We start from the raw sequence: 72089 nt of genomic DNA on the forward strand, positions 1-72089 counted from the left end.
AGAGAGAGGTGGGGGTGGGGGGAGGCTGAGCACGAGAGAAATACACGCAAAATAAAATGATGGATGAGGTGGAATGGTATATGTATCACGGTTGAAGCAAATAACCAATTATTATTAAACTGGGGAATGCCCTCAACTGGCGTTTCACGTGACAGGGCTGTGGTTTCAGTGGACGAACCGTTGTCACCCGTAAGTATTGTATTGGTGTGAATCTTTCATAAGCGGTTAATTAACTGGAATATGCTGCGGCCGACTTTAATGCCTAATAGTCAGATTACTTTTTAACGCAGACATCTAGTTCTATGTCAGTGACTTAAGCTGAGATCAATACCAGTCTGGCAGATAGCCAGAATCTAAATTATAATGTTACCGGGATGCAGATTAAACTGCCAATTACCTCAAAGCGCTGTTCCTGATATTCTTTTCCTTACGAAAAATTGATTCACGCAGTGGTCAGTTCAAAGCTTCTTTAACGAACTCTAATAAACGTGTTATGAAATGTTTTTATGTCTATCGCTCTTGGTATTTAAATTTTTTTTTATGTAGAGGAAATGTTTGCCAGTTAGCGTTCGTTGCAGTTCTTCCAGCGTCGAAAGCCTATATAAAGGCATATACAATATGCCAATTTTCCTTAATACATTTTCCGTAAATATCAAGTGATTGAGACGAGTAAACAAAACACTATAATCCTGGCATTTCATGGGATAAATCGAATCGGTCTGTATGTCCTGTGAAAGACTATTTTTATCACGTGATAAATGATGTTAGAGTCAAAATGATTCTGCTTGAATGAGCTGAAGAGGATGACCGAACCTCGTTTCACCAGCCTATCGACAGATGCGTGGGCGATCATTGTCAAAGACAGTAAAGGAACATCTGCAAACAGATTTTGGACATAATAAAGCCATTAATTACCCCCGATTCGCAGTCATTAGCAGAAACTCCCCAGTCCCTTTGCTGGATTGCCCTGACCTTGAAACTTGACGTCGGCAGGTCAATGCACTTCTGGGACAAGGAACGAATTTGCATCTAATGACCTGACCGAAGATAATTAATAGTACATAGAATATATTCTTGGATAGGATAAGCGATGACAAGGAGATGAGAGACAGCTGGGATTTGGCGAGACAAGTGATTGAGACGAGTATTGAGTATTGATACATCGTACAAAACTTAAACTTTCGTCCATGATGCACAGTCTGGTGTCTTGAACTTAAAAAGGTGTTTTGAGGTTTGTTTAGAAGGCAGGGTGATATCCTAGATGGAAAATGAAAGCTTCGCCACCAAATGTAAACTTGAATGACATTTATTTGCCTCTAAATTCCCTTTTGTGAAGCTAAATTTTATGTCATTTACTTTGTCAGAAGGCTCATCTCTAAAAGGTTTATATCAATAAAAGGATGGGCGTGACGATATGCGCTAACTCAAAGTGACGAGCAAACATGAACTCGGTGTCCTGTGCGACCAGTCAGAAGAGGATATGAACCTGTTTATTTAAATCTGGCTTATGCTTTCTATACATACTTATCTGGAAGGTTTTTGAATACACAATTTGCAGGATCCTTGCAAGATCAATAAAATTTAAGGAACGATGTCTTTCCAGTAGTACAATAGTTACAAGCATAGAAGTGTCGTGTTTAACAAGTTCTCAACAGGAAGGTTTTTCAATAAACGGTTTGCAGGGTAGAGACATTTTACCGCGACAATGTCCAAACATGGAACAAAATTCCTACGCTGTGAGAACTTTTGTATTTAGGATGAGATGACCCAAGTACTTAACACGAAGGGTTTTAAATAAACAATACTCACTTTATAAAGGCGTGTCACCATAATGTCAGCTGGTTAGATATTAAGTTAGATATTAAGTATAGAGTGAAATCAGATTTTCTATTTTTGTGACTGAACGGGTCCTGGTCTTCTCGTATTCCACCTTTCGCTGCAATACATTATACCAGAGCTAGGCGTTAACTATCAGTTGCCCAATTCACATTTTCCGGTGTGTTTTGTTTTCAAATCTGCTCTGTTACAGGACCGGCAATGTATATTGTTGCCACAATAAATTACAATTCATGCATATACAAGAGATACAACTTTATTGAGCCACAAAGAACACATGCACATAATGGTAATTTCAATGTGTCAGTTGACGAACCGGTGACCTGCCATGATATATATGGGTAAGTGAGTGAGTGAGTGCTTGGGGTTTAACGTCTGATATATATGGTGGAGTGCAATGTCGGCTTAGTGACCCAGCACAAGTTGCAACAACACTCTCCCCTCCCATCCCCTTTCCTTTCCCTCACTTCCAGATCATCGTGAGATAGGTTCGTCCAGGGAGCAGCTGTTTTCCGCCTCGTGGTGCACCGCGGACAAGACACGGTTTTCTCGTCACCGCAATTTTCTGCTCGACTTCCGCTGATGTAGTGATGTGCCATCGCCACCATGCCATGAAAATGAAGCAGCGTGTTTCTCTACCACTGGTAATCTAACATGATGAGCCAACGCCCAGTGTATCCATGGCGTTTATTAACTGTTAGCTGGATGTGAAATACACACCTGCTGACCTTTTATAATGACATACACAGAACACGAGAGCATGTATGGAGCTTGCGTCATGTTGTATGTCTTGTGCACAGGTGATTCGTGTAATGTGTTCATGTAATGTACGACGGCATGGTTGTACAATGTCTGTATTTCAATTATGATTTTGTGTCATTCACTAGACAAATGACTTTTTCCACCATGTTAAAATCATATTTGCCTACTATTTGAGATTGGTGAAACTACTAGTTAACGTAGATCGTGAACCAAGATAGAATATAGTTGAAAAGAATCATGACTCGGTACAGCTGATTAAGCTAACAGAACAGCTCAAACACGCAAGACTTTGCCTTAGCAACCTTTTTGCCATTCTTATTGGATTTCTGAGAAGGACAAAAGCGTGCGGTAACTTTAGATGGTCGATCCAAGCAGATGTGCTTTATTTATTTGTTTGGACGGCGGCAGCATTGTGGTGTGAGGAAATCGGGTAGAGAGAGGGGGAAACTCACGACCATCCGTAGAATGATGACAAACCTTCCCGCAACCAGAGAGGAACCCAGGACAGCAGCGAGAGACTGCTGGGTCATTGTGCTGTTTTATCAAGCTTGGTCCCAAGCTAATGAGACGCAAACAGCGCAAACTAATATGCATGTCTGATTTTTCGCATCTGATGTAACTATCATTTCATGGAACTATTAGCACACTAATACAGTCAATAAGTCAATTTAGAAAAAGAGTTCAAACGCCTTTCACGGTATTATAATGCTATATGAACATCAGTTGTAACCATCAGTTGTCACCACAAATAACAGATGATGGTTATATAGCATACATACAGTAACACTGATTTTTGCAGGCATTATTATATGCGTACCTTTCATGTTGTAGCTGTTATACAAGACATCGACTTGTGGCTTGTGCGACTTTTAAGATTCACTGTAAGAATATATAGTACACCTGTTAACTGACAGAAGATTCCGATATTTTAAATCAGATCAAGATACCTCATGTAAGAACCGCTGACCGCGACCTAAGTGGCCCCCCATCCTGTATTCCCTACCTTTGCAGTGAATTAAACATATCGGAAATCTACACGCTGTCACATATTAGACCGGGACGTGCTATTTTGTATAATAAATCAACTATTGTTTGTTGCAGAGAGGAACGTCGTGATGTGCCGCCTCTCGACAGTTGGCGATCAGCTCACATTGCACGATCACTTGTTGTACAACAACTGCCTAGAACCGACGATTCAAAGATCCACTCGGCAACATGGAGTAATTGTATATTTCTACGTCATGAACTATATTTCCTCACTGCTAGCCTGACTGGTATACATGTGACGACTTGCATACTGTGACATTTCGAACTTCTGAATTATGTAGGCAGTTCTCAATGGTTGTCATACCTGGTTTGATCTATCCAACGATATATAATTATGTTATTGTCGTCTTTTGAGCTTTGAGGCCAAGATTCCATTAGCCGCTAGGAGGCGTGTTCTAGGGCTACAATTACAAAACGAAAGCTGTAACACCCGATTAACTCCATATTGTCATATTCTAGCGCTTCCAGTCTGAGACTTACGGCACAGCTGTACAATTTCCCCTGCCTCACTCCGTGCCAGTTTATGATTTATGAATATGATTACCGAGTTAGGCCGTATGTGAAAGGTCATGAAACGGCTACTAAGTCTTCTAAATTCGGAAACCCAATCCTTTAGTTTCGCGCTACTTGGCTACTTTCCATTATTTGGGTGCCTAGCACTTTGGGCTCAGATTTGTATGATGATTATTAAACCTTCACATAAACGCTTATATAATTTCTACCCCTTCTGGGAGTGAAATGAGATTTTACGAAACGTATGGCCAAAGTTGGAGGCAAAACGTTTGAAAATATTGAGTGATTTAGGTCACATGGTTATATCGGATTTTGTCCAAAACCTTTAAAAAAATTCTTCTCCATAACCAATGTGTTATAATTTCGGATTTTGGAATTTCGAAAATTTACAGCAGCAAATTTTTGTCCGAATCTGTCACGAGAACGTGGTGTCATGTTTTGTTCTGTAACCTGTAAAGATTTAAAGCTAAAATGCCCAGAGCTGAGAATGATTCATGAAATTGGGAGCAGGTGTCAACACGCCATACACCTGAAGTCGATGAAGTATAGCACGTAGTATAATTGCAGTGGCGACAACATATCATATGATACTACGTTTGACTGTTACCGCTTGGCACCCGTTATCCTTATCGCTGTAAGGAACGTAACATGTCTAATTATTATTATAATTATTACTATTATTATTGGTCAAAAGGAAATATTACTCAACCAACAGGAGATAATCAGTTTTGGATTGGAAGAAACATGCGTCAAAATACCGCGAAAACTCCCTGACGAACTTTATGACACCATGAGCGTGGCCTACATTTGAACTCACGACCGTACGAGGTGACGACGAGTGGACTCGCTCGTCTATGGTCCAAGGTTAGTGTTCAAAGCTGGATTGTACATAGTACCTTAATTAGTCCTTATCGGGTTACACGAGATACAGTGTATGGCCTTATCCGTTTACACTGAGATATGTCTTTATCGGGTTACACTGAGATATGTCCTTATCGGGTTACACTGAGATATGTCACTGTCTCTCTGTTTCTATGTATGTCCATTGATTTCCTGTTGCGCCTTAGGGACAAATAGACTGTAACATCTGATAACAGTAAATTATACTGTCGCGGAAATGGATATGATTATATTCTACATTGGATTTCTAGTCAATTTATGTCTATCTGTTTGATTATAGTCTGTTCTTGTTGCCTATATTTAGCTATCTGCAGAATCCATCATCTGCATGACCAGCATTGCCTTTCCTACGATGGCACATAAAACAAGAAAATGTACACATTGATGCGTTGGACTTTCATAATATTATAAAGAAAAAATTGTTAGAATACATGTCTCGGGTGACGGCTTACTTATTAGAAGACTGGCATGCCGGATAATGGGCGAATTCTAGCAACTTTTAACGAAAACAAACTTACGGAGTTTAACATCACGAATACAGAAAAACGCGTCCTAACTGCATTTACGTTCCTATATTATGGACATTTGACTTATCGATTATATGCTTGTAATGATACAAGTGACTAATGTAAAGGAATCTTTTTGCAGAATGTAAACGATAAGTTACAAGAAAAAGGTTACAGAAAACATTTATACAGGACTACTTTTCTTGATGAAAAGCTTTATGCGTACCTTCCTTTAGCTTTAGCCTTGACTTTTGGACATAGAACTTGTACACCTCGTTTCTAACGACATTAAAATCAAGTACTGTGTTAGTTGCGTGTACTTGGCGATCAATGGATGGCCAATGCGTTCAAACATGCGTACACTTTTGTTTCCTCTTGTAGTTGGCCTGTGTTGCACGTTCGGTGTATGGATGATGAAAAGCACTTAGATCGTACACGTGCACTAAAAAACTACAGCAGAAAAAGAATTTAGAAAACCTGTTACCAGGCTGATGGTTTGAACTACCTTCTGCAGCACGTGCGGTTAGAGTCCCCTGTAAAGGTGGCCGTCGTCGTGTGTGTAATTGAACAATTAATGACTGTTATGTGATCAATTGCCGTCAGCTTCTAAATATAGCTTGCCACTGTTTGCATATGCTAAGTTCAGGGCCTACTGTCTGCCTCTGCCTTAGAATGTTCCAGAATACGCTCAGTTCGGGGCATGTTTGTTTACAACAAGTGTTCAAGAATTTTCTTATTCTAGAAAATTCCACTAGTCTATACAAGACCTATGAAAGCAGGTCAAAGAGGGAGAAAGGAGAATTATTGAGAGTTTTGGATGCTTTCGCTGTGTATTACTTTAGCGAGCCTTTTGTGCTGAATTTTGGTGTCTTTATAGCCTCTGGATTTGTTATATCCTATCTCCACCGAGCACTTGTTCAGTCTGAACTTGTATATTTAATTTGTGCTCTTGTGTACACAGTGCTTATTAGTACACGGACCCTGTCTGTGGAATTTTGTGTATATTTCGTCAAACACTCAGTTATACTGTGGATTTTCCCTCTTATGAATATTGCCTCTGTGCAATTTTTAAGCATTGTGGAGTTTATGCGTTCGTTTGGGCTTGGCACCGTTGTACATATAAGTACTTTAGTATTTGTATAGATACTGCTATCCTTTCTTGTTAAACTTAAGTACTTTAGTATTTGTAAAAGCCTTGTTATCTGTTCTTGTTAAACCTAATAAATTGTTGTAAAATAAAATCTGCTGGTTTTGGTTACTTTTTGTGCGGCTAAACTGTCGTGTATTTCGAGGAAGCCATCTCTTTATAATACAGACAGTTTGGGTCGTAACGTTGACTAATACATGAATGATAATGATATAGCTTTCTGAGTGTTGTGTTTGTAAACCAAAGTAACCATTTTTTGTTTCGCGCGTGAGACTGGAAATTTGTTAATAGTTAACAGTTTAGCATCGCTTTCAAGGTCGCAATGCCTACAATATGGACAGTTCTGTCTGACTAGAAAGCCATGTTAGGGACACCTGACAACGGATTCGTCATACATGGAGGCATACAGTGTTGTGTACTGGCAATTACTTTGTCCATCTTCTCTCTGCTGGTTTGGTTTGTTATTTTATTGGCGCATGCAGGCTTTAGGCTATTCACGATATTCTTCTTGATGCTAGGGCCAAGAGTTTCAGTTTAAAACTGACCGGGGTTGGGATTAAACCCAGATTTACTCATTATTAGTGACTGTCTGACCACTTCGACACAAAACTGTTATCTTATTGTTTAAATTCATCTCGCTGCTTGCAGGGCTTTGCTGAAAAAAAAAGACCTCTTATGTTCCATCATTATGGGAGAGCCATACAAACGGTTAAATAACCATTTAACTGGAGAGTAAACAGGCCTGTACGGAGACTGAAAGGGATCTATCTTGGTACCGTTGCACTCTCCGTCGCTTGACATAAGCTGATGCTTTTTCTTGTTCCGTATGTGTAATCAATGACTTGTGGAGAAATCTGTCCTTAGAGGAGACTAGTTTTGTGCAATCAAAGTTCACTAACGTGAAGTGCATGTTTGTTGTGTCAGATTTCTTGACAGTTCCGCGAGACTGAAGATTCTAGAGACCATCTGATTGTTAACACTAGGTCGCACCTAACTGGTGAAATAAGACCACTTGACATATATACTCAATTCAAGCTTACAACATGTACCTAACGTTTCAGGACAGTGCTTGAAATATAACATCGAACGCATAAATATAAGCTGCTTAAAAGTATGTACCATATGACGTCAAGAATTTCATGAACGCTTGGAAGGGCGTTGGGAGAAACTGGGAACTGAAATATTTATTGTATGGTAATCAACTCGTAGCCGTCACGCCTTTAAGCAAATGGAATCATACATAAGACCTTGTAGGACCTGCACAGCATCTTTTGCTCACAGACGCACAGACGAGGTAATAAACAGAGCAAAGGTTGAGTAAACCTAGTGCAAAAGCAAGCTGATTAGCCTAAGCGCTGAGAGAATTTGTCTCTCAGAGGATGAAGCCAGCAAGCTGCGATCTTCTTGAAAGCTTCTTGAATAAAAAATATTTACTTCAGCATTACAAACATTGGTGTGGAGTTTAGGAGGCCAGAGAAGACGTGTTTATTTTAGGAACAAATTCGAGTGGAGATTAGTTGGAGATTTACGTTAGAGAATCATATCTCGTGTATGAAAGAAAACCAAATGAACATCCAAGAAAGAAAAAAAGAAAAATATTGATTTTTGGTATTGCCTTCAAAGGCCGCTCACTAACCTTAGAACGTTTTTTGGGGGGTTTAAGTGCCATCATCTCGCATCATTGATGGTAGAGTTTAACGAGAAGAGAGCCAAACTGACAGCAGGAAATCACCAACGGCAAAGATCGTTTTCTCGCGCCATTTCATCAGTCTACACAGACAGAGTTTTTTTTTTAAATTTGCTGCACATGCTTATCACGTGATATCTATAATGGTAACCATAAATCTAGAATTCATAGCTTTGAGAGATACAGAGTCTTATATTACCAAAATCTTACATACTTATATCACTAGAAATTCTACCAAGGAACAATCAAATAAATCAATAAATTTTACTAAAAATGCAAAATGTTGAACAGAACTTCAACTGCCTGACGAAGGATTGCGTATAAGACAACGAACCCGGAGCTGTCCCACGTGAGCCAATAGGTGTCACCAATAGGTGAAACTGGCCCCTCTTGTTTCAGACAACCTTGTCCTTAATGTAGACTTAGCCATCGCGTGTTTTCCATGTAATGGCCATTACGTCACCATGTCGTAGTCGCCTCTGAAGATTTACCGCATATCCGGCGGTGTTTCTGCACACTAAAAACTAAATTTTCCATCTGTTTCAAACTACTTTCGACAAATTTTGGCTGAATTGCTGACAAAAAGCTTTAAAAACAAAGAAAACTCTGATATCAGTTTTTCTGGATATGAAAGCCTATTGCTTAGATTCCCCAATGTAATAATTATTTTTTCCACAAAAACTTTTGTTATTAAAGTCACGCACGGCTCTAAAGATAGAAACACAAGCAAAAGCTGTGCCTTTCCCGGGAATCCATATTTTAAACCTGTAATTAGACAGATTTGCGTTAGAGAAACTGGCAAAAAAAAGTTACACCGCGCCCTCTTGTAGCTAACGTGGTAGTAGAGGCGGAGAGCAGGTGAATACAGAAAGCATTGAGTAAGACAATATAACCTCCATATGCGGAACAACTCAGTGCAACCAGCCGAACAAGGCAACCCCATGTCCGTCTCTCTTGAGATCAAGAGAACTCTTCCGTTTGTTTTCAGAGTATACATCGTCTGGATGTTTCCTGTCTATTAATTATTCATTCATTCATTTATAAATTTAGCATTATTTCACCTACCTCCAACGACTATATCGTAGTCGCCGATCGGCGTCAAGGCTGACAAGCGGCGTAGTGTCACTAGAAGGCCATACCAAACATACTTTTTTTACATGTCACAACATGTGTATACGCTCTCTAGCATTCTCCATGTCGCCACGATTCAAATTTGCAGAGCAAGTTAAACCTAAGGTATTAATGCCTAATGAAATTTTATATATGCCGTGCATACAGCAAACTGATAAGATAAGTTGCTGTACCATTGCAAACATACATAATCCTTTGTCTAATTTTTAGTAAAACTAAATACACCACATAAATCCATTGTAAGCAAACGAACTTGGATTCGACCTCAAAAATAGTTGTATAATACCGTGTTTACGAGGGCAATTGCGTTTAGATTACTCGTCCGATAGTTTTTCCGAGATTGGGAATTACACGCTTCGTAACCATGCTGGACTGTTTCCACAGACTCCCTGACATAGTTGAGCGAAGCTTGTCCCATTTTGTACGGAACGGACGAGCGTTAATTGTTGCCAACGCTCTGGTCAGGACAGCCAATGCTCTCGTCAGGTGAACACTATAGCAATTGCCAGTGTGATCGCATACATGTCCGTGGAAACTTAGCGCTATCTGTTACCACTCGAATCATCACTAATGTAATTTCCGGCAAATTAGAACAAAGAAGTGTTATGCAATGGTTTGAATTAATGATGTCATTTTAATTCAACAAATTATGTAAAGACTGATCGAAAGAAATGACATTATCGCATGTATTTGGTCCAAATATGCTTGAGAGTGTTTGCATGCAACTACAAAAACTAAGCCGCGGTTTAAAAATTGTAGAATGTGATAAAGTTTATGTTCTTTGAATTTAATGTTTGAATTCAAAAAATAATCAAAGACCCACAGTATAAAGAATAAGATCAGAGCATTGACGACAATGTAATACGTGGCAAATGCTCACGTTTAATTGGTGAAACACGGTCTCTTGTCAATTTACCTTAGTCAGGTTTTACTCTCACTGTTCATCTAATTGCTTAAGCAGTAACATATGACACGCTCCCTAGCACCATGGCTTAAGCAGAATCAGGTAAAAAAATGCAGTGATGTTAACTGGAATTTATTAGACGTCAGTGCTATAACAGGTACAGTGTTAAATTGTGAATTATAAAATCGGAGGGACAACTTGTGTAGACAACATCTCTCCAGTGTAAGATTAGTACGAAATGGTTAAAGATAACCTTCCCTTTGCTAGGGTTGCCAGATATAGCCCCAGAGCTAAAATAATTACATGTATGCCAAAATTCTACACACTTTGCAGCAGAGAGTTCGTTATAGTCATTTTCCTTCAGGAATACTTTCAACGCGTACTTCAATTTATTGATATTATGGCTGGTGTTTATTGTTCCAAAGCTCTAGCGATCTTTGGTGCAGCAACAAGTACTCCGACGCAAAAATTAACCCCAGGGATTTTAGTGTCGTGTGCAAATCTAGGCGTATTTTTAAAACCCGAGGTTTAGTGTTTTCTTATGGTTAACAAATGTGGGTAAACTATGGAAGCCAAATCCGACCATGCTGTCTTCCACATTCTTGTCTACAAAAAAGGAAAAGCGATATCTGAATGTCATCACAAGAAACATTTCGTCGAAATTACGACAAGAGGACATTCTGATGTTATTTCAAGAAGAATGTAAGTGGAAAATCTAGTGGAAATATCGCGACCTTCTCTACATCTCGCGGTTAATCTTTTAATTCTCGATCAAACCTTGTACATTTATTTATTTATTTATTTGATTGGTGTTTTACGCCGTAGTCAAGAATATTTCACTTATACGACGGCGGCTAGTATTATGGTGGGTGGAAACCTGGCAGATCCAGGGGGAAACTCACGATCATTCGCAGGTTCCTGGCAGACCTTCCCACTTACGGCCGGAGAGGAAGCTAGCATGAGCTGGACTTGAACTCACAGCGACCGTATTGGTGAGAGACTCCTGGGTCAAACACTTTCGAAAGACTCAAACCAGGTCACGTGATCTTTTTAATTCAATGATTCATTCATTTTTTTTTACACTTGAAGCACTCAAGCTCGTTCTGCAGCTACAACATGATACCAATTTACGTAATACAGCAGGTGTACACATGCATAGATTTACAACAGGTATAAAATAATATACTTTAATTTCTATATTAAATATCATTTCGTTAGAGGCATCGTCTTAATCATGACCGAATCTCGATCAAATTTTGCAGTGTTGGTCACAGGCCACACTTTGAAATAGATGATGTCCGCATCCAACTGGAAAATATCATTTTCATGGACATCCAACCGTGAACGTTTGTGTCCGCTCTATCGACCATTCCCAAACAAAGGAAAGGTCGTGAAGTACGGTCATTAATTTTATTTCCTGAGTTGCCGGAAGCTCTCGTCGGTGATCATCAAAAATTTGGATTGTTCTAACAATAACCGCTTCTATATCCTCCAGCGTTATGTGTGTGTGAGTGTGTGTGTGTGTGTTTTTTGTAAATTTTTAAAAGAAATCGCATGTAATACATTCTACTCTTGACCAAACTAAACATACTTAAAATGCACTGCCGACAAAGATTTTATTTCATTGTTGCTTAAAGCCTTACTCAAGAATGTTTCTCTAATACGATGGAGCTCGGTTGTTTTTGGCTGTACGAGACTGGAGTTTCCGGGCTAAACTACCGACCCTAAGGATGGTACTGACAAACTTTCATATTCCTGACTTGCACATTTTGAACGAAGACGCCCGAGGGTTTTGGGGATGCTGATGAAACAATCGCATAACGAGTGCCAGGTACAGCCATATAGGACAATTGTCCAGGTTCTAACTTGACGGTGTAAACCATTTCAGACGCAATTAACATGGAGATGTGATAAATGTTAATATTGGTGCAGGTGTTGGGAAGTTCTTGCATAACGCCACTTAGACCAGCGCAGACTTGTTTCATTTGGCAGGGAAGTGTTAATCCGTCATAAACTTGTGCTAATTACTCCATTTATTTCATTAACATCATTCAGTTACAAAAGTCTTCCTGCATTATTCATTTCGTCTAACCCTTTCATATCCACTTTCATCGTCCGCAAACCTTAGCAATATTATTGGGTGAGTTTTACATGCTGCATGTGTGCGGGTGTATATGCGTGTGTGGAAACACACTACATTCGTTGTAAAGCTGTTTGATGGTATGTACTATTTACGTTTCTTAATTTTTTTCGTGAAACGAATATTCCCATATCAGAATTGAAAGTCCAAGGCCAAATGGTATGTTTTGGCTATTTCTGATTATGTAACCATAAGGTTCCAAAGATAAAAAAAGCAAAACCTTCATCTCTCAGGTTCGCCATGATGTGTATTTTTAGTTAGATCCATGTCCCGTCCCTCATTGGAGCAGTCAGATGTGACAAGTGTGAAAAATTTGCTTCCTAACGTGATATATCCTGCACAAAAACATACACACCAAGTGATACATTAGGGGACAGAAACCTTAATTCCCAATCTATGATGAACCAATGCAACGTTCCCTCTGGGATTATGCATATTAAAGGATAGTGACACATCCTGGATTTGGGGGCCTGTTTCTAACGGCCGGTTGTCCTGCTGTTCGTACAAACTGCTAACATCTTACCGCACTCATCACTTAGTCTGTCCATGCATAGAATCTCAGCTCGCTGTGCTGTCTGGCACCGGGCCAAATTTATTGCCTTGACAAGCAGATTTCGGGGGGTCAGAAGGCATTGGTTGCAACGAGTTTTGACGTGACATTTTTTCTTGCTTTCCGACATTTTCTGTAAAACTTTCTACTATAATGCATTGCGGCGCCTTCGCCTGTAGATATAACAGCATGTACCAGTCAGTGTGTGTAGGATTTTGCAGTAATATAGAGCTTGGTATACTTCTCTCTATGTACTTCTTATATTTAGTGCATCGTTAGTCTACAATTACTTGTCTGTGTGAAACAGGGTTTTAGTGCAGACGCCAAAGTATTTGTCATTTCCCATTTCCCAAAAGTAGACTGGTATATGCTTCCTCAAACATTACAGCGCCGTGCTGAAGTAACACGTGAAAACGATGGGATTACACACCGATTTCGCTACCAACAGGAAAAGCGGGTGGTGTAAAATTCTTTCTGTTTCATACTTACGGTGATTTGGGCAATTCTTCACAAAATATAAAATACATATGAAGTGGTTTTTACTTTACACTTAGAAAATAAACGACAAATGTTTGCAGATCTATTAACCGTCGTCGTATTGCGAAAATTTCTTCACAGTGGAGTTCAGATCAATAAATTAATATTAATAAGAGGAAAATAAATAAATAAATAAATAAATAAATAAATAAATAAATGGACAGATAAAAACAGATAAATAAACAAACAGAGTTAAAAATAATATCAAAATACATCATTCTGATGTGCCTTCTCGGTTGTATTATATGTTTTAATTTCTAATCTATTTGTATTTTTGTATTTTAGGATTCGTCTGGGACGTGATCGTAAGCTCAAGGATGTCCCAGATTTAAAGCTCTTTCTCGGCATTCATACATGTTGCTTCCTTTATATTAGCGCCTTGTCATTTACAAGTATGAGACACTTTTTTTTTTACTGTAAATGGCGTAAAGTAAAATCTCAAAGACCATAGTCATTACTTAAGTCGTTAACATGAGATAATACCCTCTAGACAAGAGGACATTATCAACAGGACAAAAAGGGAATTAATTTTCTGTCTGTGACTGATTGATTTTAAATAAAACAGAGGCAATGTGGGTGGATTGTTCCAGAATCAAGAATGTGATAGAAGTACTTGAGAGTCAAGTAGGGACGGAATGAGATGATTCCTAAGAGAATTATTCTATTCAGTTTCTCGCGTTTTCTCGTTTTTTATTTACGGTGCTCATTTGTTAGGATCATATCAGTGAACAGATTGATTCATGTTTCCGTGAAAAGCAATGAAGGAAGGCTTCACCTTGGAGCGAAATACGAGTAATTTTAAACTTGAACATGTCGTCACCCAACTTGCTTAGTATTGTCCCATGCTTCAAAGTGTTGTCCAGGGTAAGATCACCTACGTAAAATATACCGTCTCCAGTGCTTTTGTTCTCTTCTGAAAGGTAAACTGCAACTCAGTTTTCGGACAAAATGTTGTAAATCCGCTTCAAACGATATAGAAACTTGTAGAAGTTAAGATATCATGTATTTTTATACAAATCTTTACAATTTTCCAGTGTAAGGTCCATCTCTGTTTTTAATACCCCACGACACCATTGGTGCTGACCGTTATTCGAGTGTACAAAAGTGTAACAGTTTTTTGTGATACGTTGACTGTCAGATCAATATATCAGCTTTCGAGTTGCGTCATTACGACAGTACGCAGAGCGACCTCCGGGTGGAAAATGGCGTCACGCTTCACGGCATACTAGGGATACTTGTTTATTTTTAACGTGGTATTATTCTTATATATTTATATTCTTGCATATACAGTGTCGTATATCTGAGACTCCATGTCATAACGCGAAGTCACTTTTTAACGAAGTTGTGTTAACGTCATATCTCGAAACCTGCGTGATATGATATACTGTCCACATTTCTGGCCACATCTGAGCATTAAATGGCAGAAAAAAATAAATAAAGAAAATAAAGCATTTAAGTATTTATATTATATCCGCTGAGCAAAAAGAGCAAATTACCTCGGGTTATTAGCACTATATTTTATTTCCACAAGGGCCCACTCCCGCAGCTGTAAACATTTACAGGTTTATAAAATTGTCATCTTGACCTTTGAAATATTATTGTGAATTGATGTTTAAGGTTACAGGATATTTGATAGCGTTTAACGTTATTAACTCTGGCTGTAATGTTTCCTGTAGTCAGTTTCTCTCTATGCATCTGTGTTAGCTATTTTTATCTTCCAGATTTTGTTGACATTATTTGTGTTTTCTCTTCCTTCTTTCAGTCCACGTTTTAACTGCTTCAAATGCAGGTTTCATTAACAGCAGCTTTCGAGCACTCTTCCATTCCCTTCACGAGAGGACAAGGGGAGTGAGGGTAGAGTGGGATGTAGATGCGGAATGGGGTGATTGGGGGTGAGGGGCACCGTGGATATTATACAAGGGAATACCACTTGTTATCTGCTACGGTGATACTGCAAACAGCCCCATGGCTTCACATCTGATATTGTATCCATCTAACAGGCTGTTACCGTTACTGATCTATATCCAGACTGTCTTTCTCCGCGAATTTTTATAAGCTTCTCGGTGATATTGGTGTTTCACACAGGACGTATTCCAAACAGCAATAAATCGTGTCGAACAGCATATGTTATTGGCACGGTTCAGTTTTATTGCACAAGAACGAAATACGAACCTGAGTACGATGGTTGAAGCAGCTTGGACCTAGAAGCCATTCCGATTATCTGTGTTTTCCTGCGTTGAATCCTAAGAAACTATATAAAGTGAAATGCCCAGTTTAGGATTTTCCATCGACTTTGGCTTGCGGCAAACATAAGGATGATTTCACGTTCGCAAGAGGAATTATTGGATGAAAAAAATGCGTAGTACGTTTGACTACATAAGGACAAGTGCACAGAACATGAAGGCATATGGAAAATAATGATGATGGAAGAACCACACGGGCTAGGGCAACACCTGCGATCAACATATACATAATGCCGCTTGTAACTCAAGATGTGCAGTCTTTTGACCTTTATTTATAACGCAAAACTATATACTTCATAGACTAAGCCGCGATATGCTGTACTCTTCAGAACAAGGAAATCAGAATTTCAGCATTTTTAGTTTGTATACCTTATTTACATCTGTCAATCACTCCTTAAATCTTTTTATTTAACTGATTTATGTGTTAACGCTAACCGTAACACTTTTCCCTTATAACAAGGCTACCATGCCTATGGGTGGAGGAAACCGTAGTGCTTGTAAATCGCCTGATATACTTGGTGACCTAAAGCCCTAGACGCAGTACACAATCTCTAGAAAGGATTGGTCAACACCCAGTCAGGAAGTTGGCTTGTCGCAATTACTTATAACTGAGTTAGACTCTCGTGTTATAACAGGGCTTAGGAGATTACTTTTCCCATACGCACATGTTGCTTATCCCAAAGCGGAGCTATGCTGTAATACCGTCGAGTAAATCTGCCAGCAACCTGCTAATGGCCCTGGTTGTATCATACCTCTTTCTGCTTGCCTTACCACAATATACTGCTGGCGGCCGTCGTACAAATGAATGAATAAACGACGGCGGTCAGGTATATGGACCCATAGAGAAACCTATTGTCTGTTACCAGGTACCTGATGAAATTGCGGGCTGAAACCCTCTGCTAAATCCGTCAACTGGACGTAGTATTGGCGGAGGACACGTGGTTTTCAAGTTGCGCGAAAAGCCACACGAGAAGTGTCGATCGATTACTGTCACTGAAGCCCCAAACCATTTTTTACTTGAGAGGCAAAACGATGCCTAAAATTGTTATAAAAATCAAATAATAAGACGATAATTGCAGATTCTATCCTGCGGAAGTAAAACCCGAGCTATGTTTATTAGCACCCAGCTTGAAACATTTGGTTTTGTAAAGAAGAATACATTTTTGGACTTTAGCCCAAAAAAGGGCTGTGTGAATTTGGCCCCTGTTCTCTGTATGGCTGAACGTAGTTCTTATGTTTGGGCATGCGGAAAACTATTCGAAACAGTTACAGCTTTAACATGTTATTATACCATTAAGTGAAGATCACATTCCGTGCAATCCCACGACATGAAGTAACGGGTTATTGTTGACACCATGCACAACAGCAAAATCCTTTGCCTGCTTAAAAATTATCACCCTGTTAAAATGTATGGATCCATTGATTTCTCTCTTTTAACTGGTTGCCTCGTCTAAATAATCATCTCTTATCTATTGAACGAGTTAAAGAAAAGTACGGCAATTTGTAGACAATGTCAGCAATCTTCTGTAAGTTCAAATGAAACATTATTCCTTTATAAAGCTTGATTCAAGATCAGGGACCAAGGTGTAAAATAAGAATTTTTATAAATGCATAAAAATATATATCAGTGATAGACATCAAGCAGATCCATCCTCGAAAACCTTGAAAGTATCCCTTTAAAAACATACGGGATTCACCAAATAACAAGTGTTAATATCACTTTGAATATATTGTTAGGCTACTTTTTTGTTACATAAACGCTGCACATGCGTCAATATTTCGTTCGAATTGTGTAATCTTCATCGAAGCCAGTTACTCATTCGTTAACATTCAGTTCACCTGTTCAGTTAAATGATTTTGTTTCTTGATAAATGAATGTGCAAATTTTGTGACAGATGTACGCGTATGTACTGCTTGTGTAGTTGGTACTAACTGCATTGTGAACGTAAAATCAATTGTCGGATAGAATTCTCTAGCCCAGTGTTCACTGCTAACGGGTAGAATATGGACGCGGTAAATGAATTAAGCCTTGTTATCAGTAATGCGTTTATGACATGATGGTTATCACTTATTGATTGGATTTTATTTGATTATTTCCTCTAGTCTTCGTCATAAAGACCGCACTAACATTTCCTCTCTGCCTCTTCGTTATGTCATCTGTGATGTAATTCTATTCTGCACGAAGTGATCGAGTTTGCTGGAATAGAACGGAACGGTTTGTGGCAATCAATTTAGAATCGGTTTTGGTTATGAAGTTAAAATCAGTATTGCTAATCAAATGAAAAGCAGTCAAAAGAATGATTAGATGACAAGAAGATACAATAGGAAGGCATGTAATGATTTGATCAAAGTGAACATAACCATGTAAAGAAGAATAGATGCCAGTAAACGCGCCGTGCAAAACGTTCGCAAATTATTTTATTTGTCTTACTTACTTACGTTTGCTGTGCCATAAAAGGGATTTAAATTAGCATAAAATAGGATAGTTCTTTTGGAGCACATCTAAGTAATAGTGCTTTCTATAAGAATTTCCCCTTTTTGCCTAAGGAACAATTTGACAATAGATATTTTCTTTGAAATCATCTCTCAATGGCTACCTTAGGATCTTTGTTGTATTTCCAATGGATTTTAGGCGGTGAAAGGTAATGTTAAAAAGCTGTGCAAATCGCAGAAACACACCTTAATATATAATAATATAATTGCTTTTGAAGAATTTTGTTGAGAAAAAGGTAGGACACACATTATTTTTAACTCTTTTTGAAAGCTTTAAACATCAGCTGTGATTTATGGCTGGAAAGGTGTACACCATGTATCCACAATGGCTACCCAACATGTCAATTTTGATTCCCATTTTATTTGGTCATGACCTAGTATTTGGAGTGTTTTAGAGTTGTGGAAATTCTAACTGACAATTGGTAAGATTATAACAATACGTTAAATAGTTAAAAATATATAAAATTAGCAGTGGGTAGTCCTTCAGTTTTGCCATGTGGTTTTTAACCCAGGGTAAAAATCACGACTGATATAATCTTGTACAGTTCCATATAGGCATTCTCTACCTTGATGCAGATTGGGTGGTAATTGTAGCGTGTATATAAGCGAACATACATTCTGGACAAAAACATACTGGACAAGGTATGCACAAACAGATTTTAGACAAAGCAAGATTATGGTAAGTAAGTTGAAAAAAGGTTTGACTTGAGCAGTGAAATGTTTTGAATATACTGTATGCCCGAAAAACGGACGTGCTCTCTGCCGGAGGACGGGACGTTTAATGTACTTATGGCCAATGTTTAGTGAGTGCTGGCAAAACGTAGTGAATTTAAACTGATTGGAGCAAATATTTCCTTCATACGTTTCCTTCATGGAAGTATTTTATCATCTCATTTTATCAGGGATTTATAAACCACCCCAAAGTAGAAAATCCTAGAACCAATCAGGAGCGTCGTTTCAATTCACAAATGACTGAAAGAGCCTTCTTCGTTTTCCAAACTGAGAAAACGCGAGTTTGATTGAAGGAATACAGAAGGGCTGAAAATACATTTTATTACAGATCTATAATCGGCAACTGGGCAATACTTTGACCTGCTAAGGATTTAATTTGAAATTTGTGAAAATATCATTAGTTCCCCAGCAGAGCGTTGTTATTTTTGCTGGAATTGTTCAAAATGCATGAATCTTGGAATACCAGTGGATAATCGTACATATATTGCACATTCTTCAGAGTTTGTTAGGTAACCATGATTCCTAGCAAGCGTCGGATTCAGTTGCTGTGCACTTAATTAAGAAACACCTTATAGCAGTGATAACAAAAAAAAAAACATATAGGCTAACCCGTTTTACATGACACAAGATATATTTAATACATTGATATGTCCATGATGCTGACTGTCCAAATGTCAAAACAGCAGGTGACTAACAACTCCATAGACAAGACTCTTTAACAAGCAGGAATCACACGGATAACGTTCCATGCCTTCTTCATAACATCAGAGAATCCCAAACCTCCACGGAGATGTCACGTGCAAAGGTCACTCGCTACGATCGAGGCACAGTGGACTAGCCGTATAGAGCGCTGGTAAAACGTTATTGCGTCGAAGGGCGCTCGATGGGATTGAGTTCTTGTCAATAGATGAACCTCCAGGGGCAGGTATTAGCTTTGGCCGATCAGTTTACGAGCAAGTGGTCATGAAAGGACATCTCCCTTCACTTCTCCAGAGCAGCTCTACGGTTGGCTGTTGTTTGCGGCATCTCTCTTCAATGTCCGGCGAATCGTCTTTGAATAATGGCTAAGGACTTTCAAGCATCAAATAAGGTCTTCTTTACGTATGACAGCTGATCTCGATGCTGCCGAAAGTATTGACATCTAACAGTCCATTTTTGTGTCTTTAATGAACTGCTGGACCCGCACAATGTTTGTTGAGCACACAATGTAATGGCGAAACCATGCATGTTTCTCCGTTGACCATTCATTTCACAGTAGACATCGCATCACAATGCCCAAAAACCTCACACCCCACCCCAGAGTCAATCTGTGTTCTCGATGCACTGCTATTGCAGACAATTCGTTGCTCAAGGCAAAAACCGATTTTAATTTTTCTTACCTCCTCTAAATGAAAGGAGCAAACATGGAAAGCTGTACATGCACCGATATATTACCCATCGGCATCTGTGAGCCATTTTCTGAACCTAGATGTACAGCCAGAACACAATCACTTACAGCGCACTGTTGTTCGAGTTCAAGCCGTTACTAGCCTTTACAGCCAGCTTTTTAGGATACGCTGTATTGGTGTCAGTAGCCACTTCGCTGTACAGGTACTTCATGTCACGATCCCGAACACCTTTGGTAAGAAACACAACAAGAAAATAAGGATTTAATAGATGTATATGTTATAGGTGATCAATAGTGTCTTTAGCTGACCAATTCGTTATTAGTTTTGGATTGTTTTATTCTACACGAAAATGCATTAATCTGCAGTATCTGGTCAAATATATTTCCAACGCACATGAAAGGAAGTCAACGCATAAACATCCAGGTGTGATGACAAAGAAGAATGCTCTCATCTTTTTATTTTCACGTGTAATATTTACGGTATAGTGAACAACGAGAGTCAGGCCACCGACGACAGTGTGGCAAACTATCACACGCAACCGGCAAAACAGAGCCTTCTGCCAATCCACCTCAGTCAAGGTTTCATTCCAAACCGTTCATACAAATACATGAATACTAGTAACCCACATGCCCCCAGCAACATGGCAAAAAATCGGGCCAAAAAAAAATAAAAAATATGCACCGCTGTCGACTGCAAGCAATTAAACATCACTGGTCCAAACTTACTCAGAATGCTGTGTTGTTATCAGATTTAGCATACAATCACATTAAACCAGTGCAAAGGGAACAACAGCCATGAAAGCCAGAAATGTGTCTAACGTTCAAACTTCAGCCCCTACCGCCCGTTAAATCGACAACGAATGATGACTATGTTGAGATGGACTATATCCACCTGTTTTTCAGTTGCCACGAAAAACTTATAAGTAGCCCTGCTTGTCAATGTATTAATCGATGTATTAGTCGGTTGGTTTTGATATCTCATCTTTTAACATTGACCATTCGCTTAATAATGGACCATTCAAAATGCAAGCCGGAATGTCGTAGCGATGTGCTTGCTTATTTATGAACCTCAAGACATCCGCACAATTTTCGAGTCAGGTAATGTCCTTTGTATACGTATTATGTAGAGACGCGTCCATAGACCCCTAATTTAAGGACCTCTGTTAAACGAAAAGGAAAAAGGCAAATCTAATAAATAAGAAAAAATCTTGTGTTGTATATACATATTTAATATATACACGATTGTCTGGAAGAGAAAGAATCGTTTCTAGTACTGTTGTAGATAAGGTTTAACATTGGGGAGTAAGAGAAACAATCCACGGCATGAAGTCTTTGGATGCACGCAACCTATGGTGTTGTGACCAGGTCAAATGCACTAATAACCCTTGTCCTAAAGGCAGTTAAACTTCACAGTGCCAAAAACCCAGCAACTGTATGCCGCAAACGACTGCCCGAGGAACCATTTACATTGAGGTCATTACAATCTTGTGCATCGTTAGGGGAAAACCTTCAGTTCATCATCCACCATTTCGATGATTTAGTATCTCTCCCACAAAGATGAAAGTGTTGTTTTATTGTGTGTTTGTTCACCATAAAAGTAGATGCCAAAACACAGGTGAAATTATGAATAAAGATGGCGGGATCCATTGACCTGCGCCCCATTGAAACACTGGTATGTCAATAAACTATGTTACAACAATACTCAAAATCACAGTACATCTTCGCTAGAATAAGAAGTGAATTGCCATTCCAATTCATATACTGGATACGTTTGTCAATTTGTTTTGTTTTAACTTCGGTTTGACGAAAGACTGTGGGTGGGCACTTTAGAGTGAATTAAACAGTCTATACCTTTCGCAAGGGCATGAGAATCATAAGAATTTACTTCCGAGGACAGCTGCACTACGTTAGAACTCCTTAGCGAATAAACCTGTACCTCTGAAAGTTCTTAACCGTGTGAAGTAGTACCTACATTTATTAGCATACAAAACATCCGCGTTTTAGATTACTTTTACTGTTGTCTGTTGAAAATGTATTCCTGAGACGCGATGTTTTAGAACGCTCTTTGATCGTTATTTTCGTGTTTAGCCCCAATAACTGTGAAAGTTACAGCAGTAAAACATTGTATTCTATATCCCACAAATAAATACACGAATTCTTTCTAAAAGGCATATAGCATTTGAAGAATAGTGTGTATCAAAGTCAACTTGATTTCAACCATCGCCATTTCCTGTCTCATTTCTTTCTAATATATTGCATTGACTGTGGCAGAAAAATAACTGACAGCTAGCCAAACATAATGCAACGTATCAGTATAATGGCTCTGGCGGGGCAGCTTACTTGCCTTCGGTAAGTCGTCTCAGTGAAGTAGCACTAGATAAAAGAGCGGTGGAAATCCGTCCTGCAACAAAGAGGCACATTGCATGCACTCGAAGGATTCCTTCGTCGTCATATGACTGAAAAATTGAAACAGTTTCAATTTTAGGCTGACTGATAACTTCAAAAATGACGTATGGCAGACATTACACGTGTTCCATGTTTTTATCTCGGATTAATGCAGACAGGTATAAGTTTTATGGAAAGGCATAATTCGCTCACATACTTTAGTAGCCTTAATTATAAGGCGATCTTCCAGATAGAACATATGAATCACAAGTTCTCTTTTATCATTCCTGTGATACGTTTATTGGGTATATGTGTACTCGTGAAGAAGAGACGCTATACACAAGCATTACCGTGTAACAGCACATCATAATGTGCTTTTACATATCTTGGTGCTGAGTTGATTTGGCCTCATTACATTGTAATTTGAAAGACTGACAAGACTCTATTTGTGTTACTTTATTATTAGTTATAATTATTTTTCTTCTCGCAGCTGTGTGTAGTCTTACACTTTATTGTTAAAGAGACTGTTATAAATATTTCTCTGACACATCGCAGATGTATATATACACTTTGTAGTACAAAATAAAATGAAATGCAAAGAAAACAAATATCTTCATCGCTCTAGCGCCGTGTAGACTCTGATATACTTTCTGGTGTCAGTCAGTAATCACTTCACCTTACTATCACAATACCTATCAGGTCGGTATTTGATGGAGAGCTATCGTTCACCCCGCAGGGCGTTACGCGGTTCATCGTTTAAATATATCGGTGTTTGCTTTTTAAAAGTGTCTCGCGTAGTGCATCTAGAAACGTAGAGACATCAACGCCAGTGGAGCGTGCAACCTGTTTGCGTGGGTTACAGCGTCAGACAATCGTCTGGCAATTATTTTGGGAGATTTATTATGTAAGCGTGTTTATAAGCGGTAACAAATGATCAGATGAATCTGGTTTATTCTGTTTGAAATCACAGCAATTGCTTTCTGCCTGGCGTCTTCAGTGCAATGTGGTTGTCTGACGTAAGAGCCATGATTGATTGATGTGCGTAGGTAAATAATACACCTCACAAGGCTTTTTGCCGAAAAACCTGGAAGGATACCCTAAAGTAACAAACCAGACAAGCTTTGCTTGAAGTGCACAGTATCCATAATGCATTACCTAAACTCTCTGAGCGTCATCCTTTGAAACATCTCACTACAACATACGATGTGCAAAAGATAAAAAAAAAATAAATGACTATGGAGAGAGAAAAAGAAAAAAAAATGCAAATGCACATCGGAAATGACAATTTGCAATCATGAATATATGAGTGAAGTTATATTACACAACGTGGGATAAGGTCATAAGGAAAACTCTCCGGTCATGACTGTAACAAAGTTTGAACCCACATCTTGCTCCGACTGTTACATTACATGCTTCATTATTTTTGTCCTACACTGTCCAGGGCTGTATTGGTAAAAGTCTGCGCTTCTGGGTAGCTGTTATTCACATATAAACATTCACGAATGAGGCACCTTTTATCGCGCCCAATAGCGACCCGTCCTATCCGGACTGACCATCATGCTCTTTAATACATGAGTTCTGCGTCATCAGTTTGGTTATAAATCGTCATCACAAATTCCCTCCGCAGCTATGACCTGTATTATTTTAGGCGGAAAGGTTCCTCATTCTAGATGAATAGTTCAGTATACGGGCAGTTGTATGACTATTTCTTAAAATAATTGCTATTCTGTATGTGAATACAGAATTTAATACCGGGTCAGAAATTTGCAACCGTTTATTCGGTATTAAGACACCGAGCTTTCCGATAGTTTGTGGTCAACGTATCTCATATGTGCGAGATACACGCGACTGGAATACGGGCAGTTGTATGACTATTTCTTAAAATAATTGCTATTCTGTATGTGAATACAGAATTTAATACCCGGTCAGAAATTTGCAACCGTTTATTCGGTATTAAGACACCGAGCTTTCCGATAGTTTGTGGTCAACGTATCTCATATGTGCAAGATACACGTGACCGGAATTCACACTAGAGCTCTAGTGTAACGTGTAGTTACGTACTCAGTAATCATACTTTAGGATAGTTCTTGACTAGGTCATGATGTTTCAAAGTGGGATTTATATGCTCAGACGAGACATTGCCTGACCATGAGGTCACGTGTTCAACTCCAACTCGGTTTTACGTTAGAAGGTTTATCAAACACATTTCTTTGCAGCAAAAGAACAAAAAAACAAATCACCGCCATCGTATGAGTAAAATGTTCTTTTGAGACACTAACAAAATGATCGTCACATGTAATATTTTTGTAAGTTGAACAGTAATCTATAAAAACGATCAAATTTTGTGAGTGTGTATAGAATAGTTGTCCAAACAATTTAGTGAAAACATTTAATTTTGCATTGTTTTTGCCAACAGAAACGTCCCCGGCCTTTTCCTGAAAAGCATTTTTTGCACAAAAGCCTGTACAAAGACAAGACAATCTGTCCAAACCCGGGCAGCGTTTGGCATTGACTCGATTATGGTCGGATGGAAACGTGAGCTGTCTTTTGATTCTAATGGCGTTTTCAGCTGAACAATTAGTGCTGCGAGAGAATCTGTCAACAGCATCCACGACTTAGATCAATTACTTAAAAAGCTTCTCAGTTGATGTTTTATGGATGATTTCTGGCACACCGCACTAACCTCAACGGTATCAAGCGACTTTAGGCTAACAAGCCAGCTTCGATCTCCATTGCCCTAGGTGTTGACAACACGTTCGTTGCTTTTTTGCTAAAAGGGAAGAGCATTTTCAGGAAACGTATGTTTTTATGACGTTAACAGAAAACAATAGCAATCAAGGTCAAAATCAATAAACGATGTCCACATTTGGAAAGCTGGAAGTAACTCGTTACGTCATACTGTCATTTTGGCGTCACATATGCGGCAATATTCATCATCTCAGTCATGATTTGGGCCATTTTCACTTTGATTGCGTGATAACCTGAGGCAAAGCAAGAGCCACAGAATACGTAAACAGGGTTTTTTCTCATGGCTGCAGGCCATTGCATTGTTAGTTTAACAAGCCCAATATGTGAGCATCCTATATACTTATATGTGTATATATATATATTTGTATAAGAGAAAACAAAAGAAACCTTCTCAAACTTCGTTGTATTCCAAATGGGGTACTCAGTGGGTAATTGCTCCGATTTACTCCTGTGGGTAAGAGGTTTGTGAAGGACGGACGCCCAACAGCACCATCTGTCCTCCCTTGCATGGCTGTTCTGCTTGGTTTCCTCGTGAATCTTGGTCCAGAATTGTGCCAGTCAGAGGGAATTGTAACTGCAGTTTCGAACCTTCGTTCTTATCAGGGATACGTTGTCCATCCTCCCTTCACAAACCCGTTACCCACAGGAGTAAATCGGAACAATTATCCTCCGGCACCCCATTCGGAATACAACGCTGCAGAAATTTAACAAGGTTTTTCTTTGTTTTTTCTTATACCTGTTCTCCACATCAGAGCAATTAACTTCTTTCTCACATTTGTGTAGACAGTTAAAGAAATGAGTTGTGTTGGTAAAAAGACGTGGTGACAGTATTTAGATCATTCATACAGCAATACACCAGACAATTATACGAATATATTCTATTTTTACACCATTTTTACATCTGTGCGATAAAGTCAGATAAAGGTACAGATTACAAAGATCATTACGATTTTTATCATTTGAATTGTAAAGATTCTGAGTTTACGATAGGATCCCTACGTATTTCTCATAAATTTAATTAGCTTGTTTTCGAGACCTAGACTTCATAGCCTCTGGTTATGCCACAATTATTCAAAAAAAAAAAAACGTGGCAAGCTGGATGATAGGTATGTTTGGACGAAGAATGACCTGGCACAAAATAAACATTAACAAATTACATTTATCTAATCTCTCGTAGTCATATGATCCCACCTCAGTATGGTAGAGGTATATGGTTAGGATATTCTGTTACAAATAAGGCAGTCTATGTTACAGCGTGTGTGTATGCGTGTTACTTTATTGAAACAGATCACTCCCCACGCTCGTTGCATTATAAATTTCTTTACACTGGTATTTACGTTCAACATTTCTTTGAGCTCAAGAGTGACTTTGTTATTTTTAGGGCCTAATTTGATAAGTACTCAACTGTCATTGCATAATATCCTTCATTCTAAAGGACCTGCTACGGTACGGCGGAGATAAGGGCCCAGAAAGGCAAGATAAGAAAGTGCAAATTTCAAAACCCCAGCACAATTCTGTATATTTCCGGATCAGAAGTATAAAACTTGGTTGAAGCACTCGTGAAAGTTATAATGCCATAAAAGAGATGGTTTCTTAGTAATAACCCTCCAAAAATGCACCGTCGATCAAAAACGCCAATTTTTTTGTTCAAACGGGACACTGTCAGGCTACAAAATTTTCGATTTTATGACCTATACATTGCTTCAAATCATTCTTGTTATACATCAGGAAAGGGACGTAAAACAGAACTGAAAAAAATAAATATCGTTACGAGTGCGTCAACAGCTGTCAATCACAGCTATAGTCAGTTTCGCTTATTGAGATGCACAGTTTCTTGCACTGGGGTCGATCCCCCGCCTTACAATACCAGGCCCTTTAAAGATCTCCAGTAAAACTGATGTTGTAAATTAGAAGACATTGTTTTCATGAATAAATTCAGTTACACATTCATTCTCAAATACACAAAAAGTGTACTCAGACATACAGTAAAAAAAAGTGTATGGAATAAAGCGTTAATTGAGCCAATTGAGCCAAGCCAAGCCAAGCGTCTTATCACTTATGAAGTGTAGCAACACGAAAGAGATGCATGCGATGTGGTGTACATGGACAAAACGATCAAGCACTGGCATCATTGTCAACAATTTGCACTGATCGTGACAGAAACACCACAGTTGTGTAATGGCACATATTGGGGGTAAAAGGAAGTAAACTCAGCTTAGAAAGAAGTATAGTCAGCTTTATTTTAGTGCAACATGCAACATTCGTGGGGACAGGTACACGTGTGCCATGAGTGAATGTGTACGTGTGGTTAATACAGATGTGGCACAAAATGGTGTGTTTGAACAAGGTATTGAACATGTAGCCATGAGAAAGGATGAGAACTATTGGACTTTGAACACTCGGAATGGTGAACATGAGAGTAAAAGCTGCAGGTGTATCACAAATAAACACTTACGCCAAGAAGGTGAACAAAGCGTTATACAAAAATAGCAGGGTGTCATTGAAACATAACATGGTATCACAAAAACATAACGTGGTGTCACCGAAACATAACATGGTGTCACAGAAACATAACATTGTGTCACAGAAACATAACGTGGTGTCACAGAAACATAACATGGTGTCACAAAAACATAACATGGTGTCACAGAAACATAATGTAGTGTCACAGAAACATAACATGGTGTCACAGAAACATAACATGGCTCCAGAGAAACATAACAGGCTGTCACAGAAACATAACAAGGATTCACGTGAACAGAAAGATGTAGAAGATCAAAGAGAAGAAGGGTTGGAGGATATATAGGCTTACATCAACTGCACAGTGGCTGGTGAGCCGAAGTTTCCATTCGGACATGGGAGCATGAGGTGAACACATAACGTTGGCGCTGAAGTGACTGTTTCTTACCACAGCGTAATATTTTCCTGAAGGCACGTCGAAATTTAACAGACATGGCGTTGTAAAGAATGGGGTTAATGGCACTGTTGATATAAATCATGACCCGACAAAATAAGATGAACCACAAGTCCAGGTATCTCTCTTTAGCGAAAGAGTTGTAGACGACCATGAGGCGATACGGCATCCAGAGCGTGGCGAACAGCGTGACTACCACCGCTAGCATACGGATCACCTGAAACACACAAATGAAACATGGCAGCAGTGGTTACAGAGAAAAACCAGAGGGAGATAAGCCACACCAAGGAGAATAAGACATCATCAGTATTAGCTGCTCATACATATTAAAAGTGAAGCAAAGCTGCTTGTTGGGTGTAATGTTAGGAGCTTAACTTCGTTTTCAACTTTAGACCGGCCCGGATAGCACAGTTGGTAGAGCGCCCGCCGCTCAATCGAGTCACACCTAGGCGTCCAGTATGAAGGGGGATAGTGTAACGACTGGTTGACCTGTATCAGTATAATGGCTCGGCCGGGCGGCTTACTGACCATCGGTGAGTCGTCACAGGGAAGCAGCACTAGATAAAAGAGCGGTGGAAATCCGTCCTGCAACAAGGAGGCACATTACATGCACCCTAAGGATTCCTTCGTCGCCATACGACTGAGAAATTGTTGAGTACGCCGTTACACCCCAAGCACTCACTCACTCGTTTTCAACTTTCATTCGGTCATACCATGATGGTGTCTCTGGACCCATTGTCGGCATGTTTATCGTGCTGCATCAAGGACACACGTAGGTGGAACCACCAAACATCGTCCAGCCAACCGTACTCAGTCTCTACCGTTTATACCACGCTCCAAGCGAACAAATCACAAGAGTGAAATAAGATGCAGTGTTTAAATTACACGCGAACACTGTATACACTTGGTCATTGCACCACGGTAATATCTATAGGTAAAGTGCAAGCGCTTATCAAGTGTTATAATAGTTGTTATTACAAAAAGCGCTAATTACCAGTGTGAATGCATAATTCAGTGCGACAGGAACGCCACCTTCTGTTAAAATCAGGATACTTCTTGCAACTATCATTACACAACTTTAAAAGAACAGAAATATTATTAGGAATTATTATCTTGTGAATATTGACTTAATTTTATACATGCTGTACCTAAAAAATATCGTGTGTAAGATCTGTCATCTTCCTGGACAATTAGAACTATGCCTGTTCTTTTTGAATGGTTGTCAGTCGGAGATGGATTCGAACACACAATTCCCAAAATTCGCTCTATACAAAGCTACCAGGCCAGCTCGTGATAGACTTCTGTTTCATTTATTTATTTATTTGTTTATATTACCTAACTGGTTCTAGCACCGTGCGCTAGAATATCTCCTTTGTCAGTACATATCTGCAAGTTTTGGTTCAATGAACTGTCCTGATGGCGGAAATATTGTTGTTTTTTAGTTATGGCCCATCGAACTGTCATGAACTCTCTTGAGTTCATGAGATCCCAGGTTCGAATCCTCCTCGCTGTGATTCTGAAGAGCTCTTAAACCAAAAGTTTTTTCCACGGTTGACAGACTTCATAGTAAAAAAAATTCTTGTGATCGTTGTAAAATGTTAATAAATACAAATGGAATATTATTCATTCACGGTTCTTGCTTCATAACGTTAATAAGTTGATGTCTTATTAGTGATATTCATTGGTTTTTCACCCAAACCCATTCAAAAATTTAAATCACGGAGTCCATGTTTATGACTCTCCGTCATTGATGATGTGTCATTTTAAAGAACGAAATACAAAAGGGCATCTACTTAGGGAATACTGGGTGACAATATGAACATTTGGAGGCATTTCAACATTGATATGAGCATATTTGTTGGTAAATGATTTATCGATAGAGATAAATCATTTATTAATATCGATAAGGTAGATTCAACGGATGAATTACTTGTACCGTTATGCACAGAAAATGCATAAATGGAATCATAAATATGAACCGATAATACCGTGTTTGACGCAGTGTAATAATTGGATTTTCTTCCCTTGATTACCGCAGAGCTAAGTGAGTAAAAATGTAATTTAACAAATGTGTTCCATTTGTTTTGTCGCTTTAGTATAAGCGCCAGTCAAATAAATAAATAAATCTATTTGTTTCAAGAATCCACGCATCCTAAATGACTGAGCTGGTGATTTTTGAAAGCAAGAAAGAATCCGTATCATAATGAAATCATACAGATTCTAGGTCTAGACTTGTAAATAATTTACGAATATTGACAAATATTCATAGTTGGTTCGAAAACAAAATTTTTAATTGACAATTAACTAATATTAATATTACGAATGAACAGTGAATTATTAGTGTATATGCATAAAGAGATAGATACATGCAGTTTCCGAGAAAATGGAATGTTTCTAGGAAAAAGACTGTTCTGTTTTGGTGTCTAATGTGTGTGTGTAAGAATCAACATGGAATTCCTTGTCCAAGGAAAGCAGAACGCAAATATATCGTAAACAGCATTGGTCTATACCGGTACACAACTTTCGAATATCGACAAGTATTCATATAAAAAACACACTGACAGTTTACTTATGTTAACATCAGAAATAACCAAATAGTTAATTATTTGGATATCCATTTAAGCTGCAAACGTACAACTTAGTGTCACAAGAATAATGACGAGTTTCCTGAAGTTACCTAATGTAAATTTTTTCCGCTCACCCTGTTGTTCGCAGGAATCAAGGTAGCAAATAAAAAACCGTCGTTTCCAATATTACTGAATGTGCAGTTTCATGGCCACCCAGACTGTTGACAGAAACCAACGCTGTGTTTGAAATTATCTAGCGTATAAAGTAAAATCAAACACATAAAATGTTGACAAAATCAGGACAACGGATTACAGTGCACTTTGTTAAGTTGTGCACTAATGTAAAAAGTGCCACACACACCTAGGTTGTAGACAGAAAAAACAGCGTGTTTCCCGAAGTAATCCGGTATGCAAAGTTTTACTCAAACTTGCCGGGTTCTTTTACAGAATTCAAGACAGCAAATCACGGTGACAGTTTTACAAGTTATTTGAGGTGCAGAGGCGTTTCAGTCACACCCAGGTTGCTGACAGGCGTAAATACAGCCAATAACAGCGTTATTTCTGAAGTTATATCCAGTGACTCGCCAGAAACCGAAAGGAGTAAAGATGACTTGTCTCTGAATTTCACCATTCTGCAATGTTTAATACCCATGCAGGATAACCAGAATGTTGTATGTTAACCAGAATGAAGCCAGGGAATAACAGCTTTATGTCTGAAAACAAAAACCGGTGTAACTGTTTAACGCACAGCTAAATTGTTGACAGAAAGTCCATTCCAGTGAGGTATTATCCAACCGTGCAACTCAGACGTAAATAATGTGACTGGGAAAATTAACCAACTCTAATTACATAGCTGCAGGAAACTCTGGCTTAACACCATAGAAAGACTCTGCTGTCATTTGCCGAGCACAAACTAATGTCTTGTTCTGTGGAATAAATGTCTATAATTATACAATTGTGATTATACCTCAATGCTAGCGCTGTATCGCCGAAAGATGTTGAATTTCTATAGTTGCGAGCAATTACAGTAAAGTTTTCATATTCCCTATCTCTGACCCTAGGGAAAAATCGACTTTAGCAAATGAATAATTGCCGACTAAAATCCGACACAGGATTCTGCCTTAGAGTTCAAAATCGTTTGGTGTAAACGCACTTTTTTCTTATTACCTAGTCCCAAGCCTGCTATCTCTGAAATAAGCTTATATTTTGGAGAGACTGTGTGGAGAGTGAAGACTGGGAATTTGCTCAAAGTAAATCTCTTCTGTAACAAACAGCTTTAGATTTACTAAGTTTCCACCAATTTTAAATACATTAAGATATTGACAAGAAAAACGCCTAAGGCTGGATTCGACGTATTACAGATAGGGAATTATTAATGGCAGTCCATAAACAAGCCAAATTTTCCTTCCAGATGTCGTAAGAAGTGATGTATTTTACGGCTACTTTGGGACTTCTTGAACAGTCTGTTGCAATCGTTCTCGTATTATAAATTACGTATAACGAACGCCAAAATGATGGATGGCAAACCTTTGGGCTTGATGTTTTTTTGGTACACGTTGACAGTCAAGTGTAATTATTTTATTTGTCCAGCACATCTTAAATAGACAATGAACAAAGTGTTTTGGACATGATAAAGAATAAATGGCCATTACCTGCGATCTATCTCCACATAAAATAATCGCTTGAGCAAACCTGCTTTTTTACCTTATTTCCTTTTTTTTCTTATTATGGAAAGACGTGCAACGAGTCATAGGTCATTATACGTTTTTTATTGAACATTTGCCAACATTTCGGACACTTTCAAGCCAAATGTAATAAGTCATGCAATCAAAACTCGAACGATAAATTATCCTGATGTTTGCACTGAAGATAGTCAAGCTTCTAACGTCGAAAGACGGGTAAATTCCGCAAATGACAGATATCGCTGTGAATGCGTGCTAGTCTGCCAGTACCGTAAGTCAACCGTGATTGCGAGGGAGATCGGTTAGTGGCAACACCGCCCCGCGCTGAGTGATAGGGCTTATCCCTTAAGGCTTTGTTCATGACGTTGCAGTGGTTAGTCGCTTCCACATTAAGACGATAGAAGAGACGTGACCTGCTTGTCTCATTCAACTCCGTGTCCAGGCCTGTTCATCAATTCCAGGTGTAAGGCCTGTTAAAGCCCTCTACAAGCCGCCTCTGGCAGGCGATGGACTGGGGCTAATTGCTAGAACATTACACGGCTCTTCTCGAAGAGAAGACGTCCTCTTTTGCCAACAACGACAAATCACCATTTTAAGTAGCCACAGGACCTAAAATAGCTCTGGACCTGTGTGGGATAAACAAATAAGACACAACTGCGCAGACAAATCATGTTAGAAGTGCGCTTGTACACTTTCAGATTGACAGTCTGGATGCGAGTAAATCAACTAAACGTGGTCATGAATAGAGACTGGAGAGGGATCAAATCAGCACCGCGAGAAGTTTCCTATTGTGAACAGGGGACAAATCAATATCGCATTACCTTGGTCTACAAGTGGCCATGAGCGAGGTTGAATGAGGACCGAAACTACAAGGTACTTGCTTAGCCGCCTGGTGTTCGCACAACCATTATGGCCGCCCTGACAGGCATTTCCGGTACACCCAACTAATTGGGCTGGGGGCGTAACCTATAGTTATTCTGCTGTTACCATGATGCAGAGGAATGCGAAAACGTGCTAGGGACCGAGTTGGATATCGACAATCCTAAACCAGAGCAGCTGCCATTACTTTCTCCTTCTTTATAAAACACCAGAATGTTTAGTGATTAACTTTCAGGAGCTTTTTTCCCAAAGGGGAGCAGGTTTCTTGTATTCCTTCACTTCAAGATCATGTTAAAACGGAAAGAAACATCTGAACTGTTGGCTCGCTGCCAACTGCACAGGAAGATCGAGTTGTAGAGCCTAATGGTAGGCAGATCGAACCGATTTAGTGAATCTATACTTTATTCTTTGTCCCGGAATTTACGTCTCGCTTCTTTTAGCGATATAAGGGTGTTGCTTTAAATAGGCCCTCTGAGGCATTCGGATTTCCCCCACTTCCATTGTTCCGTATCGAATTTTACTAAAGGATATGCCAGCTTCAAACAGCTTCCCCGGACCATGAAGTTCTTTCGTCATCTTGGTTATATTTTGCACATGAGCATAACTTCTTCACGCAGGCCTTTTGATTAGTTATGGATTTCATCCCCATGCTGTTTTATTGCCCGTAATGTTTGAGTAACAATCTGCTATGTGATTAAATGATATCAACGACTATATACGACTTGGAATGAGATAGGGCTTGCGCTTTTCCAAATAAATTAAAACAAAATGCGTCAAGCAGGCGAGTGTTGGGTTAGAACGGTTAACCCCCGACCGGTGCTGAAAAGATTCTTACCTTGTAAATAGGCGTAATGACCCAGGAGCCTCCCACCAATGCAGTTGCTGTGAGTTCAAATCCATCTCACAATGGCTTTATCTCTGGCCTTACATGGGACGGTCTGCCAGCAAGCCGCGGATGGTCGTGGGTTTCCTCCGGGTTCTGCCCGGTTTCCACCCACCACAATGCTGGCCGCCGTCGTATAAGTGAAATATTCTTGAGTACAGCCTAAAACTCCAATCAAATAAATAAATACATTGTAAAACCACACGGCACAGACAGCCATAAAATGTTTATGAATCGATATGGCTTTTGTAGGCGATCCCAATATAACTACATGAACAAGTAATGTACCGGTTATAGACCGTGTGAACAAAGGCGGGCAAATTCCCTGGTCGCCTTATGTGCCGCCAAGACATCATCAATTCCGCAAACAAAAGAGAAATATACGCCTCGGTGGCGCAGGTCTACTCCACCTCTTGATTGTGGACTATACGTCGGTCAGGATTTATATCAGATCGGCCAGAACAGGTGCCTTTGAGGCTCAGTCTTTCTACACCGAAGACAGTTCGCCAATATCCGGTGTGTCTTCAGGCGTACAGCAATCCCTCCCCCACTTCTCCTGATTAAATTGAAAACCTGACTTACCACATTCAACTGGAAATGGGGGGGGGGGGGGGCATAGCTTCCATCCGCTAATCGCCTGCATACGACTTGTACGAAAGGAAACGTTCTGCTTCCGTCTTTCATTGTTGAATTAGATCCGGATTCCCCGTACGCACACGTGCAGTGTTTGCGGTATTTTTGTCCGGTGGTGTTTATATATCTATAATGAGGAAGCTTCATGTTTTGACGCGAAAAGCCAACTTATGAATCCGCCTTGCTTTGACACAAACAGACACCATTGATCGTTGTTCGTTAGAAATGGTGGATTATTGATAATACAGATAATTCTCTGTTAACAGGGATATATGCAAACCAAATGGTGCGCATTAGGTTACAGTATTAAAACAGCTGTCCTTATATCTGTACATCTTTAGCGGAGAGAGTGAAAACGCTACTGAAATATTTACAGTAACAAACACTGGCGTGCATACGCTAATTACTAGTCAATAAACTAGGAAAAGATGGTCCAGCAACTCCTTCACTGAACAAGGAGACTATGGACTTAACCAACAACATAAAATCCTCCATCAGTTTATAACCGACAGGTACTTTTTGTTCACAGACCAAGTAAACTATGAATGGCGTCATTTTGTTAAAGTGTGAACAGGGACGACATTTTGTTTTATACGATGTATTAAGAAAACATCTTAGTGTTTTTTTTATTCCCTTTAATTATTAAGCATTTTTGAAAAACACTTCTTTAATGGATGACAGCTATTTGCAATTTCAGACATTAAGAAAATTCTCTCAAAAATGTAAAGCACTTAATTACTTTTTTAACCGAAAAACACACACAATCAACAAACTGTTCACGTTTATGAATGTTTCCCTGGCATCCGGTTTTACAAGACATATGAAAAAAATCAGAATTAAGGTTGAACAGTGTGTTCGTTTACGTGTTTTATTCGCCTTTTCGCACAATAATGCTGGCCACTGTCATATAAGTGAAATATTCTTGAGAACGGCGTAAAACAAAAATCAAATAAATAAATAAATATACATGTCTGTTGATAATACTTTTAAAACACAATAGAGGTACATGGAACTCTGAGTATTGAAGTCACATTGATCCCAGCAACTGAAGACCAAATAAAGGTACGAAGTACATAATTTGTGTTTTGCTATTTGGAAATAACATGGGATACGTCTTAATACATCGTGAAAGGCGGTTATAATCGAGGTGTCAAAAGAACAATTCCTATACCAGCCGTCAAGCCAAACTGGACGTTCCAAATCAATAGTTTTCAGGCCAATTCCCAAAACAATGTTCAACACATACCACAGAAAACTAAGAAAATATATCAAGAATAGAAACTAAGCGGTCAAAAGTTTTCAGTTTCCAAATAGCTTAGGGTGTTTGTTGTTAAGTTATCGATAATCAAAATATTTATTTATTTTTTTATTTGATTGGTGTTTTACGCCGTACTCAAGAAGCATTATGGTGGGTGGAAACCGGGCACAGCCCAGGGGAAACCCACGACCATCCGCAGGTTGCTGCCAGACCTTCCCACATACAGCCGGAGAGGAAGCCAGCATGAGCTGGACTTGAACTCACAGCGACCGCATTGGTGAGAGACTCCTGGGTCATTACGCTGCGCTAGCGCGCTAACCAACTGAGTCACGGAGGCCCGATAATCAAAATATGTATAAAACATGTACAGTTGGGGTTTAATGGCAACTGTTCATATGTCTAACTTGGTGCTCTTATGGAGCTAGGCTTGAGTTATGCAAATTAGACACAGATAACCCGAAAACCGCGCTGTGTCGAATAGAATACTGGCAACATGGCTACAGCGTGTAAAATAAATACTGAATCAAAAGTCAAGGTCTGAATGCCTAAATCCCTGCCTCAGGTTGCGAACACCTACACAACGGATCGCAGACTGCCCAAAAGAGAAAAATTCCTACATCAACGTTAACGGCAGCATAGAGAGAAGCAAGATGGATATCCTGTTCTAAGCTACATTAAAATACACTATTTGCAAATGCATGCATATAGGCATTCTGTAATTGACGTCTCCGTAGAAAAGAAAAATACGCAAATGATTCATCATTAAACCGTTCCATATGAGCAGTGTATTGGTCTGCGTGCATCCACTAGTGTCCCGCCAGTTCCACGGACGCATTTGTCTTAAGCCCTTTATAATGCCAAGAACGATTTTATAGATTGATGTCACGAACAGCAAAAGATCATCTTGGAAGATGCAAAAATGAGAGTCAACAGTAAAAGCCCGTATTAACTATAACGACAGAAAGAGATTACTTTAATTGTCTTTATTAGTGAGGAAGTCAGGGTAACCGTCTTAGCTTTCTCGTGGGACGGGCGTGGTAGACAGTACGTTATATAACGGACAGAGACGATGGGACCGAAGTCATCCATCATGTTTTTAATTCTGACGTCTATCCCCAAGTCAATTACGCCTAGAATATCACCGAGAGAATAGTTTACCCATAACCCGACAGCTGTGCAGGTTAATAAGATAATGTCGGTATTCACATAAGACAGTACGGTAGTATTTTAATATCCCTCTGGAATAATGCTTCATCCAAGCCAATCAAGTCTTTAAGGAGAGTCTTTTCGACAGCGTAAACACCAACGGTCATGATGGCACATGATTTGGATACTCAGTATAGGCGCCAAGAACACTCCATGGATCTTTTTAGCATCGATGAAAACTTCTGACTCCTACTCCTTTGCATTGGCTTCGTCCTAATTTTTCATCTTGTATACTTTCTTGGTTCTTTGGTGGATATGTTGAACGCTGTTTTGGAAACTGGTTTTGGAATTACTGTTCTGGAACAACCATTATGGTTGACGAGTAGTAACAAATGCATGATACAATAGAATTAAAGATGAACAACATACAGAGTAAGACCAGAGCAGCAACGACAATGTGATATTTGGCAAATGGTCACATGTAACCGGTGAAATACGGCCGCTTGTCAATTTACTTCAGCTGGGGTTTTATTCGAACTGTTCATGTAAATGAATAAATAGTAGCAGTTTACACGACCTCTAGCACCATGGTTTCGCAGAATTTAGGTAAAAACTGCAGATATGTTAACTGCAATTAAGTAGACGTCGCTGGTCTAGAATTGCTCAAAATGCCTAGATTAAAATCATCTCTTTAATCACATTAATGCACATTACAACGTCGGTCAAATAAATACGAACATTAATACTTGACTGACCTTTGTTATTCTTCCTTAACGCCATAATCGAGAATATTTAACTTACAAGAAGAGTGTCTGTATCTTAAGGGTGGAGGAAGATGAAGGGCCTGGATAAAACCACCTACCTCTAACTTACCAACGAACATTTCTGCGTGATATGTCTTGTTGTTGGAAAGTAAGTACATGATCTGCCCCGTGAGCTTCATGTAAAACCACACGACAGAGCACCGGCGAGCGTTTCTATTTCAAAGAAGGGCTATTTTGAACATGTTTGATAACCATGTAATCATTGTGAAGTTCAAAGTAAAATAATGGCTTCATTTGAGTCACTTTTATGAGTTTAATAGAAACCATTTCGCTATACCCCGATTACAGAAGCAACCAAAGAGGCAGCATAAATGGATCGGAAGAAAATGAAATCCTCGATGGCTGTAACAGATGTCCACAGCCCCCAGAATACACAAGCATGCGGTGAAAAGTAATGCTGTGTCCCTCACCATAATACCTTGTGCTGGCGGGGTCTATCCGGCGCATACCATTAACTTGAGAGTATCCGTTAGCCAAACAAGATGCCTTTTTGGAATTTTGATCTGGTCAAATAAATGCGCCAGTATATATAGATCTCCTCACGGCGATTCGTATGTCAGATGGACATTACTACAAACCTTGATGTATACATGTATGGAGTAAGATATCATACCTGGGTACGTCGTTCGTGGCAGAAGGTGGACTAATTACGACAGAAACGAGAAAAGATAAAACGTATTGAACACGACCTGCCGTACAAAACCTTGCTGAGGAGTACTGGAGAACACAAACGCAATAGGCACTTTGAGAAGTCCATCAATTAGAAATATGCAAATTTATGTGAAGGCAGACAAATGGCTATCGGGTCATCCAGAAGGAAAATCCGCTGACAGGTATCATTCCCTTTACCTGTTTGGTTCTTATGGAATGGTGCATAATGATAAGTACATGTACCAATAGTCCAATGAAATGGAACCAACAGATACATGGTTCGAAGCTGCGGCCTCATAGAAGGCAAACGAAATAACACTTCAATATTCAACAATAAAAAAATTGTTGATGGCAAACAATGTTATGGATCTGAAAATTCAAAACAGGAAGTCGGATTTCACACATGATTTATCTTTGTGTTGTTTTGGGAAAATATAATGTCCTTATACTTCCTGCCATCAAGCTGAGGTAACTAAGTTACACACTTCAACCGAAATCCGTGCTGTTCTTTAAACGTAACGGATGTCCCACTGTTGGGGATTTTAGAAACGTTCTCTGTTCACAACATGATCATCTCCTTCTTTTCTCGGCTAAACCGGTGATTGCATGTTCACTTCCTGAAGCTACTGTATTTTTTCCTGAAATTCCAGCATCCATTAAAACATATTCTGTTAGGCTTTTTGAATTTTAGAATTAGGGCGATGCAAAAGCCTTCTTTTTTAAATCATCTAGAAATACAAGCATGTAGGAGCTAACAAACCTAATTTTTGATAACCAAAAAAGTGTTTCAAAAGTACACATTTACATACGCCGCAAGGACGGACAACATGTGTCAAATACGAGGAATATATGTTCATTCCTGAAAGAAATCCTGTTCAACAACTCAAAACGCACAGATGTAATATATGGACGACGCTTTTGAATACATGTTTGTTTCGTCGAGAATATACCTTTTAAGTACATGTAAATCATTTTGTAAAGGGCGTACCATTGCAAAATGCCACATAAAAATGCAATGAGTATGTCAAACAAGGAAAAGGTAAAGTATGAAATAAAAAATATTACACAACATCTAGTCATTGGCATACTTTTAAGCATAGGTTCTTTCCTTTGCCGACAAAATTCAAGTTCTAACGCATTCCGGACATTCAGGAATGACGTACTGAAGAATATTATACCTAATTAATTGTGGTTAGGTCCACTGGTGAAGAAAACTTGGTGGATGATGGAGAAAATCGCCGTAATTTACCAGATACTTGAGAAAAGCATTGTTTTTCGGATGCTGCCAGGCCAGCGGGAGTTGTACTCAAGCACTGGACCTTGCTGGTCAAGAACTGACCGAACGTGGTAAATGCGAGTGTTATTTGAATTAATTAGCAAAGGCAGGCTCAGATGGAATGAATATCAGCAGCATTATAAATCTCATATTCCCGATAGGACTGGAGAAGTATTAGATGAGATAAGAATAAGCAATGTTGCAAATCTGGGAATCTCAAGTTCTAATCCAGATAGATTTAAGAATAAGCAGAGTTACAATCTGAGAAGATTGTTCTAAATCAGATGACAAAAGAAGAAGCAATGTTACAAACTTGAAAAGCACAAGTTCTAAATCAGACGGGAAAAACATTCACGGAATGTGGCAAATACGAGAAACACAAATTCTATTTCACAGTGCATAACAATGAGAAGTTTTATAAATCTAGGAAACCCAAGCCCTTGTTCAAATGGGATAAGAATACAAATCTGAGAAGCTCAATTCTATTCCTATGGACGGAAAGAGTTCTATATCAGATGTGATACGAATACGCAAATGTAGGTAATTTAAGAAATTCAAATTTGATTTAAAAAATATTAAAATGTGAAATTGTTCAGATTTAATATAGATGAGCCGTTTCAAATCTTAGTCTAAAATATAATAAACAAAGTTATGTTCAAATGTGGAATGCCCAACTTCTAGTTTAGATCGAGAAAGAATAAGCAATGTTAAAAGCTGAAATATTATATTGTGGTTCAGATCAGATAAGAATAAGCAAAGCTTAAATTCTTCTAGTTAGTATTCCGTTTTGTGTACAGTGTTAAAAACCTGAGAGACAATGTTACAAATCTGAGACACACATTCTGGTACACAATGGAATAGAATAAGCAATGTGGCAAGTCTGAGAAATTAGTTCTGGTTTAGCCGGAATTAGCAAAAGCCATGTTGGAAATCCCAGGAAGCCTCTCACGTTCTGGACTAGACAATACATAAGAATAAGCAATTTTACAAATCTATTCACATTCTATCTCACATGGAATAAAAATAGGAACTATTACTGATCTAGGAGATCAAGTTTTAGTACAGAGAATAACAGAAGAAGCATTGCTACAAATAAGAGAATGCCAAGTTTTATCCTAGAAGGGGGATAATAACAAAGACTGGATTGTTTCAGTTCTACTGTTATACAGTTTTGCTGTCAGAAATCTGAGCAACAATATTACAAAGAGAAGCTTCAGTTCTAGTGAACATGAAGCCGGGAGAAGAAAAGGAATGTTAGATCTGGGAAGCTCAAAATCTGACTTATTTTTACGCTCAATTTTTTTTTCTTTTGATTGGTGTTTTATGTCGTACTCAAGACAATATATAAAAAATTCGACTTGAATATTAGATAAAATATTTGAAGATCCCAGATTAAACATCGGTAATGACGTCACAGCATTGTCCTAATATCGATCTTTTTTCACGAATCGACGGTTGATGTTGTTAGAATGGCCTGTGAAGACTTTCGCTGAATGTGTATATTGGCTACTTCACTGAAATTGGAGTTGATTTCCTGTGCCTGATATATAAACGTTAAGGCTTCTAGCCTGGCACCTATATGTAACTCATAAGGCTACTGGGGCTATCTAGACGAATGGTTTCCTTAGGCGTAAGACTCTTGCGTTACAGGACCAAAAGACACATTACCGTCATTGTCTTCCATATCTCGCGCATAGTATGTTGTGGCGACTACACCTACAGAACCATACGGGACTTGCTCAGTAATGTGCAATTTTTATGCACATAATATACACCGGACCATAGCCGCACAGTTCCATGCAGTTACCACGCTGTACTGTATAGCTACTTTGCCGTATCGTAAGGTTTGAACTGCGATGACTTTCTCATCAGTACCTCTCAGATAACATATAGTGCCATGCAGATTAAGTTTTGCAGTTATTCGACGACAAATGATTCACAAAAATATCGTCTAGCACAAATCTAAAAGAACTTTGAAAAGAAAAAGAAAGAAAAGGCCTTTGCTCATCCTTTGCATTACACTTCCTTAACACAAGCGTACCAACAATGTGAAATTGTTTGTGGAATGCATTACTGCTCCTTCACACGCAACGCGTTACTGAAAGCGCAACCTCCAACAAAAATGTCAATTAACTGAATACAGGCTCCGGTATTTGCCTAGTGAACAAGCCATTGCTAAAACCAAAACTTAAACCAAATGGCTAATGTGTTGAAATGTGTATTTTTTTTAAAACCATGATAAGAATATGGAGTTTGTTGTGATAAGACAACAATTAGCTAACAGTATTCCTAATCTGCGAAGCTCAAAGATTAAAAGAAATTATTTTATAATGGCTTAAAATAATATTTAAATTGTGGCAAATAATGAAACTAGTATTTCAAATATGTCATAATAATGATTATCAGTGATATTTTAGATATCAAATCTTGAAATTATTATTTCAAAAATGAAATATTATTGATGGCTTTTATTGTCATCTTTTACCTACAAAAAATACCACACGATTACTTAGTACCAATGTGTTATCACACTATAAATATATTTACCAAGTTTAGGCAGCACATTTCAGTCGTTATCAAGTCGGCTAGTTGCTAACATATTTCTCGATAAGTGTGTGAAGAAGTAATTAACCTCCGTGTGTTCCGAGGCGTGCTTTGAGCATGTTTACGTCGTATGTGCCAAACGCGGTAAAACAAACATGGCCGACCCAACTGGCCCCCAACCGCTAATGTCGTGAAACAGTAATTAAACAGTCGCAATCGGCTTGGCATATTTAGTATACACTCATTAATGTGGACAGACGCAAGACTCCTGCGGGGTACAGTCTGTCATCCTTAAGCATTATGACTAGGTAACATTGGCAAAATGACAAAAAGTTCTAAGGGAAATGCCGTAAATAAGTATTTTTCAATGAAAAGGTTATTTTATTTTAACTCCACACTCGAGCATTTTTCACTTATACGACTGTGGTTTGTAACTGGTGTACACATGGTAAAACATTGAAATTTGGTAAACTTCCCCAATGTGATGTACAGATATTGAGACCGAAGATCATTCTGGTGGAAGACAAATGGTCTTCAACAAAAGTTTGACGGAGCAAAGGACCCTTTAAGAATCATTCTCACAAAGTCCTCATAACGAAAGCAGGGAAATCTACAAACTCACTGTCCAAGTTTGAGTTTAAACACACACCCCGTGTATTCTATCGGTACTAGACCAAAACTAGTTCAGTATGAAATTAAAAGAATAAACAAATAACTTTTCTTACCATCAGTCAGCCAAGCAGATAATATGCTATTTATAAGCTATTATTTGATTTTTGATGAACGTAAAAATTTAGAACCTCATTGCGATGCTTCCTTTATGATCATGGCAGCTAAATCCGCTGCAAGGTTATCTTCACATTGTCACATCGCATTTTCCTATGTATTTCAATAACCAAAAACGTAGGGTTTAAATCAGATTTTACTTCAAGAAGAGCTTTGCTTCAGTCAGCTATATGTAACTTACATAAAGCATGCATTTTTCTGCCAGGGCAAAAATGGAGCATGTTTTATTTAAGAGTGACTAAGGAACATTGATTCTTACCTGATTTCTGGACGATGTGATCTTTTTGTTATTCGTTTTGACCCCGTTTGCTCCACCGCCCGGGGTTTTAGGGATGGTGTTGGAGAGAAGGATACGGGCTATGAGACCGTACAGGACTGTTGTTATCATGAGAGGGATGACGTAAAACACTATTAAATCGGACATGTAATACACGACGTAGGAGCCTCGTTGTTTAAGGAATCCACATCGCTGGATGTGGGTCCCGTCCTCATATACTGTGTACTTAATTGAAGTTAGGGCCATCCACGGGGCACAGTAAACAATAGCGAACAGCCACAGGGCTGCTATTATACGTTTTGCTCTTTTTACAGTGCACATTGTCTGGGCTTTCATGGGATGGCATATTGCGATATATCGCTCCACTGTGAAGGCAGTTATGGATAAAGCCGAAGCAGACGATCCAAGGTACTGAAGAAACACTAGAATAGGACACATACCACTGCCCCATATCCACTGATCTATCTGGAAGAAGTATTCCGGAATCGAGGGCAATGTAGCCGAGATAAGAACAATACAATCAGCAACAGCCAGACTCAAAAGGTAGCAGTTTGTCGGTGTGTGCATGGTACGTGTTCTAGCGACAACAATTACCACCAAAATATTCCCTAGTAATCCGACGATAAAAATGACAGAAGCAAAGAACACACCGACGATCCTGTACGGCGCAGTGTAGAACATCGGCACGGAAAAGTTCCCTTCTGTCAGGGAATCGTTCACTGAAATCACCGTGTCGTTTTCCATGTTTTAAGATTTCCAATCAAGAATTTCAAATCTTTTATGGTTTTAACATTTTCGGAACTTCAATAAAAAATTCTCCCCATGGCACGATGGAAACCTATGAAGGATCCTATATTGGTCCTCAATAAAGTGAGCGCTTAGCGATACCCTAACCTAACTATTGAATCTTTTCGACTGCCCAGATTTCATTTGACATCAAATTCTTCGAATCTCTCACAACTTCATCTCATCTTCACACGCGTTTGTAAAGAATCGGACTTAAAAATCCGGTATCTGTGTTTCTCAATAGTTTCCCCAACAAGTGTGCGTGTTGGCTGTGCGCGGCTGTCTTGGATGCTAGGCGCTTGCAGCAGACGATAGGCTCTCTGGTGTTCTAGGAGACAGCGTGGTGTGCCAGGCTCGATCAACCCTCGATCAATAGCCAGTCCTCGTCGTGGCCGAATGTTTAATACTCCTGTAACGACTACGTTCTCTCTTGTCTGCTGCGCTCCAATGAACCCAAGCTCCTACATCGATAGCCAGATCCCAGAAAATACGAGCTTTGAGAAACAAAAGCAGAAATAATCATCACAACCAGGCAATACAGATGATTAAAAACACATTTATATAAATCCAAACTCATAAAAATAGGTTTCACGATAATCTGAGTATAACAGGCTTGTCGTGTCAAAATGACTTTTGGGTAGGCTACACTGTAGTGTGAACACATACGCGCTCAACAGCCACTCCAACGGTAACTGGATATATCTAATCTATAAGTTACACTAGTTTCGGATAATTATTTATTGACTCTTTTGCCGGATGCTATCTTTGGAAGTATGTGACATACCAGCTGGTAATTATATTCTTGATGGTATTCATATTTGACATGTTTGTCCCTGCCTCTGGAGCGGGTTCTCCTGATGTTGCCTGGAACACTGATGTAATTTAGAGCGCCGTTTCCTCCATGTGTTATTCAAGGAATATAGTATTTTAGAATGTATATCTACAAAACCAACAAGTTTCTGTTGGTTAAATGTGAGGACAATAAACTGAAGAGGCGGGATTTTCACCGTGAGTATTGTCACCTATCCAACTCTCATCGCTTTTCTAGTTTTACTCCCAGTCCTATCAATGTCGTAGCTTTACAGTGTATACAGCAATATTCTCCAAATCTGTGATAAGTGGAAAACACCTCAAAAGAATGATATACCTGGCACCTCAGCCACCAAATCGAATACGTATCACCCTTTTCCGATAATTAGTATGGCCAGTGGTTGCAACTTCTACACAGAACAGGGGTTTTTCTTTTAAGGGAATGACATCTAATCGAAGATGCAGCTGTTAGGAAATACGAGCAGGTAAACAAGTATTGATCCAAAGTACCGCGTCGAGGAGCGGAGTGAAGGAGAAGTAGAGAGGGTGGTGGGTGATTACATTATTAACACACCAAGCTATATGCACATGATTAATATAAATATCTTATAAAAGCGTCAAGAGGATGTGTGACATGACAAATACCCTTGGGGGTGGGGGAGGGGGCGCATGTCTAAAGGCAGTCATACGCTGTGTCTAATTATAACGACCTTCATTGAAACACTTTAGAAACGGATCACCTTCCACCCACCCCACGGCTCAGTATTAACGATTCTGCTAACCACTGCATGACAAAGGTTTATTCCACTGGGCTCAGTTACCTTGAAGTGAGCTAGAATTTCTTGTCAATATAGATATACGATTTTCTACGTCTTGTTTCACAAGCTTCAGGCAATGTATACAGAAAAGCACGCGCGCATTTCTAAAAGAGATGTACTTTCTGTACAAAACTAGGGTTCTGCTTGTGGACTTCGAATATCCAAGGCCAGGGCACTTTGCATTGTTTGCAAATAAATATTTTTAAATGTGATGACAACATACTATTGTAAATAATTCTAGAACAGAGATTCCTAGTGAATGTCAATTAACATAAATGTATTTCTACCCATTTGTGCTTAAGTCGTGGTGCTAGGGGTTCTTTTAATTGTTACTACATGTATTAAGCATTGACTTGAGTAGTTAAAATAAAAGCCTAATAGGTAAATTAACAAGAAGCCAGATTTGCCGGTTATGTGCCTTTTGCCAGCTACCACGCTGTCGTTGCGGTTTAGTTTTTACTCTCCATGCTGTACATATAGCCTTCTGTGTTCTAAACCTACGTGACGAGTGTACTATTTTCTCGAATAGACATACCTTTCTTATGTGTTATGCACGGTTACTTTTATAGCGACCTTCTTCCAGTAGGTATATCGTGGCGAATATAGAATATTTAGGTCTATATCTACGTCTCTCTTTCAACAATCGAACTCAGATCTATGATTGTATTATAATGCAGACAATAACGGCATGCATTACGGTACCGTATTGATTTGTTTAGTTGATCGGAGCTTTTTGCAATAGTACAGAATATTTAGTACATGCGTCTTTTGCATGCAGGGAACTGGGTAGAACTCAGATAGAAATAACCTCTACATTTCGCCAGGACACTTTCTCGTCTGACGAAAGAATAGATGGTTCACGTCAAACGCCACATTGGCGATATTCCAGCCATATCTTGGCGATTGGCGCAAGATATCCTAAACTTACATTTGATATGTTGCAAAATACCATGTCTGAACTTTTAAAACGACGTCTCTTCATTTATTTCAGGAGGCTTGTCAAGTACCTTGCGAGTTACGGTGGCGAGCTGTGGTGGTTTGCTGTTGGCACCCTAGTTCCTCCACCCATCAATCTGAGTGCCGCCGTATAAATGAAAAATCCTTGTTTTTGGTTACGGCGTTAAACATCAATCTTACAAATAGATAAAATAAACTGGGTATAATAATATTCCAAGTATTTAAATGGACAGGCCCACAGGAATTATGGAGAAAAGTTAAAGACTGGACATATATAATAAAGCCTTTAGGCTACTGCCTTTGAGTCCAATTTGAAACGTTGTATAGTGTGTTCTTCAGTGAAGAAGGTAATCAGACAGAAGTGGTATAATGTCACTAAATAACGTAATTAATGTCAATAGCGACTTTGGATTTTTGAAAAGCACAGTTCCGTTGTATAGCTGTGGACTGAAAGAAAAGTCATTTTTATAAAGTATTTGTGTTACAGAGGGCAGTGTGAGAAACCACTGGTTACTTTATATTGTCTATTCATGGCGAGTTTTATTCAATAAAATCAATCTTTCGCGCCTTCAACGCGCAGATATAGCATCGAGCTATATATAGCCTATAGGCATGGAAAAAAGACAGCGTGATTCCCTTGTGGTTGCATTAAGACAAGGGATTGACGTCTAGTTGTAACGAGATCTCGTCACTTTCCGGTATAAGGCTGTGCAACCTACCTCTCATTTAACGGTACTTACTGCCTAAGTACGCTAGCCGCAGAAAACAGGAATTCGGGTTCTCGTTCTGACTCATTCCACTTGAAAGAAGACCATCTTTCAATAAAGTATCTATCATTTAAAGGCATTTCTTTCGAAATGAATAAAGTGCCAATAACATTTTGGACCATGTTGAACAAGCTGAAACCCAGTGACGCTTTTGAATTGAATGTGCGTAAAATGGCCTCTTTGATTTATTGTCTATAGTTTATTTAAAAGTGGTTTCCTTCCGTAAACTTGTGAATCTCGTTGCAAAATTGCGTGGATATATATGATTGAATAGCGTTCTTACCACGCGGGGCAAAGCTTTAATGGCACAATGGCAAATATTTAGTCTACGGACGCCTGGTTTGCGACGGAACGACGAGCCAGAATACGATTATTCCAATATTAGCTTAACGAGGTGTGAAATTAAACACGGAGACATCTCACCAACGAATGACCGATGATATGTATTATTCAGCATCTATGGCGTTATTGAAGCTGATGTGATTGTCTCGACTCGCAGTGCCCAGAAGAGCTTTACAGACCGACATTGCAAATGTTAATGTGTTAAATTTAAAGTTAATCTGTTAAAGAATTGTCTGTTATCTGAGTGATGCTGGAATGTATTCTGTATCCAACATCATATTCTGTTAGTCTACAGAATCGTTATGTTATGAGAGAGAGAGAGAGAGAGAGAGAGAGAGAGAGAGAGAGAGAGAGAGAGATGAGAGAGAGAGAGAGAGAGAGAGAGGAGAGAGAGAGAGAGAGCGTTCGGGCGTAAGCAAAACGTTCTTTACACGAAACGAAAGCATTAACAAAAAACCCGTTAACAAGACAGAGTACTGATCATATAGTATAGCGTTGTACCCTGGATTTTCACTCCATCTATTATGCGTAAGTGTTACAAGCTTACTTTTCCCTCTTCTAACAGATGGTTAACATCATGTACCATATGCGTGTATAGAGTTACACTTCTACATGTTAGGCTCTGATTGATTGAATCCTTGGAGATACTACAATCAAATGCGCACGTATTTGGGTCGGTGCCAGACTGCCGACAAAAAGCTGCAATTCTTCCAATGCAGACCAGTGTTCAGTGTATGGTTTGCCAAAAAATAAAACCCATTAAATAGACTTTGCATCACAACAGACAGCTAGAATGGTATTGTTTGTGAAAGTTCCGAACAGAATCTGGGCGTTTTCCACTTTTAGTTAACTGTAACAGAAATTTTTATTTATTACTAGTGTCTCTAATATCACCGTGTTTTATAGAAGGACTTATATACAATCCCGATCAAATTTATCATAATCCTGCGAAATATATGTAGTCAAACGCAATAAATCCAAGTATTTTCAGTTTTTTGTTACCTGTAAAAGAAAACGTCTATTTATTAGTAACAATGAGCTCACGTGAGGTACGTGCGTAACCAAAATTATCAAAGATTAAATATTGGGAAGGTAAGACGGCAATTGTAACGTTAGTCAGATCTTACCGTTAGGCTTAAATTTACTGACTCTCAGGTATGAGATCTAAATAGGTCCAACTAACCCTACTTAAATCCAGAACAGGCAAAATGAAGTAGAGCATAGGAAAACGGCAAGATAAGATTGATATGAAAACATCACCTAAAAAAACTGCTGTCTAGTACTTACGATCACAAATAGACATGTATATATAGTGTCCTGATATTTGGAAATGATTTTAATTTCACAGTGTTCGTAGGAAAACTTGAACTTTAACCATAGTAAGAACGATTGATATAAAATATAATTAAGACGTGAAGCAGAGGAAAAGACCAGAGTAACGGACCATAGCTGGCAAATTTATCTCACTTAGGGTGTGATAGCTGACAAATGGCACACGTAACCGATGTAACACGGCCTCATGTCAGTTTACTTCAGTTATGGTGTGGTAGCTCACAAATGGTCACACGTAACCGATGTAACACGGCCTGTTGACAATTTACATCAGTTAGGGTTCGATAGCTGGCAAATGGTCAGACGTAACCGATGTAATACGGCCTCATGTCAGTTTACCTCAGTTAGGGTGTAGTTGCTGGCGAATGGTCAGACGTAACCGATGTAACACGGCCTCTTGATAATTTACCTCAGTTAGGGTGTGGTAGCTCACAAATGGTCACACGTAACCGATGTAACACGGCCTCTTGTCAATTTACTTCAGTTATGGTGCGATAGCTGCAAATGGTCAGACGTAACCGATGTAACACGGCCTCTTGTAAATTTACCACAGTTAAGATTTTATTCTAACTGTTCATGTAACTGCATAAATAGCTGTAATTTACACGCCCCCGTAGCACCATGGAATGTAGTGTGGTACTTGACAAGTGATCACAGGCAACCGGTGAAATCCTACCTGTAGTCAATTTACCTTAGGGTTTTATTCAAACTGTTCACGTAAATGTTTAAATAGTAGCAACCCACACCTTTTCTAGAACCATTGCTTAAACAGAATTATGTGAAAAGAATATGCAGGGATGTTATTTGCTGAACAATTGTTACTGCGTTAACAATTAGACATTATGCGTAACCTATAGATTGAAGAGAAAGGATGTGACCAAGGACTAGTTCGCAAAGGAACGTGCATGTAACTACTATATTCATGTGATGCTTGGCAGTACATGATGGTAAAATAACGTTGTCCTTCTCACATTATAACTGCAATATTTCTGTAAGGCAGTTAACGAACAAGCACATCAGTTTACATATTAATCTACATCTCTGTGTTTACGGCGCTCAACATAACGGTACATAACTTATATAACGGCGGTTAGCTTTATCGCTTGATGAAAGAAGAGTATCGGAAATAAATCACCGTCTTTCGCGAGATACATGACAAACTCCTTCACTCTGAGTCGGAGCCGATACAGCTAGAGCTGGATTAGAATACACGATCAAATAGGTTAAAGGCCTACTAGTCGCAGGGAGCCATGTCTTCAGACATCTTGGCCAGCTAGTGAGGCCTCTGTAGACGATCCGAACTACGGTTTTCAACACGCCGTCTTGACGGGTATTTTTATGCTAGTTATCTTGCTTCCTGCCTCACCGTCTTCCCCCGAGGTTTCACACTGGAAATGTTAACAAGTAAAGTAATAATAAAACACAGGATATATTACATAACCAGGGAGGAAATGTATAAGAAAGTAATAACCGAAGAAATAATTGCAGAACAACGGCTTTCGTGGGAAGATCTGGGTAAGTATACGACTAAGTTATGCCTTGGAACTCTAACATAAAATGTCTGCAGCAAACATGACTTCTTGAACATTTTCCATATGTCGGCATGGAGCGTCCTTGAAAAAAGTCGGTTACGATTTAATGCTGGCTGATCCAAATAGCAAAAGCTACCTATAGCTTTTGGCTTTCCTGTGAAGCTACTCGTGCTTTTATTGGCCTTGTTATATTCTGTACGGAAACATGGATATGATATGTTCGAAATAACACTGAAGGCTACCTACAATTTAAGGCCAAACTATTTGGGGTATAGAGGAGCCCATAGAAGCTATGACTTTGCTTGAGTTCACTTTCGAATTTCATCGTCCCGCAAAGCAAAGATTCTGGTATTGTTATCTCTGAGGTATAACGGACAGACAGACGGAGGAAGCATTGAGCCTTTACAAATAGCGCTGATACGGAATAAGGACTTTGATTGTGTTTGTTTTTCGAGTCTGAGGTTTTCCTGTTTAAACACAGTTTAAACACAATTCATTGGAGCGCAGGTAAAGTAGTGGTATACGCATTATCTTCTTACCCGGTCTGCCAGTCACAACAGCATTCAGTACATTTACCTAAGACCATAGTTAATAGTATTTCGGTTATACCAGGAAAGCAAAATGCCCGGGATCATCCACCCAGCTTTGGCAAGCTGCTGCCCAACTTTCCCACATAAGGCGTATAGATGGGCATATTGCTGGAAGACAACTGGTTTTCAACAAAGGATAGAGAGGTGCCAGGTCCATAATCGCCAGACCAATTCCCAAAATGATATATAACACAAACCACAAAAGAACTAAATATATAAAGTACGAAAATAGGTCGGAATCATGCAAAGAGATGTCGTCAATAGATTTCAACTATGTTGGAAAAGACGCCAGGCAAGTTCAAGGCGACTGAGTGAAATCAGTATTCAAATCGTGTACCATACTGGAATATAAGTTGTCGATAACAAATATTTATCCAACTTGGCAACTTAATTCAATACGATGATCATACAGTACCTAGCCCCAGGTTAAGCGAAATTAGACACAACCATGAAGCAGAGCGCCAGAGAAGGCACAGCAAACAGTGAGAGCGGGGAAATCTGCAAATTCCTTATGCACGGCCGGGTTTGAAGCAGCATTTCAGGTGTTCTAGTCATTGAAAGGCAAGTGAAAGCCGCTTACAGAATCAGCCACGAGCCATGCCTCATTTATGGAATGTTCAACAATAACCACACAGAAAAAAGGTGAGAGACTGGAATGGTCACTGTGATTCTGCTCGCTTGTTCGCGACCAGGCGATTCCATCAGTTTTCTGGAACATTCTGCTGAAGAGGTCAGCGTATATACATGAGTGCAGTCCACAGCAGTTGACGTCTGAATTAATGGACAACGGCGAGATATTCGTGGTCAGTAAATTAATGTCAGTAAATTAATGACAACAAAAATTGTCTGATATTTCTGACAAGTCAAAATACAGTACAACTTTATTTACCTGCAGTACGAAAGAGTTCGATCTCTGAGGCCACTTTCACAAAACTTCGTAAGTCATATTTCTCGTAACTTTTTTCATAAATGACGTTGTCTAGGCTACAGTATCATAAGACGACGTCAGCTACGAGAAAAGTTACAAAAAATTGATTTACGAAGATTTGTGAAAGAGGGCCCAAAACTGCCCTATTGGTTTATATCTGGTCATCTGCCAAAGGCTTCCCATTACGGAGGTTCAAGTAGGAATACAAACATGAATACCCCTTCAGTGAAATGAAAATTCTAATTTTCCAATCCAGTGTCAGACCGCAGCCATGTGATGTAATGGAATCACCGGGATGTGATATCATAATAATGGATAATTTGTATGTTGTTCCGCTGTTTGTCTCGTGACAGGAAATAGAGATAGACTGAATTGAGCGGACAGTCTTTACCACGATTTAAAGCTTGGGATGTTCCTGGGTATTGATGTATATTATACACTGAAAAAATGAAAAATATCAAATATTTCTGAAGTGATAGAGAATGTTCCTGTAAAACCGCGAAATAAATTGAAGCATTTCATAGCACTGTTGAACTTAATTGCCATCTGGTGTTGTAATTTGGTTTATGAGATATAAAACATACCTAATCGATAGATTTGCTCGTCATCTCAGTTTATCCTACCCGGCCTTACGTGGGTCCTGGGTTTCCCCCTGGCTCTACCCGATTTCCTTCCACCATAATGCCGTCGTATAAGTAAAATATTTTAGAGAAGGGTGTAAAACACAAGTCAAATAAATAAAATAAAATCTACTCAGTTTATTCTGATTTCGCATTTGAGAGCTGTTTCTCTATCCTGTCAGGTGTTTTTTCACTTTTGCCTTTTTCTAATCGAGTTGAGTGAGTGAGTGCTTGGGGTTTAACGTCGTACTTAAAAATTTTTCAGTCATATGTCGATGAAGGAGTCTTTAGAGTGTATATAATGAGTCTCCTTGTTGCAGGACGGATTTTCACCGGTTATCTTCACTGAGACGACTTACCGAAAGGAAGCCATAATGGGGAGCCATTATACTGATATGGATCAACCAGTCGTTGCACTTCTCCTGAATGTTGAATGCCAAGCGAGGAAGCTTCCTCTTTGGTCTTAGGTGTGACCCGACCCAGGATTGACCCTGGATCTCCCGCCCTCGGTCAATCGAGTTGATTATTCGCTGAGCATTATTGAAAGGATGAGAGCCAAAGTGCTTTGGAGTCGCAAATTCTTTATATATTGTACTGTTGTCAGCACTAGTCTTATTTGTATTTGATAAAAACTAACCCTTCCTGTAATAGAATAACAGTGGTTGGTTTCATCATCAGACAGTAGACACACTTAACATCAGGTGAATTGGTGTAGCACTGGTCCATTACGCTACCGGACAGCAGACAAACCTAAACTCCGGGGTTTTGCTATAGCAGTGGTCCATTACGTTACCAGACAAACCTAATCTCTAGTGTATTTTAGCAGTGGCCCATTATGCTACCGGACAGTAGACAAAGATACCTGTGGTGCATTGTAGCAGTGATACCATTACGTTACCGTACAGCAGACAAACCTAGTCTCTGGTGTATTGTAGCAGTGGTACCATTACGTTACCGGACAGCAGACAAACCTAACCTCTGGTGTTTTGCTACAGCAGTATCCCATTACGTTACCGGACAGCAGACAAATCTAACCGCTGGTTTATTGTAGCAGTGGTCCATTACGATACTAGGCAGTAGCCTAACCTCTAGTGTATTGCTGTAACAATGGTTAATTTCATTACGTAACTGCAGACAACCCTGACCCTTGCTGTGGTGTATTCTTATTGTATTGAGTATTGTATTGCAAAGCTTGATCTTATTACCATTCTGTAGACAATCAGGGGTTGATTATATTACCAGTCCGTAGACATTCTGGGGTTGAATATATTACCAGTCTGTAGACAAACTGGGGTTGATTATATTACCAGTCCGTAGACAAACTGAGGTTGATTATATTACCAGTCTGTAGACAAACTGGGGTTGATTATATTACCAGTCTGTAGACAAAATGGTGTTGATTATGTAACCAGTCTGTAGACAAACTGGGGTTGATTACATTACCAGTCTGTAGACAAACTGGGGTTGATTACATTACCATATTATATTATATTATATTGAGCCTCCGTGGCTCAGTCGGTTAGCGCTCTAGCGCAGAGTAATGACCCAGGAGGTTCTCACCAATGCAGTCGCTGTTCAAGTCCAGTTCATGCTGGCTTCCTCTCCGGCAGTACGTGGGAAGGTCAGCCAGCAACCTGCGGATGGTCATGGGTTTCCCCCCGGGCTGTGCCCGGTTTCCACCCACCAAAATGTTGGCCGCCGTCGTATAAGTGAAATATTCTTGAGTACGGCGTAAAACACCAATCAAATAAATAAATAAATAAATATTACCAGTCTGTAGACAATCTGGGATTGATTATATTACCAGTCTTTAGACAGACCACAGCCCTGACTATTTACTAATACCCATCTTCTTCTTGCTTGCATTCATTATCACAGCAATTCAATGGTGATTTGCCCGGTATGCAATATCATAAATATGGCCTATGCAATCTATCGTATTACGTAATACACATTTTAACACACTAGAGAAATACACTGAAAAACAATTCTGATCTTGAATACACAACTATGGAGTTTTTTTTAATCTTTCAAGTGGAAATATCGGTGCAAATAATATCAGATGTTATTAGGTTTATCGGGGTGAAGAGGGATATGGTCGATTGTGTTATCATTTTGATCCTAACTTTTTCAATTACATTAGTAATTACTGGATACAGTTACAAACAGCTGTTGCCAGTTTCAGAAGATGGATTTACTTGATTAACCTTGAAAATGTAAATCTGGGACTAGGTGAATACCACTGTTCGCGCTTAGCTAAATGTGGAGAGATAGACGACTGCGAGGAAAGTAAATATTGATTCATATTTACTTGATATATTATGTTGGCGCAGAAGCCTTATGGACATGTTGTAAAGTGACACTGCAAAAAGCATTGGACAGATCATTGCAGATGAGCGATAATGCTGACTGGTAGAGTGGTTATTTTTACGTAATCAAACCTGTAAAAGTACCACGTAAGAATCCAAGCAGTAATTAACTGAAATTCTAGCAAAGCCACGAATGTTCGTCGTACCACAATTGTGTTAGTAGCTGTTTAAAATACTAGCCACTCCATAATAGAATACTGTCACTAGCACGTTAATATTCTATCCATATATGTGTTACTATTCCACCGCTACATGATTATAATTATCACTATAATTATTTAATTTATTTATTTATTTCATTGGGGTTTTACGCCGTACTGAAGAATATTTCACATATACGACGGCGGCCAGCATTATGGTGGAAGGAAACACAACAACAATCCGCAGGCTGCTGCCAGGCCTTCCCACGTATGGCCGGAGAGGAGGTCAGTATGAGTTGGATTTGAACTCACAGCGACCGCATTGGTGAGAGGCTCCTGGGTCATTACGCTGCGCTGACGCGCTGACAAACTGAGCCACGGAGGCCCACGAATTACTACAACCGTATCATTCTGACAGTACAACTATAACATTCTAGTACTATATAACAATTTTAGAGTTTTACCACTGCAACCGTTTATTTTTGCGGTAGGCCAACCACCCGCTAGCATTATAACGTTATTTGCAGTAGAACAACGAAGCAATGCACTGCAACATCATAATTTTAGTAGAACAACAATTTAGCTCTAGCACTAAAACATTATAGTTCTAGCACTAAAACATTATAGTTCTAGCACTAAAACATTATAATCCTAGCAGTACCGGATTATTTCTGTTTTTCTGTTTTGGACTTTTTACTGGATAACATATTCCATAGTTATTACTGCACACTGTATATCAACCTTATTTTTGATGTACCCACCTACCAATCACATAACTAAATAAAACCATGCACACATCTGGCAATAAAAGTTATAATTCACTAAACGAAGGAGGCTTAAAACGACTTGCACTGCTGTGTCCATGGAGAATTGGACCGGTGTACTGGTTTCAGTTAATGTGAATACCCAAGGGTCAAATATACAACGTTTTAGTTTACGTGAATACTAAAGGGTGAAACATACAACGGGGATACTCGAGTGTCAAATATACAGCGTTGTGTTTTTCCCGTCCAAATTTTCAAACGCATACAAAAAATTCCGCAAGCAAACACACGCGTCCTTGTTTTCATACATACTGTCGGTAACTGTTAGATGCCCGCTGTTAATTGATAAACTCTAGTCGCTCGGCGTATATCCCGGTCGTAAGAGCACGTTCCCACCTCACCTAACAATATCCCCGTTCCCTACTTCACACACACCAACAAGTACACATCTCAGTTCACACTAGCTCATGTCGTTTCCCACAGGAACCTGCACTCTCACACCTCACCACATTCCGATCTCACCCCGTTCGGTACACACCCTTCACTTAACCCTAGCTAGCTCATACAGTTCCTCAGAGACATCTCACCGCAGACCATCTCGCCCCCTTTCGTACTCACACGTGCACGCACCCACGACCATGAATTCACCCTAGTTTGCCATGTTCTTCACACACACTAGCCTGCTCACATCACATCGTACCCCATCTCGCCCCCTTCCGTACTCATGCGCATGCACCTGAGACCATCAATTCACCCCAGCCCGTGCTGTTCCCCATCGCACCCATCTTGCCCCCTTCCGTACTCACGCCTATGTGCCTTCAGCCATCAATTCACCCCAGCCAGCGCTGTTCCTCATCGCACCCATCTCGCCCCTTCTGTACACACCTTCACACACGCACCTCACTTCACCCTACCCCGCCCCTTTTCAAAAACACTCTCCTCACCTTCCGATTCCACTTCGGATCCTGGTGTCCCCTAAAGATTTCCCTAAAGACATCTTGTGACACCTCAGTGATTTACCGTCAATAATAAGGGAACTGTTCGAGAACTGCGAGCAGTCAATCACTACAACGTCAAATAAAGCAGCTTTAAATGCCGGCCAGTTAGCAGTATCGGGGTGGGTGGGGAGTAAGAAATACGCCATTAGCACGTGTCCTCACGATCTTTTGGCAGCGCATGATTAAGTCGTCTTAGAAGGAGACAAACAGGCAGAGTTTATGTAACATCTGCTTTGAGGACGTGCTATACCACAGGTGTCTTGTGTTTTCCTTTTCGCATGAGCACAATTTATAGTCATACATGGCAAGGGGAGTGCTGCAGCCCAGGTGTATTCTGTTTTCTTGTCCCAGCGAATTGATGAACTGATGTGTAATGGTAACGGTTTTGTTTTTCTATTACAGATCATTATATGCTTTATTAATCACGTGACCAAACTCTCTTGCATTGTTTTAATGTGTTGGTATGTGAAATATGATGACAATGCAACATTTGAGTAATTCTAGACCAGTGACTTCCAAGATATTACAATTAAAATCACTGCAATTTTTGTATCTAATTCTCCTCGAGCCATGGTGCTAGAGGGGCGTGTTACTTGCTAGTAATACTATTTAAGCAACTACATAAACAGATATAATAAAACCATGACTGAAGTAAAGTGACAAGAGGCCGGGTGCCATCTTTTGCCATTTGCCAAGTATTACACTGCCTTCACTGGTCTGGTTTTCCTCTCTATTCTGATGTCCTTTATATTGCACATATCGCACATATCGTACAGATATAATTGTCAGAGGCATTTAATTGAGATAATGAAGGCGTCCGAGACGACACTGCTCTACACAGCCAAGAGGCCGCATGTTTTCCAATCCTGCTAGGCCACCGTGAAGCAGGACATTGAGCCATTGTTATGTCAAAAATGGATTGTAGTGTAACCTTTACAATGTTACAGTGTATACATTTTTATTGTCAAGTCAGACTCTTTTTAAGGTGACGTCATCATGATGAGCTGGAACAGGAACATTTGACGTCAATAAACTGACGTCAAGGTCCTGCTTCCGGGCGTATGACAGGTCCCCATTGTGCAACATGATGGATTGAAACACGGCGACTGATGTGGACCACTGCTTTGATTATGTTTGCAGAAGACAACATGCCTGCGACCAACTTGGTGAGTATATATGTACATCACAGCACACCGGACAACCCGGTTTCCTCCACCGGTAAGACTTTCCACTATCGTATAATTCAAAAAATCTTAAGTACGTCGTCAAGTTAGACTCTAATGAATAAATACAGGATATGGACAGCTTTGATCTCCGTATAACTCATCAGCATTTCCAAAGGCAGAAAAAAACCTGTTTAAATTCACAGGGCTTATTGCGAGCTCAGAAATATGAACTTTTCGAAGACAAACCTTCGCCGAAACAGGAACTGTAACAACACGTTCAGTTTCCAAGATCTAAGAGCTTTTTGCTTAGTCGCGACACGCCACGAGACAGACCTCTGTAAACAAGGCCAATCAACGAGATCACAGACGCTCTTCCCCGTTGACCAGAGACCGTAATTCACTCAGATCTCTTGTTTTTCTTCTGCCCCCCCCCCTCTCTCTGTCTTCTAAGGATTCCAACTGATAGCTTTTCAACACGAACAACAGGGAGAAAGGGAATAACCTACGTGGCTAATTGACCTTCAAAGGCATAGTCCACGCCCATTTAAACCAGAAAGATGCCCGCGTAAAGAGAAGAACATTAAAAGTACATGCGCACTTCAGATGTATAAGTGATACCGAATTGATAGACCCAACTTAGCAATATAATTAAAGACTTACAGCATAGAGAGTAAGCTATGATAGTGTGATAGCTGGCAAACGGTCAAACGTAACCGGTGGAATACGGCCCCTTCCAGTTTCTATTCTGTTCATGTACAGGCATAAATTGCAGCAATTGCCACCATGACTTAAGCAGAATTAGCTACAAAAGGCAGCGATGTTAACTGAAATTAATTACACCGATCCACAATTCGTCTGTTAGATATCATGGGGCAAACATAGAATGAATTAATGAATGGATGAAAGATTTTTGTTTAACGCCAGATTCAAGAGAAGTAATTAGAACGAGAAACATTAATTACCTTTAACCTGAAAATCCAATATCAGGACCAAAATAAACCAATACGCATTTAATATCAACTAAAAACAAAAATAAGTCAAAATTCACAAACCTTATTAAATATATTTTGCATACAGTACCTTAATATGTTTAAAATATCAGTAAATATTTAACTTAAACATCTCCAGCAACGCAGTTAAACCATGGAATAGATTAAGTGGTCAGGGCCCCATGGAGAACACTAATCACTTAGCCCACACAGGAAATCTCTAAATTATTCGCCTTTTACGGCAAACTTGCTTGGAGGACTGAGGTTCTATTCTTTTATCACCCCGGAGACATCACCAGGGTAGAGGATGACACACTTGGAATCGATTTTAAAATGTCAACACAGAAAAATCGTCAAAAATGACGAAGAAAATCATTTCTAAGGTCTCACCTACCGTGACATTGCAGAAATAAATGTGGTATGTTTGATTTCCGATAGAAATTAGGTTGTTGGGAAGGTCCATACGAACTGTCCTCAGAACTGTTTCTCTATAATCTCTCGGCGTGTACGCTATGAACTGCGACTCGTTCACCCCTAGTGTACCTGCAAGTAGGATGCCATCACGGCTTTATCTTCCTGTACCAGTCACACCTAGCGTTGCAAGCTCATCCCGGATCCACCACAACGTGGGAAACACGCAAGTGATAGGATAGCTCCGCGTCTGTTAGATCGCTCCGAGGTGCCAAATAAACGTCTTAGGCGGTAAAACAAACAACGATCAGTCCAATGCACAGCTCTTTAGCCAAGTGACTAGAGGATATGAGAGCATGGCGTTTTGCGTTGTGAGACTGTGGATATAACAAACGGCATAAGTCACTAACGCACAGCAGAATAGAGCTGGTACGGAAGTCTGGTGTTCACTACAAATGACAACGGATGCTGATTGAACGGCAGACAGACTGACTGGGTGACAGATTAAAGATAGAATCAGTTTTGCTAATCTGATGGATAAGCGCTCTAATGAAGGTTGTCACTTTAAGAGGACCATCGGAATTGCAAACGGCACTGCCAGACGTCACGGAATATTAGTGTACTGGACATATCAGCTATGAGACGTTAGGATGAACAGCAAGCGCTCATGTACCAGATTTGTCTCATCAATGAGTCACAATGTTTAGGATAAAAAAGACCCCAAAACCCGGTTAAAACAAAAGTTTTGCAATGATACTAACTAATGATACCCTGTCTAACAAAATCAACCTTTCGGGACAAAATGAGGGTTCTCCTGTAGAAGGCAATCATAGCTTAAGTTGTGTGTAACCATCACGGCAACATATGTTTTGAAAACGCGCTTTGTGCTAGCGGTCCTAGAAATAGCTCCAATATATGCTGAACAGAAAAGGTAAAGATTTTCCTCTTGAAAATACTGATCAGATTTTAAATTTGTTTTAATGTAAACTTTTGACAGTCCTTACTAAGTAGGTGAAAAAGTAAGTGATGAATCATGGCAGGTTTTGAAGATATATGTCAGCGTGTTATTTCAAAACTCCAACATGGCATTGGAAAACCTTTTTATATAGGCCAGTCTGTATTTTTGAAACCAATAAACAACTTCTGTCATACAACAGTAAAGTTTGATCCTTCAAAAACATTCCGCAGGTGTTTTTGTCACGTAAAAATGGAAACTATAAATTTTGTGAGAGATGATTAAACCAAATCCATGGAGTGACGTAAGGTTATATGCCATGAGTTCTGATGTTATCTGTTGTTTGTTTTTTTCATCCCGCATGTGTATGACCTATTGAAAAGGTAACTACTCTTGCAGCAATCCCTGTCCATGTTTGTCTACATGAATTTGTCAGTTCATCGATTTACTTCCTAGTTATTGGGAATATTGCAGGGGACCAAATGAAGTGCAGTGCCGAGTATGTAAAACGTGCGTAGTGCGCAAACTAGGCAATTATGACGACACAAAGGCTTTCAGCGGGTACTGCTTTAATTGAGATTTGTACACAAGCCCTACACCCATCAGAACTCCATAAGAGCTTAGACCCTGTATCACTTATTATGCCCTTGAACCACCAGATCTCCATAAGAGCTTGGTTTCAGTACACGGATCTTTATGGTATTCTAGAACCACCAGATTTGCATAAGGGATTAGTTCCAGTACATGGGTCGTTATGGTACCGTAGAACCATCAGATCTCCATAAGGGCTTAGTTTTAGTACACGTGTCGTTGTGATACCCCCAGAACAACCAGATCTCCACAAGGGTTTAGTCCGTTTTCACGAGCCCTTATGGTGCCCTATAACCATTATATCTCTCAAATCATTCTTGCATGTATTTCTCAAGGAAGGACTATGTTTTGCAATTCCATTCTGCAATAATTCCACCAAACTTGGTGAACTCACGGTGCAGAAAATGTAGACAAAAACGAGTTAAAGTTACAAGCGAAACATCATGGAAACACGTTAGATGGAGCGATTTTTGCCGTCACCTCCCATGGGTTGGTAAATAAAAGCTGACAAAACACTGTGCCGCCATCAATAATTGAGATATTATCTTCAGCTTCATATACACGTCAAATCATGGATTTCTGTTAGATTATGCATCGATTCGCAGCTTACCTCGATTTTCCCGTGGCTGTTGTTTTGACAGGTAAATGGATGGGGTATAGGGGAGAGCTTGAGCGTATTGGGTGCGCATATTTATTACCTATGAAAATAAACCGCTTTTTTTAGTGTAATGTTTATAATGAGACAGGAGCAGAATCATTTGGGATGTTTATGGCTTCCTGCTTCGTTGATGTATCTTGGGAACTGATACTATTGCAAGCTGTAAACATGAACTCACCAATGGTATCATTCCGACCTGTTAGCATGTACAAAGTCGCACAAACCAGACCCATGCAAATAAACACGCTGAATAAAGATCTACAGAGCCTCGCGGGATTCCGTGGATAGCCTGTTAGCTGTTGTTTCTCTGCCATCGCTATGAAAGGTGCGGCGGTTGTGATGGCACACCATCCTCATGGCCTTTATTTACAACTTCCAGAACAATCAAACATTTATCCGGAAAATGTTCAAATGTCTACCGTTTTGAATAATAAACAATCGGTCAGCGTATCGCCTAATATGCATTCGCATGGTGCAATTTATCATGCGAAAACGACTAGTTCAGTAAAAACAGAACAAGCTCTATATGCAATTCATTCGATTCCATTGTAGTCTGAATGTGGAAACAGACACCACAAAGCCTTGTATACGGCTATTATGGAGTTCGACTTTTAACTAATCTTTGCTTCTTTAAAGCATACATGAAAATACTTGGCTTTTATTTCTTAATATCAAGATTAAGATGTGGCCTACCATATAAAAGTACGAGAAGCTCTTCAGCTTTGCTCCTTGGATGTACAAATGACCCTGTAGTGGTCAATCCTAAACTTAAGTAGCCTGCTGTGGTAGGGCCCAAGGTGATATCGGTCAAAGAACTTTTTGATTTATTTATTTATTTGATTGGTGTTTTACGCCGTACTCAAAAATATTTCACTTATACGACGGCGGCCAGCATTATGGTGGGTGGAAACCGGGCACAGGCCGGGGGAAACCCACGACCCCGCAGGTTGCTGGCAGACTTTCCCACTTACAGCCGGAGAGGAAGCCAGCATGAGCTGGACTTGAACTCACAGCGACCGCATTGGTGAGAGGCTACTGGGTCATTACGCTGCGCTATCGCGCTAACCGACAAAAACTTTTTGGGAGGAGAACTCGAATTGGGACCACTAATCTGGTTCCGCCTTCCTCGTAGATTCATGGACTACGTCTTTTCCTAATGAAATCCCCAACCTAATCCCCGGCCAATGACGTAAAATTTGCATAGAATAAACGGGTTATTAATAATTATAAAATGTGGTAAAACATATATTTCTGTTTTCTTTTTTTTTTGTGGCATATCTTTCTTCAATTTCCAGAAACCATCTTTTTTTCGTCTTGTAGTGAACTTTTATGTATTCTAAAAACTGATTTCACAACAGCAAAACAAAAGAGGGGTCCATGCAGATTTACACGGGTATAGGCATTTCGTTTATTACGTGCTTCGTAACTCCATAAATAACCTTTCAATCTGGAATTCTTATAAGGCCATGGTATACACCATTTTATATAAACCGAAAACACGGTGTCGCGTCTTCTGTACCTAGACGTATTCCACTACCACTTTCTCTTTGAAAATGGCTTTAAAGCTCATCTGAATTGTTTCGTAATCAGATGAAAACAGCTGATTTAACGTTGAAGAAACGGGTGACGTCACAGTGGAACAGATGCCTTCTCGGGTGGTAGAAATATCTCGCCCTTGATTGGTTAAACCTGAGAGCATTTTCCCGTGGACGTTTTTGCGATGTTGTGATTATCCAACATCACAGTGACGTTTTTTAACTTTAAATCTGGCCTTTTTATCGATACATATATGTAGTTGGTTTCGTGTTGTCTTTTCGTTTAATTTCATTATGAATGTCCTTATAGCACTGAAAGCCACTCACTGTTTTCTGAGTTAAACATGTTCACGCCATGAGATGGCAGAATACTGCCTACGTTGCATCAAGCCATAATCATTCATTCATTAGGTATACAGCGGATACTGCTCAACACTCAATTAGCTGCGATTGTAATTTACCTTTATGGATTTATGTTTGGACTAAAAGCCTTGTTTATAATAAATTCATGAACTATTCGATACTTTTTGCATTTTGTCCGTGGGTTCGACAGCTCACACTATATGTGCGCGGCTTGGGGACAAGGTGCAAACATTACAATAACCCAGTTGTGTTGCTCTGAAAGGAAGAATGCATTTTCGCCGACAAATACAACAAACAACTGACGTCTATTGAGTTTACTGTGATCGACAAAATAATAAGCTAAAAGTCAGAGTGGTTGGATCTATCTTATACCTGGCAGTTTTTTCATACACTTGCGCTCATAATTTATTTACAAAGTTTAACACGCCAACAATTAATTTAATTATAGATGAAATAATCTCTATTAACTTGATTCAAGCTCTCAGTGCATGAACGGCTACACTAAAAAGACCCCAACGTCAAATAATATTACATTCCATAAATCTTACAAAACCTAATATGTGCATTGTCTTCATCAAAACCAATTTTGCTGCATTTCAATTACCTTAATGTTCCAGTAGATGCCACTTTTGGGCAAAGGGCCCACGATGACACGCTTTCCCTCTTTAGGCAATTGTGCGTTTGGTGTAAGCTTTTAGTGAATCATTGTTCAAGGTTTCCGTAGCTGTTGAGTTTACTGTGTCTGTTTCATGAATTCAGTGGTTATGGTAATAAAATCAAAAACCTATTTCATTGGCAAAAGGGTATTGAATCCTGCTAGTAAACTGAAGGTGCTAGAAGAAGTTGTTCTCGATCGTGTCTGATTTTAATATGAAAAAGGCCCACATCTCTGTTCCCTTATGTTCGGATATAAAAAACCAATACTCAGACCGGTCATCTCTGACAAAAACTTTACGTGGAAAAGTCAGCCTTTGCCGAAAAGGCACCATACAAAGCCAGACACCTGAATCGGAATGCCGGAAAGCCATGTTAGAAGGTTACTCTTGCAAGCGGAGAAGATCGGACAGGTCTAGCGTTCGAAATGAATCCTTTTTGAAGGTAACGGTATCCCATACTTAACATCAAGACGTGTGAATATGAATTAAATTCACTAACCAAGTACTACACGATAGGGATTTGTGCACTAAAGAAACAGTTTTCCAGAATTCACCTTGAGCCGTAGGCCATTGGCATGGTTATTTTTCTTATTTTTACTACATGTATCTGCCAGAAAAAAATGTTAGTTCTTGTTGCCTGAACTATTGCATGTAAACTAAGCACAAAAAAACAAACAAAAAAAAGCTGATTCAGACTGTCGAAATTAGGACAAAGGAAGGCGGCGTGGAAATGCTTACTCATATTACACCAGAGGCCCTGTGGATATCTTCGTGTCTATATTGTGCGGGATGTGATCGAAAACACGGCTTTGGTGAACAGAAAGCTATAATCCACGACAGGAGGGAAACTACATCATTTCATGTCCCTTTGTTGAACACCTTAAGGCACTGGTAACAGCAAATCCAACCTTAATAACTGTAACATAGCTTCGCATAGACGAACCGAGCAACGGAATCAATGTTTCTCTTATGTGTTTTTAAAGAAATTTCCTGTGAAATGTTCATGGTTTTTTACATAACGTATCAAATTAATCACACTCATATTGGAAAAAGCTACCATTACGTAACCTGAAGGTTAACACATTTGTGTTTCAATGGTACAGGAGTTGTACCGTAGTTATGGTTTGGTTTATTAATTTGTTTTTTGTTTAATTTTTGGTTAAATCTGTGATTTCACTTAAACCGCTGGTCAGTTTCATAGAAAAAGAGCCCCGGATTAAGTTAACAACTCTTTGGCACTTAATGGACAAACTTTCTCACACTTTCCAATCAAATCCTACCTCCATCGTGTAAAAGAAAAAGAACCCTTGACAATGGCGTTGAGCAAAATAAAATTTAAAAAAAACAAAACAAATAAATCAAGCATAGCTAACATCTTGTAACACTTGAATGATCTTGGGTACATATTTAAAAAAATGGTGACACCCAAAAAAGTTTTCAGTATTGTCAAGAATATCATCACGAGAACATAACGTTTAAAGGCATTATCAAAGGTAAAGCAGTAGTCAGCATTTGCAGAAAGTGCGAGGTCCCAGTCCGTTTCAAAACTATATATTCCAATATAGTCCAATATATTTATGCACATCAAACAAAAATGAGACACTTTCCGGCTGCGTGTAATTTGGAGGTTGCTTCCAAATGTTACGCAGTAGATCAATTCGGAAGGCGACAAACATTGTTTCCGGCGATTGGGTAACAGTCTATCTTAGTACGACCTTTCTCCAGGATATCACCTGCGTACGTGGGAAGGTCTGCAGCAACCTGTGGATGGTCGTGGGTTTCCCCTGGGGTCTTCCCGGTTTCCACCTACCATAATGCTGTCCGCCGTCGTATAAGTGAAATATTCTTGAGTACGGCGTAAAACACCAATCAAATAAATAAATAAAGGATATCACCTGTTCAAATGTCATCGACGTTCCTCCTACCCAGTAGCCATTATGACCGACCGCAGGCAATTCGCCTCCAGCGTATTCTCAAGGACTATTGCCTACTGCCACGGAAGTTTCAATTCAGACGAGCTACGCAAAATCTTTCGCCTGCCCACATCCTCCTAGAATGGCGATCTTCTTAAACATAAGCGAGGTGTTTATCGGGGTTATCGGATAGATTGGTGCTTCTAAACACATCCATGGTCTTCACAAGCGGTATTTACAAATAACTCACATATTTGAGGATTACCAACAACATAAGTTCGAGACAAGGTAATGTTCACACTAACTCTAGTTAAGGTTCTAGCCTTATCACACGTGTGAGTAAGGCAAAATCGTGAAATCTGTTTCTAAGGCATTACAGGAATGTATGGCAAGTTCTACTAATCATTATGCACATATCTTAGGGCCAAGCCTAACACTGACTGACTCCGTGACTCTAATAAGGTGGCTCTACGACAGCTGATAGATGCTTTAATACTAAACTGACTCTGTTTTCATTCCCCAAAGGTTATTTTTATTTCTTATATGTATTGAATTGCTTGGTTGTTTTCTTATGACCAAGCCCACTGACCGTTCACTTATTTGAGCTCTTCTGTCAAAAGTGCATTTGTACGCTAAACGTAAAGAGATGGATCTTTCTTAATCATACCCCATCATCTCACACATTTTTATGCAAAATTATTTTTTTCATTGTTATTTAATGTCCAACTGAAGAATTTTCACTTCAACGATGGTGCCCATTTTTATCGGAGGAGGAAACTAGAGTACAAGTGGCGAGCCATCTGCCATAGGTAAGTTACTAACGAACTCTTTCATGCCATGTACAGGTATACACATCATCCCGGTGGAAGACAAATGGTCTTCAGTGTATATCAGACATAGCAAACGGCCTTCAAACCGCTAATGTCGCTTTTTTGTCAACAGTGTCGTACGAACTCAGCAGGAGCATCACGTAACCATCATGTCGAAAATATAAAGCTAGCAATACCAGTGCACAAAAGTTTCAATAAAATCCATGTAAACTGGTCACAAAGTGTTATAGTTCGTTACAGCCCTATACATGGACCTTTAGAGGTCCAAAAAACACATCTGCTGGCAAAAGCTATAAACAGTCTGGGAATTGACCGAGACTGACGGTAGCTATAATCTAAACCTCTGACTGGATCACATGTGGTACGACTGGCTGTAATCGACACTCCTACAATCCCGTCCTGTGACAGTCTCACATCTGGTACGACATTCCATATATCATTACACTGACGACTGTGAATTACTGTTGGCCAGACCAAGACATGTTAACACAGTCTCTGTTAACATGTTAACAGAGACTTTGAAGTGGAGATTAAAACGGCCTTGCAATGAAACATGAACACCTACATGAGCTGGTAAAAAGATCTGTGTCATCCTTCTTTAATTCTTCATAATGCAATGGATGGGATGAGATGATTACGTTGCTACTATTTAATCTTGAAAAGCAACAATTAGAATAACACCACAAGACATATAAATTGACAAGACACCGTATTTACCAGTTACGTGTGACCATTTGCCAACTGTCACGCCATCGTCGGTGCTCTTGTTTTACACTCTACGCTGTAGTCTTTTAGCAAACGTGTTTCCGCAAAAAAAATTAGCGAATAGTCCATCTTACTTCATACACAGCGTGATGCATCGTGAATAACAGCTTGAAAAAAAAACGAAACAATAACTCATTTGTCACTTCAGTGTATATAGCAAATATCCTGGACTGGAAGAATTGAAATTTAAATACCTGATATCAAATACTGAATATAATTCTAGATTTTTCATAGCACATAGCACAGGCATTTACATAATCCCTTTAAGCAAAACGCCAAATTTGTAGAATGTCTAACGCTGACTTGTCAATACTCAAACATTGCACCACAACTAAACCATGTAGCAAACTTCGATGTTACGACTTTAACACTTTCTTTCCCCAAACAAAATGATGATATCAAGTTCATGCAAGCATAGGCTTTTATAGCTGAGGATCTCAGCGTGTAGTCAGGCTCAAGCTCTGTGTCAAAAAAAGACAATATTCCTAAAAATCCACATATAATAATCTCTATGATACGTAATATTGCTAAGAATTACAGCTGTCACACATCATTGGTGCAGGATAGATAGAAATTATAGAAAAATTGCATGATAAATCATTTTAGTAAACATCTGTGCATTTTAATGATGAAGAGCGTAATGATTCAACGGGTGGATTGCCATATTTATGTCATTAAGACAGATTATATTAGATTATAATACTTATATTAGGCTGTACATAGGCTTAATTCCGATGCTACAAGTTACTGAGGGGGTAATAAGTGCGGTTTTCTATTTTAGTCAAAAACACCCGGCAATTAAATATAATAAGCTTAACCACGCTGCGGTACTAACATCCACATTATACCTCCTGACAACTAAACACCAATGTCTCTGTCAAAATGACTGATGATTTGTTCACTAATTAACTCATTACTGTCTAAAGCGGACAGAAGATACTGGAGTCTTCACAAAGGTACCAGTACATCGTCACAGGAATCTGCAAACAAAGAAAATTCGTAAGGCAACATATGGGGGAATTTAATGATCATATATTTTATACAAATATGTATACTCTACTTTCATGTCAACGGTATTTTAACGCAGAAATATGTACACATCCAATGTAGCCGTCATAGAGAACACAAGAAGTGAAAAACTTTACGCCTATGGACAAAAACTGCTTGGACGAATAATAAAACGCACAATGTGAACTGTGTCTCATAAAGACAAAGATTGCCGATTGTGATCTTTTTGGTCATGGGATATGCTTAAGTAACACATTTCACTCTTAACACACTTTTAACAGACTGTAGGCTGGTGTTTATGACAAATTTAATTAGAAACGCTTGTTGTAAAGGATATATGTACCAAATCCCGCTTTCCCGTGAATAAATCTATAAATCGTTCATAATGACCTTAATGGTGATAATTAAATCACTGCAAAAAGAACAAAATGAGTCACAGAAAAATGTGAAGAAATTTCTTCTTTTGGGTTAATTTTTAAATGCAAACAATTGTGACCAACTAGATTTCTCCCAGTCTGGAAACATTTCCGTGATCCAGTTAATGACACTTTCTGTGAAAGGTGAAGAATGACATGTTTTCAGTATCCCGGCAATTGTGTACTTGGTGTGAGCCTTTAGCGAGTATACTACGTCTATTTGATGACTTCAGCAGCTCGTAATAACATCCAAAGACCATTCTCTGATAAAAATGTCTTATCCCTTCTAGTAAATAGAGGATGCTAGAAGGCGTTGCTGTGGATTGTGTCTAAATTTAACAGGAGAAAGGCTGACATCTTTGCTCGCATATGTTTGGGTACAAAAGACCAATGCTCAGACTGGTCGTCTCCGACAAAAGCTTTCCGTGGAAAGGTCAGCCTTTGCCGGATAGGCACCATACAAAGCCGGACACCTGAAGCGGAAAGCTGGAAAGGCATGTTAGAAGACTACTCTTGCGAAGAATATCGGACAGGTCTAGCCTCTCTGAAGGTAATGGTATCCCCTACTCAATATCAAAACGTCTGAATCTAAAACAAAAGCACTACGTATGCGACAGACAACACAGTACAAATGCACTAAGCAAACGGTTTTCCAGAACTGATCATGAGCCGTTAGACTTTGTAGCTCTATTTTATTTTATTTAAGTATTTTTTTGTTACACGCGAATGCACCAAGAGTTTCTGCCGAGACACTGTGGTTTATGCAGTTAGAGTATACCACTCATTATTGCTGCTTGCTTTATAGGGAAATTGTTGTAATGGATAAAGCTTTGTATCACTTTAAACAGATTACAATTGCACATGCAGCGTAGAGATGGCCAGCCATATTACAGAAGTAAAAACGTTACACAAGATCCCTGAGGATATCCCCATGTCTGTAATGCTAAGGATTTGATCGAAAACACGGCTTCTGTGAAAACCAAGTTATAATCCACCACAGGGTGCTCAAGGTTATACGGCATTTTCTTCATACAATCAGTTTATTGTATCGTAAAGCAAGTACAGATCCTTTACTTTTTTCTTCTACCCTTCGCACTTTTCCTCAAAGGGAAACGGCAGCGTTTAATGTCCCTTTGTTGAACACTTCATGACAATCGGATTAATCCCATCATATGATTCACGTCCTGAGCATTGAATAACTATAACATAGCTTCGCATAGAAGGCCCGAGTGACGGTTTGACTTCTATGCTGTTGGTTTTTTTTTAACAATAATAATAACGTGCAATATTCATGGTTCTTCATAGAAACAATCAATTTAGCTACCACTACGTATGTTTACAGCTTGTAAACACCTATGTGTTTCAACTGTACGAGCTGTAGCACGCCTATTTTACAAATATTTGACTTATACCAGTACTCAGTTTTATAGATAACGATCACGAGGTTAAAACAATCCCCTAAACTGGGTGTCAGCTGATTAGAGTCTTCTCGACAGCGCTTAAAGTGCATATGGTTTCTTTGTTTTCTTTTCAAAAGTGATTAGACCATCGAAATCATAGAGTCTTAAATCTTTGATACGCAATTTTTGGATATGCGTTAAATTTCCGCATCCAGATCATCTGTTTTGTATTCCCGGCATTGGAAAACTCATGGATGGTTCTTGTTACCCGAGTCAATACCAGTATTTATTTTAAATACAATCTCAATTCATTTCTGATTATGTTTCTGATTATATCTTTTCTGGAATGTTTTGTTTTTGTCCAAATTGGTCGTGCGATTATTGACATAAAACACCCTTAATGGATGGCCATTGGTGCACGAGTGTGTGTTACGCATAGATTCAATCTTAGGTTTTTCTGTGTAAAATTTTAAAGTGAATCCATATTTTATTCGGACCAGACGTACAGCTGAACTGGACGAAAAATGTCAAGGAAACAGTTCAAATTTTTCTAGTCTGGCGTTAAAAAACGTGACTAAACACAGGCCTACAGTATTCTAGGTAAAAGGCCAGTCGTCTATCAAATGACTGTACACTGTTCAGACAGATTACAAGCCACCAGATTCTGTGCTTTGCCTAACCGCACCGCTTCTCCCTGCTGCTTTGGCGTAGC

General features: G+C 39.3%; 1 protein-coding gene across 3 annotated transcripts; it reads right to left on the minus strand.

The window, feature by feature from the left end:
* Nucleotides 1-16995: 16995 nt before the first annotated feature.
* Nucleotides 16996-60395, minus strand: LOC135465696 (thyrotropin-releasing hormone receptor-like). 3 transcript variants are annotated; one of them, XM_064743007.1, is made up of 5 exons: nucleotides 60271-60349; nucleotides 57668-57788; nucleotides 43951-45248; nucleotides 28557-28779; nucleotides 16996-20744 (listed from the first exon to the last, which is right to left on the minus strand). In XM_064743007.1, exons 3-5 carry the CDS (start codon nucleotides 44710-44712, stop codon nucleotides 20620-20622), a joined length of 1110 nt encoding a protein of 369 aa, XP_064599077.1. In that variant the 5' UTR covers nucleotides 44713-45248; nucleotides 57668-57788; nucleotides 60271-60349; the 3' UTR covers nucleotides 16996-20619. The 3 variants fall into 3 exon arrangements, with proteins under 3 accessions (XP_064599077.1, XP_064599078.1, XP_064599079.1); XM_064743008.1 differs by lacking the exon at nucleotides 57668-57788 and having other exon boundaries at nucleotides 60271-60395; XM_064743009.1 differs by lacking the exons at nucleotides 57668-57788; nucleotides 60271-60349 and adding an exon at nucleotides 45902-45954.
* Between the last annotated feature and the right edge of the window lie 11694 nt (nucleotides 60396-72089).

Source organism: Liolophura sinensis, chromosome 5 (genome assembly GCF_032854445.1).
Source record: "Liolophura sinensis isolate JHLJ2023 chromosome 5, CUHK_Ljap_v2, whole genome shotgun sequence".
NCBI lineage: Eukaryota > Metazoa > Mollusca > Polyplacophora > Chitonida > Chitonidae > Liolophura > Liolophura sinensis.

Excerpts from the sequence above, each read along its gene's own strand:
- LOC135465696 (XM_064743008.1), bottom strand. The coding sequence starts at position 44,712 with ATGGAAAACGACACGGTGATTTCAGTGAACGATTCCCTGACAGAAGGG. Across the intron at positions 28,780-43,950 it reads TCACATCGTCCAGAAATCAG|GTGATCCGTATGCTAGCGGT; the intron begins GTAAGAATCAAT and ends TGTGTGTTTCAG. Across the intron at positions 20,745-28,556 it reads CAGGAAAATATTACGCTGTG|GTGTTCGGGATCGTGACATG; the intron begins GTAAGAAACAGT and ends TTCTTACCAAAG.